The following is a 61,668-nucleotide window of genomic DNA, read 5'->3' on the forward strand; positions in this document are numbered from 1 at the left end:
TGGCCTGCCTTGTTATTCAGCTTCTCCTTCCCCTCCATGTATAGGGGCCAGTTTAAGTTATACCCAGGAAGTTAGTTGTCAAGGTTTGTCAACCAACACTGCCATTATCCCAACCTTCCCTGGTCATACAGAGTCTGTACATTGCCCGGATGTCCTGAGAATAACCATAGGTCCCTGTATTTAAGAGTGCCTTTTGTAAAATAGCCAACATCAGATCCCGGTAAGGAAAGTGAACACTATTATCCACCCTAATCACTGCTGAGAGGTCCATGAAAAAGGCAAGCTAGTTGAGGGCTCTTTGGAAAAGGACTCTAGCAGTGTTCTGAAGTGGATGAGAGTGGCTGAGCAGTGTGAACACAGCCAGAAGGGAGCAGGACGAAAGCCTGAATTAGGGCAGTACCTGAATCAGGTAAGGCAGTAACTGAATCAGGCAGTACCTACCTGCTTGAATGCAGGCAACCATCATTAGCCTGGAAGTTGGGCTGGGCAGGCCTCAGCTGGTGACCATCATACCACACCCCTCTAGGTCAGGTGGGGGAAACATGTGTCCTGCTCTGGCACCAAGACAGCCTGGGGCCAGGCCAAATTCCGTTCTGATCTCTAGCCTTGGCCCTCAAGTCAATGAGGCACCCCATCCCTAATAATGACATGATTGCCTTCTAGGGGTAAGCACAGGGTGACATGGATAAAGTCCCTCTAGAATGAGGGCACCAGTGGGGGACTTGCTCCCAGTACCTGGCCGCTGATGGTGAGAAGGGGTGGTTCCTGGCTCAGTGTAGTCACAGCAGTGGGGATCACGGAGTGTTGATCCAGGGTGGGTCACAGCAGGAGCATCACTCACACACGCCTGGGCTGCAGGGATCCAAGGGGATGGTCTAGGAACTGAGGGCTCCATTTCTGCCTCTTCAGAGCGAGCTCTGAGGCTGGGCATGGCTGGGACCTGGAGACCAACAAGGATGTAGGTGAATGTGCAGGGGGCCTAGCTCCAGGGATCCATCCTCCCACCAGGTAGGGGTGTCTTTTTCTACTCCTACAGACTGAGACCAGAGGAGGGCCTGCTGCTAGGTCTCAGGAAGGGGTAAGATGCTGACCCCAGGGCAAGGTGAGCACAGTGTCCCCCTAGAAGGGATCCTGCCATGATAGAATAGTCCCACAAAACCTGCGCCCACCATGGGCCCACCCCTAATTCCTGACACAATGTCCTGAAGGTGGACCATCTGATCCATTCATGGCGGACCACCATGGTATCTGAGTTGTGTCCTCCTGGCAGCATCCACAGTGGGTATCCCTGTCTTCCCACTCTACCAGTGGCTCCCTCCCAGGCTTCTCCTTATCTCCCTCTTCATGTTCTTACCCCAGGGTTCACTTTTGAACCTATACCAATTTCTTTGATTAAGGAAGGCATCAAGACCCTTATGTGAAGATTCCCAAGCTTGGGCTCATCTCCAGCTCTAAATGCTCCTTCTGAGAAGATAAAATATTCTCAACGACACATGATCGGTCCGAGTTAGTGATTTCCCCCACCGCTCCCACTGCCCTGTCTCTTCAAATGCACCATGCTCTGCTCAGTGGCCCACACGTTTGTGGCAATACCCCTTGGCCCCTTATTCACACTGAACCATTGAAAGATTATAATGACCCCTCTGCCCTTCAGAGACTGAGAAGACAAATCAGGAAATGCTGGCAGAAGCCCACTGTGGACACTACTTGCCTACTGGGTAGTGGGAAGTATCAGCCCTCCCAGTCGTGTTGTTTTGTTTTATAAGGCAAATGCCTGAATTAAGCTTTGATTGCTGAGGCATCCACTGCAAAGAGGCATCGATTTCAAAGATGGTTATTGGAGAATAAATGCATTGCCAGCCACTGGACTAGATAAAAAGCCCGGCTGCCTCCCCTGACTGAGCCTCCTTTTAGCAATCTTGGTTGATTCTGATAACTGGTCATTTGGGTCACTCGTCATTTTTCTCTTCCTGAACTTTAAATTCCCACTCTTATGTTTTAAATTCACCAATAAAGAGTAGCCTACAAAACCCTAGGTGTCCACCCTCAACTCCAATAAAAGCAGAAGCCTAGGCCCATGCACCTCTCTCTCTCATTACTTGCAACCTCACTGTGTGGCTCCAGGTGTGCTAATCTATAGGCCCTTGTTTTGAAAGTTTCCTGATGGTTTTTGTTGCAGGTAAGAACCCCAAGGGTTGATCCAACCAAATCATTGGTTTTTGACAGGCTGAGACCGCAGGAAACAGAGGAAGCAAGGAAGGAGCAGCACCCTGGGGCAGGGAGGTATTTAAACCAGCCCAGGGAAAAGGGCTTAGGCAATGCCTGGTTAGAGAGGTAGGAGAAGATGGGGCAAAGATGTGGACAGAGCTCAGAGGCAGGGTCATTGGGATAGAGACTATCAGGGCCCTTGGCTGCCTGAGTGGTGAGGCACCGGCCACATTTCTGTATTAGGACAGACAGAACTAACCTGACACTGGTGCTCAGGGGAATGGCACAGACAAGATTCAAAGCAGGGACAGCACTGACTTAAGGTGTCTGTCTATGCAGCAGCAGAACAGAGCAGATGCTGCTTCCATGGGGGGAACCTTCACTCTCCCTCTTCCAAGGGGAGACTCAGTCATTTGCAATATTCATTCAGTTCACTTTATTTTAAAGTTCATTTATTTTGAGAAAGAGAGTTTGCATGCAGGAGGGGCAGAGAGAGAGGGGGAGGGAGAGAGAGAATCCCAAGCAGGCTCCGCACTGTTAGCATGGAGCCTGATGTGGGGTTTGAACTCATGAACCCTGAGATCATGACCTGAGCTGAAATCAAGAGTTAGACGCTTAACTGACTGAGCCACCCAGGCGCCCCAGTTCATTTTATTTTAAAATTCTTGAAGGCGCACCTAGGTAGCACAGTTGGTTAAGCACCCTACTTTTGATCTAGGCTCAGGTCGTGATCTCACAGTTCCTGAGTTTGAACCCCGCACTGGCGCCTCCTCTGATCGTGCAGAGCCTGTTTGGGATTCTGTCTCTCCTTCTCTCTACCCTCCCCTGCTTATGCATGTGTTCGCTCTCTCTTGCTTTCAAAATAAATAAATAAACTTAAAAAAATAAAATAAAATTCTTGAACTTATCACTGTCACTGAATGGAGGCACAATCATATGGCTCAAATATGAACAGGCAAAAAAGAACTTCCTGGCCAGCCACTGAGTTCCCCTTCCCAGTTGTTAATGTATCCTTCCAGAATAGTCTATGCTCATTTTACACCTTGTTTTTCTCACCTCAGTATATGTGGGAACTTGCCCAGGAGGCTATAAACCCAATCTATGGGGTCAATCTATGGTAAACAGAATGTCCCTCAACACCCATGTCCACATCCCACTCCCCGGAACCTGTGGATATGATACACTACACAGCAAAAGAGACTTTGCAGAGAGAATTAGCTTGGTGGACCCAATCTAATTACATAAGCCATTGCTGGCTCTGAGATGCAAGGTCTCTGTGCAAAGATTGGGACCTCAAGAGCTAAGGACAGTCAGCAAGGAAACTGACACTTCAGTGCAATAACCCCAAAGGATTCGATTCTGCCAACAAGGCTGGAAGCAGATTCTCTCAGCTAAGAGCCCAACAGGGTGCTGAGCAGAGACAACTGGGAAAGACAAGCAGACAGCAGCCCACTGCAGGCATCCACAGGATGGACATGGCTCGTCCCTCAGCCCCACTCACGTGGAGGAGAATAAATTCCTCTCTCCTCAGAGCTTCTTGGCCACCTGAAGAGTGAATCCATCACCCGAGGCCTCCAGGCGACAAGCGACCACCTCACTTCTCGTGCAGCTCAGTGCAGTTCTGACGTTCGCACCCAAGTCCAGAGGCCTCTCCTGAACCCCAACCCCCATGCGACAGACACCGCACACCTGCCCCGTCGCCTAAGGCAGCTTCGCCACGCAGCTTTGAGGCTGACTCCCGGGCGGGTCAGGATCGGCCGTCCTGAGCACCCTCTGGAGGGCGCCCCTCAGGCCCGCTCCGGGGAGGGGCCTCCGAGGCCCCAACCCCGCCCAGGCCGAGCCGCCCGCCTGCCCCTCTTCCCACGACGCCCCGCCTAGACCACCCGTGGCCGGCACCCACCGCTGGGGTATCGGAGTCACGCGGGAGCGCGGTCCAAAACGTGGGGGTTTCCCCGGCTCGAACTCGCCACTCCCGGTAATCTCTCCCGGCACCGCCGCAGATGTCCTGCGGCTGGGCCCCGAGACGGACCCCGGAAGTCCCTCTCCCGACTTCCGGGCCAACGTCGTCGCTCTAGGCGGCCGGAGGCCAGAGCGACTTTGTGGTCCCGCCCCTGGTCCGGCGCGGAGGTGGAGCTCCCTAGCTTTCCTGCTTCAGAGTCGACCGAGCCACCTGTGCGGTGGCGACTAAACGTGAAAGTACGACGGTTAGAAATGCAGAAGAATGAGCCGTGCCGCTGTAGCGAGACTTGGATGCCCAATTCCTGGAATCAAACAGACTGCAGCTTGATGAAAACATGAGGGCGCACGTGGTAGAACTGAATCCCTAAATCAGTAAATGATGGGGCAGATGGATGGAAAAACTGAAATTCCTTACATAGATAATACACATTTAGTGGGAGTGTCCATGGAACATTTACAGAAGTTGATTATACACTTAGACATTAAGAATACGAGTTTTAAGGTATGTATTTGACAGGCAGTTATCAACGTTAGAAATATATAAAGTTGACTTAAAAAACGTAAGTATCGGAATTTACAAACAGCCTACATAACCTTTTAATAAAAAATGATACTAGCTAGAAAAGTACAGATAATGCATAAAGCAACGAAAAGCGAAACACTTAATTCTCAAACCTATGGGACCCAGTATAACGTGTAAAAGATATAAAATTCACTGAATATTTTTCGGAGAAAAATATATAATGTATTGATAAAATAAAGGAAATTAAAAAAAAAAAGGAAATTGTCAAGTTTTAATGTTTGTAGGCCCTGCATGGACTCTCATGGAAGCTATATTTTAACATCATAGTCATCAAAACTTTAAAGCATGAGCTCAGTTTCTACCCTAAACACATCGTAGTCTGCTTCATTTATAAATAACCTAAAAGGAAGCATTCCAAACATAAAGAGAAGAGTAAAACCAAAACCAAAACCTTTCCAGTTCCCATAAGATTAAGGTCATACAGCTCTGCATATACTAAAAAGATAACTGTAACTGTAACTTTCTGAAATGATTTTTGTCCAATGGTTTGTAACTAACTTCTTATTTAAAAAAAAAAAAAAAGTATATAACCCTGCACCAAATGTTCTTTCCCAGGAGCACTCTCTTCTTTGTTGTTGTTGTTATGGGGCATAAAACTGTCTTTTTTTTTTAAGTTTATTTATTTTGTGTGAGAGAGAATCCCAAGCAGGCTCTGCACTGACAGTGTGGAGCACAATGTGGGGCTCGAACTTATGAACCTGTAAGATCATGACCTGAGTTGAAATCAAGCATTGGAGGCTTAACGGACTGAGCCACCCAGGTGTCCTGGAGGACTCTCTTCTTTGTGAATATTGTGTACCCAGGGCAGCTGTCCTAATTTGGACTCAGATAAAACTCACTTTTTTAAAGAGATTCTAAAAGTTTTGTTAATATTGCGTGTATTTGATGAAATTAGAAAAAGGAATAATACATTGCACCAGCAATAACCAACAAGAAAATGTAACAAAAAATGAAATGTACTCCACGATAGCAACAAAAACCATAAAACATTTGGTAATTAACAACGAGCACTCAAGACGTCTGGTGAACACTTTGAAACTGTAGTATAGGATACAGAAGGCGATCTTAGTCAATAGAGAGGTATTTCTTGTTCTTGGATCAGGTAATTTAATATTTCAAAGATGTAAATTCCTCCCCACCCCCAATTTAACCTATAAATTCACTGCAATCTAGTCAAAGTTCTACTTGGTTAGGAGGAAACTCAAAATGTGCGTGGAAAAAGAAAAATCATTGAATAGCCAAATCAACCAAAAAAGGGAAAGAGGAGGATGTGCTATTAGTATTGACAGAAGAAAACACAGACAGCAGAAGCAGGACAGTGAAGAGATCAGTGTCAGACTTTTGTGGAGGTAGAAATTCAATAGATGATAATTCTGGCACCACAATCAATGGCAAAAGAGTGGGTGGGTTCTTTAGTAGAAGGTACTGAGAAAATGAGCTCACTCAATGGAGAAAAACAGAACCAGATCCCTACCTAACAACACGTGCAATGTTAGTCTCTAAATGAATTAAAGACCTGATATGAACAGAAATGAGGTTAGCAGAAAAACTACACAGGAAATATTTTTAAACCCTGGGATGAAAGAGATGCTCTGCTGATCAGCTATCAGAGAAAGACAAATAAATGAGTGAGATATGACTTCATACTGCTGGGTTGGAGAACTTAGAAGCCTGGATCACACTAGTGTTAGCACTTGAGGTTCAAATATTTTTCTCTTATGTAAAATCACAAATTTTATGGCAGGTTCCCTAGGCAGTGATCAAGGACCCAAGTGCCTCCCCTGAGGATGTTCTGCCCGCTGATTTGGAGGAGAGGAGAAGAACAGATCATAGGGATAATGAGCTGCTTCTGCCACAGTCTTTCCATGTGGTCACCTGCTGCACCAGGATGCAGCCCCTGGTCAAGAGGAAAAACCCAAAGTTCTGTCCAATCCCCAATGCAGCTCAGTCCAGTCCCTCTGGACAAGGTACAGGCTCTCCAACAGGTTCTATCACTGAAGGGCCAGTTGTGTGCCGCCCTCCCCCCTCCCCCAACCTGGAGTGTGGAAAAGGAGGAGAATGGGAAACACACAGCAGCTTTCAAATTCTGCTTGGCACTGTCCAAGGTAAGTCTGGCACGCGGTTATTTAAATAAAACTGTGTAGGGGAACCTGGGTGGCTCAGTTGGTTAGGTATCTTTTGATTTCAGCCCAAGCCCATGGTTTGTGAGCTCGAGCCCCACATTGGGTTCTGTGCTGACTTCACAGAGCCTACTTTGAATTCTCTGTCTCCTTCTGTCTCTGGACAGAACCCTATCACCCAAACTCAGCTGGGAGGAACTCCCTGGACTTTGGGCCTCATTAGGTCTGACTTTACTTTCTGGGGTGTGTCCTTGTCCATAATCTTCATGGTCAACTGCAAAGGAATGTGAGAGGCTGCCCTAGCCACAGCTGCCTAGCTTTGCAGGGGCTTCCTGATTGACAGTTGGGTCCCTGGGTCAGCTTCTTACATACATACTCCCACTCAGCTCCACATGCAAAGGCCTCATCTAGTCATGGGTTTAAGCCTGAGGATTCTTGTCTTTTATTTGTTGGTCTCTATATGCTCATCATCCTTCTCTGCTTCTCCAGCTCAAGGTGGCTACCTTGAGGCCACTTGCACCGCCAACTGTCCCTCAAATATTTGCAGAATGACCTTCCACAAGCAAGACACAGTCCCACTCTCTTGACTGGGTTGTCTTCACGTGTATTGGATCTGGTGCAGTCAGAAGAGCCCTCTGCTTGGAAGGACTAGCACTTGGTTTAATGCTGGACCGACCCCTGTTATCTGGCTAAGAACTCAGGATTTGAGAGGAATGTGGGGCACACACTTGGCTGCCTTTTCAGAGCCTTGCTTTCTCAAAGGTTCATGTGGGGTTCAGAAGCAACTGGTATTTTCAACCTATGGGGCCTTCTTCAACGTTTATTTATTTATTTATTTTTTTTGGAGAAAGAGAGAGACAGAGCATGAACGGGGGAGGGGCAGAGAGAGAGGGAGACACAGAATCGGAAACAGGCTCCAGGCTCTGAGCCATCAGCCCAGAGCCCGACGCGGGGCTCAAACTCACGGACCGCGAGATCGTGACCTGGCTGAAGTCGGACGCTTAACCGACTGCGCCACCCAGGTGCCCCAACCTATGGGGCCTTCTTAACAGACTTACAGATCACAGGCCACAGGCAGAAGAAAACCCACTTGTCCAGCTGTAGTCTCGTCCATCTTCCTTTCTCTACCCAAGTCTCTAGGTGGGCTTTGCTGAAAGTGTCAAGAAGTAACCAACACTTGCCAATATTCTGAACCATTTTCAACCATTTCTTCTAGGGCTATAAATACACCACAAGCAAGAGTCATACCAAATGCTTTTTCATGCATATCAAGGGTCACTAGCTTTCTACCTGTAACATCTCTGTCCTGACAGGCTGATCGTTAAGCCAATTCCACATGTATTAGGTTCTGTTTTGGCACCACTCTGCTCCCAGGTGTCAAGTTCTGAATTAGAATAAAGCTCAGTTGATATAAAGAGGCTCAAAACAAACATTGGCTTTAACAAGGCACAGGGTCTCCTGTAATGGTCCACATGGGTGTGGTGGCTGTCTTCCTGAAACTGGAGGGTCATAAGGCTCTTCTACCTGAGGATTCCACCCTCTTCAGAGCACCTTTATGGCCAAACATGATGCATTTACCATGTCCAGTGGGAAAATGAAAATGTGAAACTTTGAGGACACACTAAGAAGATGCACACATTCCTTCTGCCCATGGCCCACATGTCACACCTTACTCCAGCACAGCTCAGAAAGGCCATTTCTGCATGGATGGACAAGCGCTCTGCTACATTTTCATCTCTAAAAAGGGCACAGAGAAGGGAAAGGCAGTAAAGGACAAACAGCAGTCTCTGTGCATCTATTACGAGAGAAAATAACACAATAAACACAAAATAAAATACAAAATCAGGAAGCAACATCAGCAAATATTAGAGGAAAAACTGATAAAGATGCCCAACACAAGGTCTGTGAAAACCCACCATAATGTACCTAGGGGAAAGCACATTTGTATAGAATATGATAGATCATTGGTCCCATGCTCTTCCCAGCCTTCTTCTCAAATGGGCCTTGAGTTCTTGTCAGGATTTGGAGGTGTAGGCTGGTGGTTAGGAAATCACTATCTCATGGTCATTGGGAGTTTCTCAGTTCAGCAGCTGGCCATCTTGTGTAGTGTCAACACATTTACCTTTATATTTGTGTGTGTGTGTGTGTGTGTGTGTGTGTGTGTGAGAGAGAGAGAGAGAGAGAGAGAGAGAGAGAGAGAGAGAGAGAGAGATGGTTAAGATTGACTGAAAAAATAATGCTTTTCATCACCCTTGCAATAAAAATATTTACTTCTAGATTAATTCATGAGATAGTGGCATTTTTACTATAATACATAATAGGACATAATAGGCAGACTTCTAATAAATTTATTGAGGATAAGGTATCTAATAAACTTAGAAATAAAAGAAAGGGGAAAAAACTGAAACTAAGAATGGACCACAGAACTGCTGTAAATTGCTTTTCACATGACAAGTGATATACTGAAGCCTGAAAATTTTTGTTCAATGTTTATTTATTTTTGGGACAGAGAGAGACAGAGCATGAACGGGGGAGGGGCAGAGAGAGAGAGAGAGACACAGAATCAGAAACAGGCTCCAGGCTCTGAGCCATCAGCCCAGAGCCCAACGCGGGGCTCGAACTCACGGACCGCGAGATCGTGACCTGGCTGAAGTCGGACGCTTAACCGACTGCGCCACCCAGGCGCCCCTGAAAATTTTTGTTAATGGTTGATTGCAACAACAAAAGCCAAAAACCATGAAACCAGATTAAAGCAAAAAATGAGGAAGAAATCAAGCTAAAACTTGTTATGGATTGAATGTTTGTGTCCCCGCCCCCTAGATTAATATGTTGAAGCCCTAATCTCTGATGTGATAGTACTTGGAGGTGGGACATTTGGGAGCTGATTAGGTTTAGAGGAGGTCATAAGGGTGGGACCCCCATGATGGGATTAGTGCCCTTATAAGAAGAGAGACCAGAGTGTGTTCTCTCTCTCTCTCTCTCTCTCTCTCTCTCTCCACTCCCCTCTTTCCCCCTCCCACCTTGCCACCCCTGTCCCATGTGAAGACAATGAAAAGTTGTCAGATTGCAAACCAGGAAGAAAGCCCTCTTCTAGGAACCAAATTGGCCCGCATCTTGGTCTTGAGCTTCCCAGCATGGAGAACTGTGAGAAATAAATTCTATTTTAAACCAACCAGTCAATGGTGTCATGTTATGGCAGCCCAAGCTGACTAGTAATGATTTTGGTACCAAAAAGTAGGGTGATGAATAACAGATACCTGAAAATGTGGAATTGGCTTTGGAACTAGGCTGTGGGTAGAGGCTGGAAGAGTTTTGCTAGTAATGTGGATGTTGAGGGTGATTCCGGTGAGAACTCAGAAAGAAAATGGGAGTGATGTAGAGAAAGCTTCCATCTTCTTAGAGAATACATAAATAATCATGAGTAGAATGTCAGAAGAAATATGAATGGTAGAGGCCTTTCTGATGAGTCTCACATGGAAACAAGAAACATGTTATTGAAAACTGGAGGAAAGGTGATCCTAGTTATAAAGTGGCAAAGAACTTGGCTGAATTGTGTTGTGTTCTAAATTTTGTGGAAGGTAGAGCTTGTAAGCAATTAAATTGGATATTTAGCTGAGGAGATCTTTTTTAAACAAAGCCAGTTTTTTTTAAGTGTACTTATTTTGAGAGAGGGAACACACAACAGGAGAGGGGCAGAGAGAGAGGGAGAGAGGGCATCCCAAGCAGGCTTTACTCTGTCACTGCAAATCTGGATTCAAGGCTCAATCTCACAAACCATGAGATCATGACCTGAGCTGAAATCAAGAGTTGAATGCTTAACTGACTGAGCCACCCAAGTGTCCCTAGCTGAGGATATTTCTAAGCAACATATTGAAGGAGTGCCTTGTTTCCTCCTGACTTCTTATAATAAAATGCAAGAAGGGAGTGATGAATTGAAGAAGGCATTGTTAAGCAAAAAGGAATAAGAACATAAAAAATTGGAAAATTCTCAGCCTGTCCATATTGAAAAAAAAAAAAAGTAAGTGTGTTCAGAAGAGAACAGCAGGAATGTGGCTGGATTATGACTTGATAAAGAGCTTATGGGACATGAGCAAAAACACTTACAACTTTCATTGAAGGGGACAGAGATGGGATAAAATGAAGGAAGGTTGTTAGACTTCTAAGATCCTATAGGACTGAACCACAGAGCTACTTGGCTACAAATGTGCACTATTCTGCAAGACAAGTGAAGAATGACCCTAAAGCTGATACAGAGATCACCAAAGCTGTCTTCTCAGTTTCAAAGGGGGTGCCTATTACCTTGGTTTCAATGGGCCTGGAGCCTTGGGCAGCCTCTGCAGGACTTTCTGGAGACTTCAGGATGCCACCTGTTTGGCAGAGCCACAGAGGAAAGACTGCTGCCCTGGTGGATCTGGAAGGCAGAGCCCTGAACCTGTAAGGATTATTCTTGAGCCTTAAATATAGTGATATTTTCCCTGCTAGGTTTTCAATTTGCTTGGAACTCATCACCCCTTTCTTCCTCCCAATTCTCTCTTTTGGAATGGGAATTTTTTTTATGCCTGCCCCATCATTGTCATTTTGAAGTATATAACTTACCTGGTTTCATAGGTTCTCAGCTGAAGAGGAATTTTGCCTCAGGATTCATACCTCAGGTGTCACTTATATCTGACATAGATGATATTTAAATTTTAATGTTTATTTATTTTTAGAGAGAAAAAGACAGAGCATGAGTAGGGGAGGGGCAGAGAGTGAGGGAGACACAGAATCTGAAGTAGGCTTCAGGCTCTGAGCTTATCAGCACAGAGCCTGACTGGGGGCTTGAACTCACAAACTGTGAGATCATGACCTGAGCCAAAGTCAGGCACTTAACTGACTGAACCACCCAGGCACCCCTGACACAGATGATATTTAGATGAGACTTTGGAATTTAGACTTTAAAGTTGATGACTCTTAACTTAATTAGTTAAGACTTTTGGGACTGTAGGAATGGAAAGAATGTATTTTGCATGCAAGAAGGACAAGCATTTTGAGGGGCCATGGAGGGAGTGCTATGGAATGAAAGTTTGTGTCTCCCAAGTTCATATGTTGGAGCCCTGATCCCCTATGTGATAGCATTTAGAAGTGGGAAATTTGGAAGATAATTTGGTTACATGAAGTCATGAGGATGGGATGCCTGTGATAGGATAAGTATCTTTATAAGAAGAAGAAGAGTATGCTCTGCTTGTGCTATCTCTCTCTCTCTCTCCACTCTCTCTCAGTCACACTCTTGCTGTCTGTCATGTGAGGACATGGTGAGAAAGCAGCCATCTTCAAGTCAGGAAAAGGGCCTTCATCAAGAACCTGATCATGATGGCACCCCGATCTTGGACTTCCCAGTCTCTAGAACTGTGAGAAATAAATGTTTGTTGTTTAAGTCACCCAATCTATTGTATTTTGTAATAGAAGCCAAGCTGACTAAGACACTAGTCAACTTTACTTGAAATCTGGGTCTTGGGGCACCTTGGTAGTCCAGTCAGTTAAGGGTCGACTTTGGCTCAGGTCATGAGCTCACAACTCGTGAATTCAAGCCCCACATTGGGCTCTGTGCTGACAGCTCAGAGCCTGGAATCTGCTTCAGATTCTGTGTCTCCTTCTCTCTCTGCCCCTTCCCTGCTCATGCTCTCTCTCTCGCTCTCAAAAATAAATAAACATTAAAAATTTTTTAAAAAAATCTGGGCCTTAAAGGTTTGCCACATTTAACTGTCTTTCTCAGAATAGAGAATTTCCAGGATGCCTGGGTATCTCAGTTGAGCATCCAACTTCGGCTCAGGTCATGATCTCGAAGTTTGCGAGTTCAAGCCACATGGAGTCTGCTCTGAATCCTCTGCAACCACCCCCCAAGTCCCTCCCCCACTCACTCTGTCTCTTTCACAAATAAATAAAGTAAAAAAAATGGAGAATTTCAACGTTTATTTATTTATTTATTTTTATTTATTTTTTGGACAGAGAGAGACAGAGCATGAACGGGGGAGGGGCAGAGAGAGAGGGAGACACAGAATCGGAAACAGGCTCCAGGCTCTGAGCCATCAGCCCAGAGCCCGACTTGGGGCTCGAACTCACGGACCGCGAGATCGTGACCTGGCTGAAGTCGGACGCTCAACCGACTGCGCCACCCAGGCGCCCCAAAAATGGAGAATTTCATATGGCATAGGAGTCACCACATCTGAGTTCACCAGTGCTGAATTTTCCATATAAATGATAAGTCAGCCTCCTCAAGTTGGGAGAAGACAATAAAATGATGAATATGTGTGGAAATGAACAACAATAAATCTTTGGCTATATTGACTGAGAAAAAGATAAAAACCCAAACTATTATAATTAGAAACAGAAATGGGGATATTACCTCCAATTTGATGGAAATAAAAAGAAATACAGGAGAGGGCTGTGAAGGCACCTGGGTGACTCAGTCATTTGGGCATCTGACTCTTGATTTCAGCTCAGGTTATGATCTCATGGTTTGTGAGATTGAGCCCGAGTTGGGCTTCGTGCTGACAGAGCAGAGCCTGCTTGCAATTCTGTCTCTCCCCTCTCTCTGCCCTCATTCACGCGCGAGCGCGCGCGCACACACACACACACACACACACACACACACAGTCTCTCTCTCTCTCTCTCTCTCTCTCTCTCTCTCTCTCTCCCTCTCTCAAAATAAATAAACATTAAAAAAAAAGACGCTTTGAAAAAAAATGAGTGCTGTGAACAACTGTATGTCAACAGATTGGATAATGTAGATGAAATGGAAAAATTCCCAGAAATACACAACCTACTAAGACTGAACCATGAATAAAGAGACAATGTGAATTGTCATAAAATAGGAGATTGAAACAGCAACCTCCAAAAAGCCCCGCACCTGATGGCTTAACTGGTGAATTCTGCCAAACATTTAAAGAAGCATTGACACCAATTTTTCTTAAACCTTCCAATACATTCAAGAGGAGGGACCACATCTTAACTCATTCTATAAGCCAGCATAGCCAATCTGAAAAGACTAAATATAGCATGAGCCCAGCTGTAGGACATTCTGGAAAAGTCAAAACTATGTAAACAGTCAAAAGATCAGTAGTTTTCAGGGGTAGAAGGGGGCAGGTAAATAAGTGGAGCACAGATTTTTAGGGCAGTAAAATACTCTATATGATACCATAATGATGGATACATGTCATTATATAGTTGTCCAAATCCAAAGAATGTACAATAGCAAGAGTGAATTGAAATGTAAACTGGGTGCCTGGGTGACTCAATCAGTTGAATGTCCAACTCTTGATTTTGGCCCAGGTCATGATCTCACGGGTTGATGGGTTTGGGCCACATGCTGAGCCTCTCTTTCTGCCTTTCCCACCTCCTCTCAAAAATAAACATTAAAACATTATTAATAAAAAAAGAAACGTAAACTATGGCTTTTGAGTGTGTTCATATAGATCCATCAATTGTAACAAATGTTCCAGTCTGGTGGGGATGTTGGAACTGGGGGAGGCTGTGATGCGTGGGAGTTTGGGAATATATGGGAGCTCTCTGTACCTTCTCCTCAACTTTCCTATGAACCTAAAACTGATCTTAAAAAACACAAACATCACTCAAGGAAGGGAAACCAAGGTCCAGCCCACCAAAGAGACAGACTCTTTTCTTTTTAAGTTTATTTATTTATTTTGAGAGAGAGAGAGAGAGAGAGAGCGAGCGAGCAAGCAGGGGAGGAGAAGAGAGAGTGGGAGAGAATCCCAAGCAGGCTCTGAGCTGTCAATGCAGAGCCTGATGCGGGGCTTGATCCCATGATCTGTTAATCATGACCTGAGTGGAAATCAAGAGTTTGGACACCTAATCAGCTGAGCCACCCAGGAGCCCCTCCCAGTTTTCTTTAAAACTTTTTAAAAAAGTAATCTGTACACCCAACGTGGGGCTCAAACTTATGACCCCAATAGCAAGAGTCCTATGCTCTACCTAGTGAGCCATCCAGGCACCCCATCATTTACACTTTCCTAAAACAATTGCTGGAACAGAGGACCATTCTCTGATGAAATGGGAACATTCTCAACCTATGAGAATGGGTTGGTCAGGGCATGTGGTCAGGTGAAGACTAGGGCTTCTATCCAAAACTAACAGCCCATATTCTTAGCATGTTGGAAGGGATCTAAGAGAGCTCAGGACCCCTAGAGGATAGGCTTCACTCACATTGGTTCACCTTGCCACCTCAGGTGTTTCTGGGCCAAGCTTCTCCCTGGATCAGGGCTACTTAGAAATCACTGCTGAGCTCAAAAGACATACCACAAACCACTCCATCTTTCCCCAGGGAGCAGAATTCACAGAATGCAGCACAGATGGTCCCCCAGATCTGACATCTGGACTCCTTTTCAATAGGGGACACTGAAATGTCAAGTGAAGACCAATGCACAAAATGCTTCCTTACTTGGGACTGACGGAAAAGGATCATTAGAAAGTGTTTTCATCATGGGGCGCCTGGGTGGCGCAGTCGGTTAAGCGTCCGACTTCAGCCAGGTCACGATCTCGTGGTCTGGGAGTTTGAGCCCCGCGTCAGGCTCTGGGCTGATGGCTCAGAGCCTGGAGCCTGTTTCCGATTCTGTGTCTCCCTCTCTCTCTGCCCCTCCCCTGTTCATGCTCTGTCTCTCTCTGTCCCAAAAATAAATAAAAATGTTAAAAAAAAAGAAAGTGTTTTCATCACCTTCAAAATGAGTAACATGAAAACAAAAGAGATCTCAACAAAGTTAATGAATGTAGACAATCTACAGTAGGAGGACAGTAAGAAGTAGGCTCCAAACTCTCTTTTAGTCTCTTTTTGTCTTTCAGCAGGAACACAGAAGGAGGAAGAAATGAGTGGGGGCTTTTAAAGATGAGGCTCTGGCGCACCTGGGTGGCTCAGTCAGTTAAGCCTCCGACTTCGGCTCAAGTGATGATTTTGTGGTCCCTGAGTTCAAGCCCCACGTCGGGCTCTGTGCTGACAATTCAGAGCCTGGAGCCTGCTTCAGATTCTCTCTCTGTCCCTCCCCCGCTCGTGTTCTGTCTCTTTCTCTTTCTGTCTCTCTCTCTCTCTCACAAAAAAACATTAAAAAAATAAAAATTTAAAGGTGAGACTCTGCTGGTCAACCCTGGGCTCCCACAAGTTTGACCATCTCTCTCTCTACCAGGCTCAGATCCCTCAACATGGAGGACACCAGTTCCTAAAGCCAGTCCTTCTCAGAAACCAGAGCACCCTGAGGAACTTGTCAGGGGAATAGGGACCAGGCACACTGCTTGCTCTGCTCTGCCTTCTGTGGGAGTAACAAGTGAGGGAGCTGAGCAGGGGTCTTTACCCTCTAGGGACAGTGACACATAGTGGATATTTCAGAGGCAAATTTTTGGGGTCCTGGCTTTCGACAAGTTATTAAAGTCCCTAATTTTTCAGAATCCTCTCTTAAGAGGTCACTTGGCCCCACAGATTTTTGTCATGGCCACTTGGGTTATATGTGTGGAAGCACCTTCCACATGACCCAGCAGTCACAGACTGAGCCTTACTGATGTGGCCATTGACACTTTGACCTTGAACACTAATACCTGGTGGCACTCAGGGTTGAGTTTTGAAGTAGCCTACACCCAAGACAACTGCTCAAGCTCCTGAAAGTTCCCTTTGCTCCTCTCTTCAACACTACAATCTGTTTTTCTATTTCCCAGCTGTGAGACTGGCCTGAGAGGCCCTCAAGTGGCAGTGGACAGGCCTCCACCTCAGAAAAATCATTTGTGCCCTCTATTATCTCAGGGTTCCTCTCCCTAGCTTCCCCATGCATTTCCAGGGCCTGTACAGCATGTGGTTGACCCGGGAGGGAGAAGTATAGGGAAAGGGAGGGGGGGTGACAGAAGCAATGAGATAAGGGATAGAAGGACTACAAGAAATCAAGGATGTGGGGAAATGGAATGTTTGTCCGCCCCGTCTGGCCTGTCTGCCCCCTTCTCTCCAGGATGCACTTCTCACGTCTTGTCTCTTACAGGCAACTGTGTATGCTCCCCTTGGAGGGTCAAGAAGTTGGGAAGGTCTACTGCATGGGGTCACTGCACACTCCTAATGGCACCACCCTGGGGAGCCCCTTGCCCCTGAGCGCCAGATGTTTGGCTCCCTCATAGTGCCAGCAGTATCACCATAGGCCCTCTTGAGGGCACCCTCTTCTCCATGCGGGGACTTCAGTGTTCCTAGTCACAACATCATGCTCTCCTCAAGCAGTCCTTCCTTTTGAGGATTAGATTTCATCTCCCCAATGGCCTGCCTCTAAAAGCTCACTACAGGTGCATGCACTTTACCCATCAGACCTCACAGCCTAATCTTTGTGATCTCATGTCTTCCTGTGAACTTTTCTCAGGCCACTCCCCTCTGTACCTTTTCTCTTGATCCTTACATAGACTCACTAATAAGTTGGCCTTAGCCCTTTCAGCTTGGGGTGTTTGCAGAAACCTGTCTGCACTTGCCACCCACATGCAATCACCCCCAGCGCAGCCTGGCTTCTACCCCTCTCCTTCCTCCCCACAGGGATTTGCATGCAGTTTCTTTTTTAAATAGTTTATTTTTTTTAATTTTTTTTCAACGTTTTTATTGATTTTTGGGACAGAGAGAGACAGAGCATGAACGGGGGAGGGGCAGAGAGAGAGGGAGACACAGAATCAGAAACAGGCTCCAGGCTCTGAGCCATCAGCCCAGAGCCCGACGCGGGGCTCGAACTCACGGACCATGAGATCGTGACCTGGCTGAAGTCGGACGCTTAACCGACTGCGTCACCCAGGCGCCCCTGCATGCAGTTTCAATGGATATCCTAGGTATGAAATCCTGGGACACTTTTAGTCCTTATTGTAAAGGACTTATGTAGTATTTGATGCAGTTATCACGCAGGCCTTTAAATTTTTTCCTGCTTCAATGTTACCAGGATCTTATTTTTAGTCTGATTCTACAAATGAGTTCCCTCTCTCCTTGATGGACTCCATTTCCTCTATCTGCCCTCAGTGATGCTTTTGCCCAGGACCCCAGCCCCTAACTTTTTACTCCAAACTTCTGCCAATATACAGAACCCCTACATGGCCCAGGGCACCATCACTTCCTCACCTTCTTTCATATCCATCTCCATACAAGAACACACCAACTTTACCTGATCCACTCAGACACTTAAATAAGAAATGAGGGGTCATTCTTGATCTTATTTCTTCCTCAGTCTCTAAATCTGTCCAGTCAGGAAACAACAAAACTAAAAGGCAGGCTACAGAATGGGAGAAAATATTTGCAAACAACCTATCTGATAAAGGGTTAGTATCCAAAATCTATGAAGAACTTACAAAACTCAACATCCAAGAAACAAATCACCCAATTAAGAAATGGGCATGGGGTGCCTGGGTGGCTCAGTCGGTTAAACGTCCAACTTCGGCTCAGGTCATGATCTTGCAGTTTGTGAGTTTGAGCCCTGCGTCAGGCTCTGTGCTGATAGCTGGGAGCCTGGAACCTGCTTGGATTCTGTGTCTCCCTCTCTCTCTGCCCCTCCCCCACTTGTGCACTCTCTCTCTCTCTCTCTCTCTCTACCAAAATAAATAAATAAATAAATAAATAAATAAATAAATAAATAAATAAAATGTAAAAAAAAAAAAAAAAAAAGAAATGGGCAGAAGACATGATTAGACACTTTTCCAAAGAAGACATCCAGATGGCTGATACATGAAAAGATGCTCAACATCACTCATCATCAGGGAAATACAAATTAAAACCATGATGAGATACCACCTCACACCTGTCAGAATGGCTAAAATTAACAAACAAGAAAACAGGTGTTGGCAAGGATGCAGATACCAGGGAACCTTCTTGTACTGTTGGTGGGAATGCAAGCTGCTACAGCAGCTCTGGAGAACAGTATGGGGGTTCCTCAAAAAATTATAAATAGAACTCCTCTGTGATCCAGCAATTGGACTATTTGGTACTTACCCAAAGGATACAAACAAAAAAAAAATACAGATTTGAAGGGGTATATGGACACCAGTATTTATAGCAATCTTATCAACAATAGCCAAACTATGGAAAGAGAGCAAGTGTCCATTGACTGATGAATGGATAAAGAAGGCACGCATGCACACACACACACACACACACACACACACACACACACAAAATGGACTATTACTCAGCCATCAAAAACAATGAAATCTTGCCATTTGCAATGATATGGATGGAGCTAGAATGTATTTTGATAAGTGAAATAAGTCAGAGAAAGACCAAATACCACATGATTTCACTCATATGTGGAATTTAAGAAATAAAACAGATTAACATATGGGAAGGGAGTGGGGAAGAAGAGAGAGGGACATAAACCATAAGAGACTCTTAACAACAGAGAACAAACTAAGGACTGATGGAGGGAGGTGGGTAGGAGATGGTCTAGATGGATGATAGGTATTAAGGATGGCACTTGTGATGAGCACTGAGTGTTGTATATAAGTGATGAATCACTAAATTCTACTCCTGAAACCAATATTGCACTACATGTTAACTAAAATTTAAATAAAAAAATAAATATAGATGTGTCGAGTCATGTAGTCTTTCCAATTTTACCATGTAAACATTTCTGGCATCTGTTCCTTCTCTTGCATGCTTATCAAGAATTCAGTCCTATATCACCTTTATCCTAGATAATTCCTATCCCTTCCAGTCCTAAACAACTTTACCTGGCACCCCTTCATCTCCCTTAACCATTTCTGTATGATAAGTTCAGTTCCATATCACCTTCACCAAAATTGACACATTCTTTTTGCCCAGTTCCCCTACTACCAGTTAAATCCCATATCCCTTTACCTGGATCCTCCCTGTAACCTTCTCATTCTTTCCCCCACCACTAAGCCTCTAACAGCTGCTTCCCTGCCTTTCTTTTTGCTGATTAAAATAACTCCATAAAATTAGTTATCTGCCCAATGTCCCAACATGACAGAGCTTAAATACTCTCAAAACTTTCAGTGCTCCTTTGTTTACAGTTAAAGCCCAGTCCTGGTCCACAGGGTCCTGCATGGTTGGGACACTTTTTGCTTCCTCAGCCTCAGCCTCAGCCTCTGCTTGCCTGGGTGGGGCTCTGCACCTAGCATGAGGCCTGCCCCTGTGCCTATACTCACCTGCCATCATGCATGTCCTGGCTCCTTTCTCTCCTTTCCCTGTCACTGCCTGGCCAGTGCCCCTGGCCCACTAAGACTTGGTCTCTCCCTTACTCACTTGGGGATGGAAGAGAGGGGAGGTGACATTACTGCTCCAACACCCATAGGTAGTACTCACTTTAGAAATTGAGAGGATTGGAGGTGTACATTCCCATGTGGGTGCTGAGGGAGGGCTGGGTTCTCAGAGTTGTTTTTGAGGAGTGGAAGGGAGGTTGTTTTTAGCTATGACTTTGCCCACTTGAGTGGTGTTTACTTCATTTTGATGGTTTGTAGGAAATTTTTTGTGTTCTCATGAAGAAGCTTGGAATGATCAAGACCAGAGAAACTGTGGTGTGGGAAATGGAGAGATGTTGGTTAAAGGACAGAGCCTTATAGTTACAAGTTGGTAAGTTCTGGGACTTAATGTACAGCATGGTGATTATACTTTTTTTTTAAATGTTTATTTTTTTTTGAGATAGAGACAGAGCATGAATGGGGGAAGGTCAGAGAGAGGGAGACACAGAATCTGAAACAGGCTGCAGGCTCTGCGCTGTCAGCACAGAGCCCGACGCGGGGCTCGAACTCACGGACTGCGAGATCATGACCTGAGCCGAAGTCAGCCGCTTAACCGACTGAGTCACCCAGGCGCCCCTACATGGTGATTATACTTAATGATATTGCGTATTATACTTGAAATTTGCTGAGAATAGATCTTAAGTGTTCTCATCACATAAAGAAAAGTGTTGAAAAACTATGTGAGGTAATGGATGTGTTAATTAACTTGATTGTGGTAATCATTTCACAATGTATAAGTATATTAACTCATCACATTGTATACTTTAAATATATACTATTTTTCTTAATTTACCCCAATAAATGTGAAAAAAAAGACCAGAGAAACTGCCCTGAAAATGCAGCAAGAGGCTTTTGGATGTAGTGCACCTCTCTCACTACTGGGAATTGGATACCATCATGGATGTTTCAATGTGGCAAGGAATCACTATCCCTAGAAAAAGGAATTCTCAACACAACTGGGAGCCTCTTAAGGCCTCTTTAGTTCCAGGTTTCTGGAAAAATGGGATTGTGAATAATACAGAGAACTCTCCTGATCTCGATCCTCTCATTCTGCAGTTAGAATGGTGACCTTGAAGCCCAGACAGTTGAAAAGAGGAAGCAAATTGGGGAGGAGCAAATGAAATGGCCCGGGAATCTGGAAGTGTCAGAATGGGAACTCCATGAGGCTCTCTGCTGTTTCATGGGTCTTGGGGATACTATAGCCTGGTTCTCTAGTTTGATTCACAATGGTTGCCCATACTGAGGACCAGCCTGCGGCCTGCTGCGTTGGTGAGGAAGGCAGGGCAGGTGGGCCCTGAACAACTTGCACTCACTCCTGCTGCTGTCTCCTCTTCCAACTGCTGGGACCCAGGTGAGTCATCATCCTTGGAGCCTGGTGCTGCAGCCTGAAATAGCGAAAAGCCTGTGACCCCCAACCCTGAAACCTGATCCCTAATCTCTTCCCAAGGGCATGGTATGGGTGTAAGGGGTGAGGAATGAGTGACAATGGTTAGCCAGTGTTTGAAACGTGCAATGACCACTGTTCTACCTGAAATACTTAGGATACAACAGCAAATAAAGACCAGTCCCCACCCTCAAGCAGGCCCCATAGTTTTGAGGGGAAAACAATTGTTCCCATCCAGGGCACAATTCCCAATCCAAGTCTTGCGGGCTAGGGGACCCAGGCCCTGCAGCTACTTGCCAAATTCTTCTGAGATGAGAGCTTGTAGATATTTTTTTTTGGCCACAGGATCGAGAGGACACCTTACTTCTGTTCCATAATGAGCTACTTTACTCCCTGTTTTTCTTCAGAGCATTCACCACCACCATATAATTTCTTTGCTTATCATCTTTCTCTCCTTGCTAGAATGTATGCTCCATGAGGGCAGGGATTTTATCTATTGCTGTATCCCCAGCATCTAGAACCATACCCAGAATAAGTACTTATCATATACATTTGTTGATTAAATGAATCCATGATCAACCACACTAGTTCTCTTTTTAAGAAAGGAAGAGAGTGGTAGTATTTGGGAAAACACCACATTCCATTATAGGAGTTATTACACAAAAATCTCTCTCCAATAGGAGTTATATTATGCCCTCTTTTACAATGAAAAACAGCCCAATGATGTGGAGCCAAGACTCAAGCTAACCCTCTCCAAAGGCAGTGTGCTCTTTCTACTGTTCTTGCTGCCCTGACCAGAGTGGCAGGAAAGAGAGCTGGCTCTGCTGTGTGCCCACTGTGTTCTGAGTAGCACATTGGTCACTCTGCATATTTGGTTCTACCTAATCCTAACCCCCAAATAGCCCCACATGGGTTTTTATTTCTTTTCCCATTTTGCAGATAAGCAAACACTCAGAAAGGTTAGTTTGCCCAGAGTAATCCAGCCTACAAGTGGGGAGCTGGGCTCACCTCCAGGCCTGTTTAATCCAAAGATTCCTATCGTAACACCCTGAGAACTCATGTGGGGATTCTGCCAAGTGCAATATGTCTCCTCTACCTATGCATTCAGGATCTGGGTAAATACTATGGGGTGAGTTCTGGGCCCCAGGGATCTTACTGTGAAATAAATTATCCTGAGTTAAAAATCCATTTGCCACTTGACTCCATGAACTCCTACTCTGGTGAACAACAGCAATATCTTGAACCAACATCAGTTCAGAGCCAGAGTCCAGTATCCCCTCCCCTTGCCTGATCAGCCTCAGACTACCAGGAACAACAACCCTACCAGGGTCATGGAGCTATTACCACAAGTGTGACAAATGAGATCTGTGGGGTGTCTCACCAAAGGAAAATGGAGTTGTTACAGGACTTCAGGGAAGGGTGTTTAGGTGAAATCTGTCTGAAGCAGTGCTTGGACGGGCAGCAAGCAAAACTAGGCTGTGGGTAGTGGGTCAACATTGGTTCTGGACTGTGAAGTGGACCCAGTCTCCTATTTCCCTGGAAACCACAAAATATAGATGTGGAATATGGGGTCCTAAACTCCTTATCTGGTTCCAGTTGTAAATCAAGGCTGCTTCTCTGTGTCAGTGACTTAGATCTGTCAGGAAAGAGTGGGTGTTTCATTCTTGATAATTTATCACACATCCCTGTTTTCTGTGACATTAGAGAACAAAGTTCTTCAGTAAGAAAACAGAGGTAAAATGTCATGACATTTTAAAGGTACATATCGTTTTTGGGAAAGTATTGTCTCCTATTAACTTTGAAGCTGGCTTTATCCTCGTCTGCAATTCCAGCAGTTTAATAGATTGTTTTCTTCCTCAGTCCAAGCTAATTCTTACTTTCTCATCTCTCATAAGGGTGGGTATTTCCTGTCTTTCAACATGGTTACTCCATAATTGGCCACATTCCCTTTTGGGAAGGAAATAAGGTATAGTATAAAATTGGGGGAGAGCATTAGGGTCTTTCCTCAAGGGAACCTGGCCTTTTCTTCTTTCAAGAGGTTCAGGTGTCTCTTCACCAAATATATGGTTTTTTCACTTACACTGATAGAAACTTTAGTGGGCCGTCTATTTCTGTCTCAGAGACACCATCACCATTATCCAGGGCCAAAACATCTATGTTCTAACTGTTCTGATTACTGCTCTGGCCCTGGGCCTGTTAAGGTGACACACTTCCACTGAAAAGGTTATGAGCTCCTGTCTGGTATTCAACAATCCCCACTGAGTTATGGAACCCATTTTCATGACAGCCCTCCTACTGTCATTCCTAGCCTATAGAAATGAGCCACTGTATCACCTTCCCAGGACGTTGGTGCTCCCCCACCAATGCATTTCTCAAGCCTGGGTGATGCTCCTTGAGGGAAGTAGGCTCCAGCCACTACAGAATGAGTATCTCTTCCAGAAAGCTTCTTTTCATCAACTGGAGAAAGTGAAATGTCCTTCTCTTCTCAATTGTAATTAATTTACTTGGTTTAGAAGCTAGGGTCCCAAGGGATGACTGCTCTGTGGTAAGCAACAAGTGTAGCACAGAGCGGGTCTGCATCATCAGAAGACAGTCTGCCTCCCAGCCAATATTGATGTCATCATCACGCTAAGTAAAAAATTAGGTAAGAGAGAAATTTATGACTGGAATGGAGCATATGAACGACTATGTAAATAAGATCTAATACAACTTGGGTGAAATACTTAACTGAAAACTAAGACAATTAAAAATTCATCACAGGAATTAGAAGGGATGTCTTAGCCATAGTTACTTAAACAGAGGATTAAAATAAAGGCTGGAATTCTTAATTAAGTAAACATCTGCACTGTATATAAAGATGGATTTGAAAAGGAAAAAAATATTTCTTCTGGATTTGGCATTCTAAGATCGCATGCAATCTTGAGGAAGACACTGTCATGGCTTCTTAGTCTTTCTGTCTCTTGAAAGGATGGGAGACCCTTGGAACAAAAACAGTTAATTTGTCTTCCTTCCTAAAGCGCCCTTCTCTAGAAGCAAAAGTTGTAACTGAATAAAAAGCTCCAAGGCCCTATCTCAGACTGAGAAACCAGGAGAGCCAGAAGGAGCTTCTGACACAACTTCCAGAGACTAAAGTTTCCAACCACCTCAGGAAAAGACAGACATTCTCTTTCTTATGTGGAACATGCCTGTCGGGCAATGGTTAGTGAAGTCATAAGCCAGAGGCTCCTACCTTTGAACTGTTTCTCATTTTCCGTCATTGATCAAACACCTAAAGACCCATCTACCAAACCACATTTAAGTAAGATGTACCATTTGGAATCAGCAGATGGGCCAGCCTTGGGGCTGCAAGCTTCCTACCAGCACTGCCTTCATTATTGGGGTGCTGGGGTGCAGCAGGTGCTAGCCTGCAGGACTCAGGAGGTATCAAGAGCCTGGGTGGTGGAGCCACACAGAGAGCACTACCACTGAGCAGACTGTGCCTCAGGTCTCACTGTGAAACAGGGTAAATAAAAGTACCTACGTCACTGAATTGATGTGAGGGCTAAATGAGAAAACCCATGCAAAGCATTAATCACAATGCCTGGCACGTGCTAAGGTAAAAAAGTAAAGGTTTATTGACTGAATCACAATTTTCATTCAGCATACAACCATTATTATCACAGTAAATTCACTCCCATTTTCATTTTTTAAGTCAAAGCTATTTGCGGTGAAGTATGCTTAGGAGGATTATCATCAAGAGGCAGATTTTTCTAATCAGCTTTTCAACATTCTAAGAGAAGTAAAGACCACTGCCACTACCATATGGACAACAGCCTGGAAAATAAAATCTGAAGTACAGGTCAAGTCAATGTAAGAAAAAAGAATGGAGCCAAATTCTAAGAAAGCTCCTTTAATACATGGGAAAACTGGAATAATTTTATTAGTGAAAATGACACCATAAAGGAATAAAATGGCCAATTGCTCTCACTTATTCTTTCTTACCCTGATTCTTATATACAAAGCACCATTCCATTATAGCTTATCCCAAATATTAACTGGTCAATCTCCTCTCAAGTGTTTGTTCATATGGCATTCAAATTGTTCATCAAAGACTCTAAGCTACTTTCAGTTGTCAGATTTCAGCTTCTACAACTGTTTCTCACAGACTGCTGTTGCTGAATTTCTATTTATTTATAGCCTGTTTCAGACCATTTTGATGTTAATCTTTCCTCCACAAAGTAGGAAAAAGTGCTAAAGAAGTTTCTGGAGAACAGGGTTCTGAGGATACTGAAGTGAACCACTCATAAGGGAACCTGGGCCAGAAGCACCACAGGCAAGGGTGGCAACTCTGGAAACTGGCTTTAGGAAAACAGAGCTCCTAGGATATTTGTCATCTCAAATATCAAGAACCAAAGGACACTGAGACCTTGCTGACCAACATCACTCTGGAGGACAAAAGGCAGCTCTAAAACATGCACACAAGAGTTCCCAGGCTGACAAACAACCTGCACAATTATCTACTTACCTACCTCACCTGGAATCCTGTCCTCTGGCAGCAGAAGGACCTGCCACTCCTCACCAGAGTCTGCTCAGTGCCAGGCTGCCCAGAACACAGTTATGACCACTCACCTTCTCCCCCTGAGAAACTGATACAGAATACACCAACCTTGGTTTTGAGAACAAAACCTGTTAAGTCATATCCCATATACCACTGTGTGTCTACTTTATGGCTGCTTTCCTCCCAATTCACAGGATTTTGTCTTTCCCAATTACCTTGTAGAAAAACCCATTTTACTTGTGTCATTCGACTTCTTAGCAGGATCTTACAAGTTTCAATCTACACATAGGCCTCATGTCGTTCCTTAACAAACTTTGCTCAAGCTCATAAGGTTTCTCTCCTGTCTGAATTACCTGATGCTGAAAAGGGATAACATTTTTGAAGTTAAAGGGATATTCCTCACAATAGAACGAAAACATTTTGAAGAGGCCCTAACAAAGAAATCCCAACCTGGCTCTATCATGATTGAAAGTGCAAGGATTCCAGTGAACTTTTCTTGAACCTGAAATAGATGAGTACAAGGAAAGAAAAGCAAGTGACCACATAAAATACCTCACTGCACCTTAAGATCTGGTGCTATGAAAACATGATTTTAAATAAGTATATTTAAGCCATGATTGTTTATTTTTTATTTTTTTTTCAACGTTTATTTATTTTTGGGACAGAGAGAGACAGAGCATGAACGGGGGAGGGGCAGAGAGAGAGGGAGACACAGAATCGGAAACAGGCTCCAGGCTCTGAGCCGTCAGCCCAGAGCCCGACACGGGGCTCGAACTCACGGACCGCGAGATCGTGACCTGGCTGAAGTCGGACGCTTAACCGACTGCGCCACCCAGGCGCCCCAAGCCATGCTTGTTTAAAGTACTGAAGCACAGGGCCACCCTCTGAATCTGAGGGAAGGCATGTGACCTTGGAATTTTTAGCACATAATTTTGCAGCCTACCTTTAGTTAACAGCACACTGGGAGATCTTAAATCACTGGAGAGATGAATCTCCAAAATGAAAGCTGTAAAAGTGACAGCTTTCCCATCAGTATATTGCTTCTGATGTAAAACAGGGAAGACTATCGAATAAAGGGGAGTTATTCTCCATTGTGGACTTTACGATGCTGAATGAAAGCTGCCTGTGCACTAAAGAGGGCCCCACAATTAATACACTTATAGGCTTGCTCTCCAGTGTGAATTTTCTCATGACCAGTAAGAGTTATTTTCTGACTAAAAGTTTTCCCACATTCATTACATGTATAAGGTCGTTTTCCACTGTGAACTCTCTGATGACGAATGAGGTGAGAGCTTTGTCGGAAGGATTTTCCACATTCAGTGCATTTGTAGGGTTTCTCTCCTGTGTGAATTCTCTTGTGTTGGATAAGGGACAAGCGTGCACTGAAGGCTTTCTCACATTCATTGCACATATAGGGCTTCTCTCCAGTGTGAATCCTCTGATGCTGAATAAATTGTGAATGCTGACTGAAGGCCTTGCCACACTTCTCACATTCATAAGGCTTCTCTCCTGTATGAATTCTGTGATGCTGGATGAGAGAGGAGCGGACGTTGAAGGCCTTCCCGCAGTCACTGCACTCATAGGGATTCTCTCCAGTGTGAATCCTTCGATGGCGGACAAGGTGTGCACTCTGGCTGAAGGCTTTTCCACAGTCTCCACACTCATAGGGCTTCTCTCCATTGTGTGTTCTCTCATGTTTAATTAGGGTGGATATCTGCCCAAAGGTTTTCCCACACTCGTTACACTCATAGGGTTTCTCCCCAGTGTGGCTCCTCTGATGCTGAATGAGGTGTGAGCCCTGGCTAAAAGCCTTCCCACATTTGTGACACTCATAGGGCTTTTCACCATTATGGACTCTCTGATGTTGAACAAGGGAAGAGAGCACACTGAAGGCTTTATCACACTCATTACATTCATAGGGCTTCTCACCATTGTGTGTCCTTTGATGATGAATGAGATTAAAACTCTGGCTGAAGGCTTTTCCACACTCATTACACTCATAGGGTTTTTCTCCAGTGTGAATTCGCTGATGCTGAATCAGATGTCCCTTTTGACTGAATGTCTTCCCACACTCATTGCATCCATAAGGTTTTTCTCCAGTGTGAATTCTCTGATGCTGGACAAGGGACAGGCGAGCGCTGAATGATTTTCCACACTCATTGCATATATAAGGCTTCTCACCAGTGTGAATTCTCTTGTGCTGAATGACTTGGGAATGTTGACTGAAGGATTTCCCACATTCATTACACCTATAGGGTTTCTCTCCAGTATGAATTCTCTGATGAACGATAAGGGTTCGGTTCAGGCTAAAGGATTTCCCGCATTCATTGCATTCATAGGGTTTTTCTCCTGTGTGAATTCTCTGATGTTGAATGAGAGATAATCGTGCACTGAAGGCTTTGCCACACTCAGTACAGTCATAAGGTTTCTCTCCAGAATGAGTTCTCTCATGCTGAAGGAGGTGTGACTGTCTACTAAAAGCCTTCCCACATTCCTTACACGTGTAAGGTTTCTCTCCGCTATGAGTTCTCTGATGATGAATCAGGTTAGAGCTATGACTGAAGGCTTTCCCACACTGATTACACTCATGAGGTTTCTGCCCAGTATGAATCTTAAGATGTTGACTATAAGATGAACACGTACTGAAAGCTTTTCCACATTCACTGCACTCATAAAGTCTTTCTCCAGTGTGAATGTTATGGTTCTGAATGAAGTAGGCATGAGCCCTGGAAGCTTTGTCGCACTCAGCATAGGTGTGGGGCTTCTCTCCACAGTGAACTCTCTGATGTTGGTTGAAGACACAGCAGTGGCAGGAAGTTTTTCCACATCCACCACACTCAAAGGGCTTCTCTCTGGTGTGATTACTCCCATGTTGAGAAAGAGCTCTACTCGGGCTGAAAGGTTTTCCACACTCAGTACACTCAAAGGATTTCTTTGGCCTGTTAACCCTCTGACTCTCACCAGGAACTGAACTCTGCCTGGCCACTTTCACAAACACATCTGTCTGACATGATCTTTCTCCTAGATGGAAACATGGGAGATTAATGAGGTCCTGAGTTTGTTGAAAGTCATCTACATGTGGCACATTCTGGTGGAGACTCTCCCCTCTAGACCCTCGATGAAATCCGACAGGGTTTGGGTCTGCAGTGCAGTTTACCTCCGTGGAACCGGATATCTGGCCTTCCCCCCTAGGGGTTTTCACACGTGTCAATGTCACCGGTCTGGAATTGTTCTTCTGGGAGAAGGATTTCTTAAGTCTTTCCACTGTAGATTGTCCCCAGTAATTCTTTATCTTTCCCTCAGTTTTACACATTTCTTCAAAATCAGATTCCTTGGATATATTTCTTGCATGTTCTTCTGGTTTTGCTCTCTGGGACTCCACTGCTTTGGAAATTTCCTGTTTTGGAGTTAATTCCTTTTTTTCCATTAGAGACTCAAAACCTGAAAGAATGAAGAAAAATGAGTTATGTGTATTCTACTATGGGAAAAAGAATTAGAGCATAAATAGGAACATTTATATGAAACAAGTATCTCCTAGGAGGATACTGGATTTTCAGAATGCAAAAGCAAAAAATGACCTCACTGGGATGAGGAAAGAGGGGACAGAAGCATTCTATCAAAGCAACAAAAGCTGGTGTGGGGAGGAAGTAAGGAGAAGCCCAAGGTCAAAGTGTTACATCTGCAGATGGGCCAACTAGGCACAGATGGAGCAGAAACAGTGAGGCATGACTTGAGGGCGCTCAGAAAGGTGATGAGGGTAACAGGAGAGGAGGCTCGGAAGGTCACCACCTCTGCTGATCATGTCATTGCTGCATACTTTGCAAACAAGGTATCTTCTTATAGCTGCTTATAGCTTTCTATAATAGATATTCAAATATTTGTTTAAAAATAAATGAATGATAAATGGCTTGTAATGAATAAAGGGTATACAGAGTAATAGATAATGGAAAAATTATTTGATATGGACAAATTGGCTTTATAGAAGCAAATTAGGGTAAATAGAGAAAAATAGATACAAAGAAAAGATGCAAAAACAGATACTCATCCAAACAGCAGGCACAGTACAAGGCAGAAAAGCTAAATGTGTGCAACAGTCCATACCACACATTCCCAATGTACAAAAGTACCTGAGTATTGGTAAAAATTGTGATATAACCGAATTCTGAAATTCAATGAAAGGAAATTTACTAAAGACAAAACAAAAATTTCACACTAAACCACTGAATCATGTGGACACAATGACTGTTGGAAGGATAACCCAGGTCAGAACACTGAGAGGGGAGCCCTGTTGTGGGATGCCATGAAAGCATAATTGAACCTCTTTTGTAACCTAGTTCTTATAGAGCTGTAACAGGCTGTTACTTGCAGACTGTTTGGCCAGACAAGGAAACAGAGCTGAAAACGTTGATTAGATGGTGTCTAGCATTGGGCTAAGTCCTTTTAACAGACTTCAGTGAACTACTCACAGTACTTCAAAGGGATTTACTTAAGTATGGAAGCTAAAAACAAACAAAAATTTATTCTAGAAACTTATGAGCAGTCTGAAGGGGCAGACTCTGGATGTAAACACCCAGAATTCCTGTGGCTTCTATCAGGAGTATCTGAAGTGTCAAGAGTCCTCAACATCTTAGGAGTGGAGTCTAAAAAGATCCCAGTCAAGAGGTATTATTTCACTGGGTAGGAAACAATGAAGAATGTGAACAAAATGAGAAACCACAGAAGAGGGGTGCCTGGGTGGCTCAGTTGGTTAAGTGTTCGACTCTTGATTTTGGCTCAGGTCACGATCTCACGGTTTGTGGGATTCAGCCCCACTTTGGGCTCTGTGCTCACAGTGTGGAGCCTGCTTGGGATTTTCTCTCTCTCTGTCCCTCCCTGAATTGTGTGCACTCTCTCCCTTTCAAAAACAAACAAACAAACAAACAAACCACAGAATAGAATGATCTGTGGGTCAAGAAGCAACATCTCATGCTGATTCAGGCTGCCATTTTCCCTCAGGAATCTAGTGATCCTTGGTTGCCTATTTGTATTTTAACATGAGACAATAAAAAGATGCTTGGGAACTCTGTGTATGAATGGTACTTGTCAAGTGGAGGCACATTTGAGTAAGGTGGTAGTTATAAGGCCAGGGCATCCCCAAATGTCAAAATTTAGAAGTCTTTCTTCTATGGTTGGTTTTTTGAGGCAATCCCCTAATTTTTGCCTTAGATAGACGATGCCTTACTGTTGGGTATTCTTTGTACAAAGTTAGAGGAAGGATGTGTCACTATTAGCTGTTTCTGTATTTACACCTTTTAGTTGATATCTCAGGATTCAGGTCTTTAAAAAAAAAAACCAAAACTAAACTAAAAACAACTCTTTATAAGTGGTAGACTTTTTCCATCAGGAGGTGCAAAATGTCTGGTTGGTTGCTTCTCTTTTTTGCAATGTTAGCAGCCATTAGTGATCATTATTTATATTCATTTTTATTAAAAAAAATTTTTTTAACGTTTATTTGTTTTTGAGACAGAGAGAGACAGAGCATGAATGAGGGAGGGTCAGAGAGAGAGAGGGGGAGACACAGAATCTGAAACAGGTTCCGGGCTCTGAGCTGTCAGCACAGAGCCCGACGCGGGGCTCGAACTCACAGACCGCGATATCATGACGTGAGCCAAAGTCGGCTGCCTAACCGACTGAGCCGCCCAGGCGCCCCCATATTCATTTTTAAATTTGGAATTTTGAAATAGTGATTTCTAATTCTGTCATTCTTTTATTTTTCTTTTATTTTTTTTAAAGCTGGAAGCTCTATGAAGAGAAAATTTCTACTCACCAATTGTTCAGTTATCCTGAGGTATAATACATCTTATAAAGGCAGAATAAACACTTGATATTTTTATTCACCAGTTTTCAGAATAATGAATCAACTCCCTAGCATTCCTCAAAGGTGACCAATGAGTAGGAAATTACTCTAACAAAGTCTAACTCTAACAGCTCTAACAAAGCCTAAGACCAACCCCTTGACAAGACATGGTGATTCAATGTCATGTTATCTTTCTGCCAAAAGGAGACTTAATCCTCTTTCAAGAGTATGACATCAAATGGAGACTCTATAATGTTTTATCTATAATATTGACTCTCAATTAAATATCAGAAAGTATGTTAAGAAAAAGAATAATGACAAGAAACCAAGAGAAAAATATACACAATAGAAACAAACCCACAGGTGATTCAGATACTGTCATGAACCAATATCAAAAGCAAAACTGATTAGTATATATAAGAACATAAAGAGATACAGAATGTGACCAGAAATCAAACGGAAACTGAAATTAAGAGTTCAATAGAGAGTTTGTTAGCAGACAGGACATAATAGAACAGAGGATTACTTAACTGGAAGGTACACAAGTAAAAGTATTCTTAAGTTTCAGATTGAAACACAGAGGGGGAAAAAAGGACAGGGAATATAGAAAAGAGCATAAGAAACAGGTGTGATATGGTAGAGCAGTGTAATATATGTATAGTTACAATCCCAGAAACAGAGGAGAAAAGGAACAGGACAAAAGAAATACTGGCTTCCTCACACCTATCAGAATGGCTAAAATCAACAACCCAAGAAATAATAGATGCTGGCAAGGATATGGAGAAAAAGGAACGTTTGTGCACTGCTGGTGGGAATGTAAGCTGTTGCAGCTGCCCTGGAAAACAGTATGAAGGTTTCTCAGAAAGTTAAAAATAGAACTACCATATGACCTAGCAATTGCACTACTGGGAATTTTCCCAAAGAATACAAAAACACTAATTCAAAGGGATTCATGCACCCCTATGTTTACAGGAGCATTATTTACAATAGCCAAGATACGAAAGCAGCCCGAGTGTCCATCCATTGATGAATGGATACACATGGTGTATATATGGGCAATGGAATATTATTCAGCCATAGAAAAGAATGAAATCTTGCCATTTGTAACGACATGGATAGAGCTAGAGAGTATTATTCTAGGTGAAATAAGTTAGAGAAAAAAATACCATATGATTTCACTCATATGTGCAATTTATTTTATTTTATTTTATTTTTAATTTTAACATTTATTTTTGAAGGAAAGATACACAGAGCATGAGCGGGGGAGGGGCAGAGAGAGAGGGAGACAGAATCCGAAGCGGGCTCCAGGCTCTGAGCCATCAGCACGGAGCCCAATGCGGGGCTCAAACCCACGAACTGTGAGATCATGACCTGAGCTGAAGTCGGATGCTTAGCCAACTGAGCCACCCAGGTGCCCCTCATATGTGCAATTTAAGAAACAAAACAAATGAGCAAAGAAAAACAAACGAGAGAGAGGCAAATTAAGAAACAGACTCTTAATTATAGAGAACAAACTGATGGTTTCCAGTGGGGAGGTGGGTATGGGGATGGGCTAAATAGGTGATGGGGATGAAGGAGTGCACTCGTTCTGATGAACAGTGGGTGATGTATGGAATTGTTGAATCATTCTATTGTACACCTGAACCTCATATCACACTGTATGCTAGCCAACTGGAATTAAAATAAAAACTTAAAAAAAATAAATATTAGCTTACAACTTTCCACAACTGACAAAAATCTACAAATCATCGCAAAAAGCTTGAAGAATCATAAGCAATATAAATGCAAAAAGACCCCACACCTGGGTATAACATAATCAAAGTGCTAAAAACTAAAGGAAGAAAATATTTAGAGCAGCAAGAAGAAAAAGACTTATCAACTTAAAAGCAAAATAAGACTGCAGGCTGACTGTTCAACTGTAGAAGTGGAAGGCAGTAGACAAAAGGGTGTTGTTAATGGGCTGAAGAAAATAAATGGCAACACAGATTTCAGCATCTAGCAAAAACAGTCTTCAAAACTGAAAGCTAGGAAATTGCATTTCCAGGATGACAGTGTAAAGAACTCACTGGATCCATGTTACAGCAAAACAAAGATGGTAAGAATTATAAAAACAGATGAACACAGGGGAAGGGATAGAAAAATAAGATAATAACAGAGAAGGAGGCAAACCATAAAAATCTCTTAAATATAGAGAACAAACAGGGTTGCTGTAGGGGAGGTGGGTAGGGGGATGGATTAAATGGGTGAAGGGCATTAGGGAGGGCACTTTTTGGGATGTGCACTGGGTGTCATATGTAAGAGATGAATCACTGGGTTCTATTCCTGAAGCCAAGACCACACTGTATGTTAACCACCCTGGATTTAAATTAAAAACAAAAACAAAAAAACAAAAAACAAAAATGACAACAACAAAAAACCAAACTAACAATGATTTAGTCTCCGGAAATTATCCTAAGGGCAAACTGCAAATCAAGAAGCAGTTTTCTTATCCAAGAAAATCTACTAAAATTTGGTATGAACACTGAGAATGTAGGGCATTTGAGCCATGACCCACTCCATCTCTACCCACAGCTCAGCCTGACAGATGCTGTACTTGGGTTCGGTGGGGACAGGAAGAAGGGGCCTTTCTCCTTGGCTCCCAGTGAAAGCTTACCACATCTCACCAGGAGGTTAGGCCACGGGTAGTTACCATTCCTTCCAACTCCAAGGCAAAGAGGCAAAAGTCCTGGTGAGTGTGGCTGAGAGGGCAGGGAGTCACCCTGCTGGAGTCAGAACAAACCTCTAACAATGCTTTAAAAATACCACAGCCCAAGTTTAATTGGATCAGACTGCTGAGCTATTTATACCCTAGGGTATTATCAAAACAGTAGAGCAATCTTTGTTGCTTTCCTCACATAGGAAATTCCAAGGGATTCAGGAGCTCTGTGCCAGAAATGGGGATGAGAACCAAATATGTATTCATTATAAATCACAGTATCACAGATAGGAATATTTTATATGTGAAAAAGACAGCACAGAGGAGGTGAGTGAATGCAAAGTGCTGTTGGGAGTCAGAAAATGACAGCAGGTGGCTAATGGAATGTACAGGAACAAATGAAGACAAATGGTAAATAAGAAAGTAAATACAACAAACTCTATATTCATTCTTGTTCTCATTTTTTTCTCAATTTTCATAATAGACATAATTAATTATATAAAGTAAGAATTATGAAAATGTATTGTTTTACTTGGAACATACAGAGATGGAACTGTGTAACATTAGCACAAAGAGAGGAAGAGAAAATAAAGCCATGTAGAAGCAACAATTCTACATGCCCCTGGAATTGTTAGTATAAACCAGAAGGAGATTCTGATAAGTTAAGATGTACCTGGTAAGTCCTGGAGCAACCACGAAGAAACTAAAGGTACTAGGTATGGCCATGTAGCTGAACTCACCATTGGAACGGGAGAGGCAGTGATTCGGGCTTCTTCAAGGCCAGGATTTACCTCCTCTGCTCTTTCTCTGTCTCACAAGTCTGAGGACAGATGTGTTTATGACGCGGAGCATAGAGACGGGGCTGGAGATGAGCATTTGGACATGCTGCTCCAAAGGACGGCAGACAAAACAGATAAACTGGCTTCTGAACAAGCATGTCCAACAGGGAACACACCAAACAGGGACTCTACTACATAAGGAAAAGAAACTTTTATCTGTTCAAGCCAACGTATATATGGTCTATGAAATACTGTCACCTAGTGCCAAGAATGAACATTTCTACATAGGAAGATTTGGGGTGATTTTATTCTCATTGCTGTACTTCTCTACAAGACTATTTTGGTAAGATGATATGTGTTCACTGTATAAAAATACTTTTTTTTTTCTTTTTGGCAGAGAGAGAGAATTCCAAGCAGGCTCTGCATTATCAATATAAGTCTGGTGTGGGGCTCGAACTCATGAACCATGAGACAAGACCTGAGCTGAAGTTGGAAGCTTAACTGACAGAGTCACCCAGGCACCCCCAAAATAAATTACTTTTCAACACACATTTCATAGCTTTCTACTCCTCTGGGATCAGAATCACATCTAACACACATCTAACACAGCCTGCTAGGCCCTAATGCAGTCCTGTCTACTTCTCTTCTTTTTTTAATGTTTATTTGTTTTTTGAGAGAGAGAGAGAGAGGCAGAGTGTGAACTGGGAAGGGGCAGAGAGAGAGGGAGAAACAGAATCCGAAGCAGGCTCCAGGCTCCAAGTTGTCAACACAGAGCCCAATGAGGGGCTCAAGCCCACGAACCATGAGATCATGACCTGAGCCGAAGTTGGGACGCTTAATTGACTGAGCCACCCAGGTGCCCCTGTCTACTTCTCTTTAAACATGTGTGTCTCTGTTCTGGTCCATCCTCCCCTGTACACTATAGGCTCTGACAGCCACGAGGATGCTACCCAGCTTGTTCACCGTAAGTAAGCCAGATCCTAGCTGAGTGATACATTTGAATTCATACACGTTCTGTGCTCAATTCCCAGCCTGTCCTTGACAAATTCTTCTGCCTGGGTGTCCTTGTCCTTGGACCCCCTTCCCTTTTGCTCAGGTTCTTCTCAGGCTCCTCCTCCTACCTAAGAGGCAAAACCACAGGACCACCAGGACCACCAGACAAGGCCACCAGGAGAAGAAGCATGTTAAATGCTCAGCTGCAGGACGGTGAACATCCCTGAAACTGGGCAGAATGACAAAGTCCATCCTGGTCTCAGGTGGCACAGAGGAAACCACACAGTCTTGGAGCCAAACAGCCATGATTCAAATCCCAGCTACTCCCCAGCTGTGTGTAACTGACTCATCTCTCTGATCATCAACTTCCTCATCTATGAAATAGGGAAAATAATGCTTCTGGCATGGACTCTGAGCCCTCAAGAAATTGTAATGGGAGGTTGCACCAAAGGCCCTTGGAAATCTCTTGGAAGATAAACCACTTCTTACTTCCAGGTAAGGAGATATGACAAAATAGAAGTCATCAGGGGACAATGTTTAACATATTGTGTAACCCACAGAGGGTGGTGCATGTGGAGAAACGAAGGGGGACCCAAAAATAAGTTTAACTGGTTTAATTTCATCAGGCAAAATCTGGGTAAGAGAGTTACAGAGGCATGCTACCACTCAGTTATTTTACAGCACTTCTGCCAACTCTACCCCTTTCCTGCCAGCCATGGACGCATTTCCCTATATGCCACCATTCCCACTGTGTGCACCCACGTATACAGGAAACTCGATAAATGGACTGTGCAAAATTGCAGGGTACAAGAACAATTTGCAAAAATCAACTATATTTTTATACATAAGTAATGAAGAATTGGAAATACCATGCACAGCAGCATAAAAATAAAAATACTTAGGAATAAATCTGACAAAAGATGTTAAATGCCTAAACGTGGAAAACTAAAATACTACTGAGAAACTGAAACATAAATAAATGGAGACGTACATCTTGTTCATGGGTCAGAAAACACAATATATGTCAATTCTCCCCAAACTGGTCTATAGATTCAAAGCAATCACAATAAAATGCTAGCTGTCTAGCAGGAGCAGAAATCAACAAGCTGATTTTAAAGATCATATGGAAATACAGAAGACCTAGAATAGCCAAAGCAACTCTGAAAATGAAGAACAAAGTTGGAGAATTAATACTACCTGATTTCAAGACTTTTTTTTTTAAGTTTACTTATTTATTTTTGAGCGTACTTGAGTGGGGGAGGAGCAGGGAGAGGGACAGGGAGAGACACAGGGAGAGACAGAGGGAGAGAGAGAGAATCTCAAGCAGGCTCCACACTGTCAGCATGGAGCCCATGCAAGGCTGGGACTCATGATCCGTGAGATTATGACCTGAGCCAAAATCAAGAGTCAGACACTTAGCTGACTGAGCCACCCAGGCACCCCTGATTTCAAGACTTTTCATAAAGCCTCAGTAATCAAAACAGTATGATACTGCAGTAGAGACTGACGATAGACAAACAGAAGAGAGCAGAGGGTCCAGAAATAAACCCACACATATATGGACAACTGATTTGTGACAAAAGCACAAAGACAATACAAGTGGAGAAAAAATGTTTTTTTTTCAACAAATGGTGCTGGAACAAGTGGATTAACAAATTAAACACATTAAACAAATTAAATCTTGGTGGGGCACTGGGGTGGTTAAGTCAGTTAAGTGTCCAACTTTGGCTCAGGTCACAATCTCATGGTTCATGATTTTGAGCCCCATGTCGGGCTCTGTGCTGACAGCTCAAAGCCTGGAGCCTGCTTCGGATTCTGTGTCTCCCTCTCTCTCTGCTCCTCTCCTGCTCACGCTCTGTCTCTGTCTGTCTCAAAAATAAACATTAAAAACATTTTTTTAAAATAAAAATTAAAAAAACAAAAAAAATTTAACAATCAGAAAGCAAAAAATCCAGTTAAAAAATAGGCAAAGACATGAACAGACACTTCACCACTGAAAATACACAGAAGGGAAACAAGTACATGGAAAGACAGCTAACATCTTTAATTACTAGAGAAATTAAAATTGAAACCACAATGAGACACCACTACACATCCATCAGAGTGGCTAAAATGAAAAAAATTGATGACACCAAGTATTGATGAGGATGTAGAGAAAATGGAACCCTCCTCCATCGCTGGTGGGAATATCAAATGGTGCAACCAGTTTGGAAAAGAGTCTGGCAGGTTCCTAAAAAGTTAAATATATACCTACCATGTAATCCAGCCATTCTATTCCTAGGTATGTACCCAAGAGCAAAGGAAATGAATGGTCATACAGGGGTCTGCATACAAATGTTCTTAGCAGCTTTATCTGTTATTAACCCCACACTGGAAACAACCCAAATGTCTGTTAACAGAATTGATAAACAAATTGTGGCATATCCATACAATAAAATACTAATCTAAAAAATAAACAAAATGAAAAATAAAAAAATTAATAAATAAGTTATTGATACATAACATGGAAGAATATCAAAAGAACTATGTTGAGTCAAAAGATGACAGACAAAAAAAAAGAATACATGCTCTATGATTCCAATTATATAAAGCTCTAGGAAATGTAATTTATATAGACAGAAAGCAGATCAGTAATCACTTCGCGATAGAGATGGGAAGAAGTGAGAAGGAGGGATTAGAAAGAAACAGGAGAAAGTTTTGGGGGTAAAGGATATTCTTGCTATCTCGACTGTGGTGAATAGTTTCACACGTACATACATAATGCACAAATGTTAGCATATTGCACATCTTAAACATGCATGGCATATTAATGCTTAATATACCTTAATAAAGCTGTTTCTAAAAGGGGGAAAAATGCATGGAGTGTGGAGCCAGTATGCCAGAGATCCAACCCAGCTCTGTTCCTGGCCAGCTGTGTGATCTCAGGCCAGCAACTGAATCTCTTGTGCCTCAGTTTCTTGAGCACCAACCGTGAGGACCTTGGAAGATTGCATAAGTTCATGTACTGAGCACAAATGTCCAGGCATTGTTAGCTGCTGTGGTAGCACAGAGGATTCAGCTACACTTACTGTTCACTATTTATATGCCCATACTCTTTGCTATACATGAAGAAACCCTAACTCGTGTTTTTCTCCAAGGCCCTGAATCAGCCTGGGAAGTCTAAGTGAGCGCTAGCAGGAATGACTCTGGGCAGGAGGGCATATCTCTGGGTGGTCTTTCCAAGCAGCTAAGGCAGAGCTGACCAGCAAGGCCTGAGAAGGAATGGGCAGCCAGGGCAGGGAGTCAGCGCCCCAGGAAGATACCTGAGCTCTTTTCTGGGATCTTTCTGGTCATTTTCTAGGGTAAGGGAACCATGAACTCATTTATGGGTATAGAGAGAAACGAGAAGAAAGGCAGAAATGGAGAAGAGGGAAAGCAAAGCCTTGGCAGTGACAAGAGATGTGGCCCAGAGCTCACAGAGAAGGGCCTGGAGAAGTGGCAGCACCTGCCAGCAGGGGCAGGAGAGCATGGGGGCATTCCTGGAGACTTACTTCCGCTCCTGTGATTCCGGATCCAGCTCTCCTCAGTTCTCAGGGAGTGTGGGGCCCATGGTTCTTCCCCCTTCTCCAGCCTGGAGATGACATCAGGTTTGGAACGTTGAAGTCCTGTTCCAGAGAAAGGAAGCAAGGCTGACAAGTCATCCAAGTCCAGGGCAGGATGGCCCCATGGGCAGCACGTGTGTGCTGGTCATGACCTCCCCTGTCACCTGGTCTGCAAATGAAGGAGACAGATTCAGGCCTCTGCCCCAGCTGAAGAAAAGTTAAACCCAGCTCTTCTGGGGGCTGTGGATAAGGGACAGAGTTGGGGCCTGAACACATCACACTAGAAGACTCACAGAATCCTGGTGTCTACCAAGGACTGTCTACAAGGACTAAAGGGAAGCAGCACATTCTGGTGTAAGGTAGGGCTCTGAAACCAAATGGATTCAAATCCTAGACCTGTCCCTGACTGCCTGTATGAACTTAAATGAATGATACTCTTCTATACTTCCTACAAGGAAATCGGGGTGTCCATGGCACTGCCTGTCCTCTCCTCTATGCAGACCAGGCCTGCCTGGGACCAGGGTCATAAATGTCTTACGTTCGGACCCAGGGGATGAGGAGCCTCTTAGCCCCAAGCCTAGCCCCAGTCCCATTCATGAGCAAGGAACCCAGAGCCCAACTTCAGAGAGAAGCCTTACCCAGCGAGACCAGATTTCTGTAGGTTTCCAGCATCACGTCCCTGTAGAGGCCTTTCTGAGCAGGGCCCAGACAGCCCCACTCCTCCCAGGAGAGGAGCACAGCCACGTCCTCAAAGGAAACTGAGACCTGGAATGACGAGATCTTGTTGCAACCCCAGGATCAGGCCCAGGGTGGGTCTGGGGTGTGGAGGAGCCATTAGGCTCAGGATGGGCAAAATCCCTCTGAACGCACGTACCAGACTTATCCTCACAAGAGTGGCCTCTTTGAGGCAGGCACCATTTCCACTTGTCTTTGTCTGCCGAACCCCTGCCCTCCACTGTGTCTGGTCCAGGGACTGGGAAGACACAGTGTGGGGCACATTTCAGGGACCTGAGCTCAGGGACCGAGGACACTAGTGAAGACAGGCAGCCAACTACCCTCTGGGACCAGCCCCTCATAGAGAGAACCATAGAGAGACTCCAGCCAAGAAAGGGCTAAGGCCACACAGAGGTGTCTCCATGCATACCACTCACCTGGGGCCCATCAGGAAGGAGCTGCTTGACGGCTATCATTGGATCTCTGAGCTTTTCCCAAGGAGGTGGGCAAAACTGCAGGGAGAGGGAAGACTGTAATGGAGTGTGACCAGCCTGCTTTTCTCACAGCAACACTGAGACTTCTGTGCCTGGATCTCGAGAGGTCTATGGCAGCAGACATGGAGTGTGGGGCTGCCAGAAAGCCCTGGGAAGGGCAGATGGACTAAGCACCCAGTAGTCCCTGAGACTATATCCCCTTGCCCACCATGAGGCCTCCCCAGCAGCCCCTAGTACAACAGCATCCTAAGGCCACCACGTGATGGCCCCAGCAGTGCACCTGGCTGGAGGAGCCAATGGGCTGCATCTCAGGCCCACTTAGGAGGTCCTGGAAAGTGGGCAAACACCTGAGGACAAGCAGACTAGGCTCTTTCTAATGCAGTGCACAACAAGTAGGGAGGCTGACAGACAAAATTTTAAGTGCCTATGACAGGTGGAGATAAAGGATAGAAAGAATGAGTAGCATGAGGGCAGTACTTGGTGGTAGGAGATATTTTACAGAGGATAGTCAGGGAAGGCACCTTTGATAAAGCAACATCAAAGGAGAGATCTCACTGTAGTGAGGGCAGGCAGTATGTGGCTATTAGGGGAGATATATCCCAGGAAGGGGAAAGCACAAGTGCAAAGGTTATGAGGTGCAAGCTCACTTGATGTGTTCAAGTAAGGGCAAGGAGGCCAGAGGGGCTGAAGGGGAGCTGGGGAGGGCACGAGAAAAGAGGGTGGAGAGCCTCCTAGACTATAGGATTTGGGCTTTAAATCTGAATGAGATGGGAAGCATCTAGAAGGTCTGGACAGTGATATGACCTTGACAGGTCTTGTGGCCTTTCCAGCTGCTGCTTTGAGAACAGACTGGGGGTGGGGGGTGGGGGCTATCAGGGCCTAAACAGGAAAACCAGTTGGAAGGCTCTGGCTATAATCCACTAGAGGTGACCAGAGTGGTGGCAGCAGCTGATAAGTGATCAGATTCTAGATGCATTTCAAAGGCATACTTAATAGGATTTGCTGATGAATTAGATCTGGGATAAAACATCAAGAATTCTGGCCCAAGCTATTGAGATGATGACATCTCCATTCACTCAAAACGATAAGACTGTAGAAGTACATCTGAAGGGTAAAAATTAAAAATTGGTTTTGCATGTGTTGTATTTAAGATGCCTATTAGACTTACAAGTGGAGAATGAGAGCTTTTGCATATATGGGTCCATAATTCAGGAGAAAGGCCGAAGCTGGCTGGGTATACACTGGGAACTGTCAGTATACATATGACATTTAGAACCCCTCCTCTGGTTTTACTACAGGCTGACAGGTGACATGAGGGTTATCACTCTCAGCAAAACCTTCCCAATCAGCCTCTGATACAAAGCTAGCTCCCACCTCCACAGCTCCCCACTCCATGCAAACGAACCCCTCAGTTCAAGTAGAAATGTGTATCGCTGGTGGGTCTGCACTCTGCCTTTGCTTCCAGACTGGCAGGAAGGCATGTAACACTGCTGCTGGAAGCATGGGCTCTGGAAGCTAAGACGGCTGAATTCCAAATTTGGATACACCACCTACTAATGCAAAGGTCCCCGGTAAGTGACGAGTTTCTACACAGACCTTAAAATGAGAACACTACCGCTATCCTAAGCGACTATTTTGAGAATTAAATGAGGAAAACGTATAAAGTACTTTGTATAGTGTTGGCAAACCATAACCAAGAAAAATATAACTAAACCTTAATCACTATCATTAAGGCAATGTTTATTGACCGCCCGACAAATGAATGAACGAACGCCGTGATTGTTCTAGCTCCAGAAAGTGATCTCCTGCTTGGCCCCTTCAGACCCAGGAACCGAGGTCCCTTCCCTGACAGCTTTAGCAACTCTATCCTTTCACCTAATCTGCTGCGTGAAAAGCACTTTTCGAGAAAAAGCACAATTTGATTCATCCCCTGACCACGTCCCAACCTCGCCTCCTCGTTAAGGCCTTCTTCATCCACGCGGCGACCCGGGGAGCCTGGACGCCACGGAGCGGGTCTCCGCGGGGGCCTCCGCCGCTCCCCTGCCCGCCTCCCCACACTCCACGCCACCTCCGCGCGCTACCCACGGCCGCTCAGACACCTCCGCGCCGGCCGCCCTCGCCTAGACTCCCTCGGCTCGGACACGGGTGGACGCGCCCCTCGCAGACGCCAGGCCCTGAGCGCCAGAGCGGCCGGACAGGAAGTGCCCGCCTTGAACTTCCGCCGCGCCCTCCATCTCACCACCAATCGGGTTCCCGGTTCCGGAGGCTGCTCACAGAAGACTCTGCGCTCCTGGCAAGTTCCTGGGTCCTGGTCCTGACTTGGTTGCCAGAAGCCGACTGGCCTTGTGAGAAATGTTAAAAGCTCTTTAGAGAGTTGGGAACTGTCACAGGGCGGAAACTCATGAAGAAAGGAAAAGGATCAGAGAAGGAATAAGTGACAGTGAAACAAAATCTTTTATTTTTCTTATTCCCGATTATTCTGAAAGATTACTGTTTTTCAGAGTAATAATAGCAACGATATATTAGGTTATTATAGCACATGGATGAGTAAAATGGAAGACAGCAATGTCATAAGGGATGGGAGGGAGGAATTGGGAATACTTGGTTATAAGTACCTATGCTACCTATGAAGCAGTATAGTGTTACTTGAAAGCCGACTCAGATTAGTTCTACTAGATATATTTGCAACCATTAAAATATTTTCATTTATTTATTTATTTATTTTATTTGAGAGAGAGCGAGTCGGGAGAGGGCAGAGGGAAAAAGAATCTTGAGCAGGCTCCATGCTCAGCGTGGAGACTGAAGTGGGGCTCCATTCCATGACCCTGGAATTATGACCTGACCTGAAATCCAGAGTTGATGGTCAACTGACAGATGCACCCAGGAGCCCCCCTTTTTTTTCTTCTCCCCATGCTATATGGAGACTTATTTAAAACCTGAGGACACAAAGTTTAATGTTTTTTTATTTATTTTTGAAGGAGAGAGAGAGAGAGAGAGACAGCATGAGCGGGGGAGGGGCAGGGAGAGAGGGGCAGGGAGAGAGGGAGACACAGAATTCGAAGCAGGCTCCAGGCTCTGAGCCAGGAGCACAGAGCCCGATGCGGGGCTCAAACCCACAAACTGTGAGATCATGACCTGAGCCGGAGCCGGACACTCAACGGACTGAGCCACCCAGGCACCCCGTGAGGACACAAAGTTTAAAAGTAAGAAGATGGTGGAATGCCTAGGTAGCTCAATCGGTTAAGCGTTCAACTTTTGATCTCAGCTCGGGCCCTGATTTCAGGGTTGTGGGTTGGAGCCCCATACTGGGCTCCACACTGGGTGTGGAGCCTACTTAAAAAAAAAAAAAAAAAAAAAAAAAGATGGAAAAGCTATCGAAGCTGTATAACTTAGAGATAAGGTAATCTTTTTATTTTTTTAAGTTTATTTATTTATTTTGAGAGAGAGAGAGAGAGAGCACACAGGGGAAGGGCAGAGAGACAGGGAGAAAGAGAGACTCCCAGGCAGGCTCTGCACTGTTGTATGGATCCTGATGTGGGGCTCAAACTCATGAACCAGGAGATCATGACCTGAGGTGAAACCAAGAGTCAGATGCTTAACTGACTGAGCCACCCAGATGCCCCAAGTTGAAGTAATCTTTAAGACCAAGGTATTACTATAGATAACAGAATGTCATTAAATAATTCTGAAATGCTTATTTAATCAGGAAGATACAAATATTTAAAATTCACAGAATAAGAGTTTCAAAATGCTTCAAAATTAGAGAATCATAAAGAACAATACACATACCATCATAGTGGAAGGGTGTTATATGCCTTTTTCAATAACCGATAGACCAGACAGACAAAAAAAAAAACAAAAAACAACTAAGGATTCAGGTTTTTTTTTTCCCCTCCTGACACCAACTATGTGGTATCCTCTCCAATACCAGCTAGAGTCCTATAACTCAACTAAATTTTGACACTTAACTACCAGATGTAGAGCAGACCACACAGGCTAAGGGCTCAGCCCACAAGACTTCCCACACTAAAGATACCAGTCACAAATATCAAGTGCCAGGGATACTCACACTTCTGTGTGACTGAGTTATGAAGTCAGGAGTTCCCACAACCCCCACCCCCAAGCTCAACAATTTGCTAGAAGGACTTACAGAACCCAGGAAAATGCTAACTCATGATTACAATTTATTATAAAAGATACAAATCAATAGCCAGATGAGGAGGTATGGAAGGGAAGTCTGAAAGGATCTCAAATGCAGAAGCTCTGTCTCTGTGGAGTTGGGGTGTACCACTTCCCAGCACATGGATGTGGTCACTAACTTGGAAGCTCCTCAAATCCCCTCCTGTAGGGGTTTCCATTGAGGTCTCATTATGTAGGCATGAGTGTGGTCATTGATGATTGGCTCAATCTCTAGCCCCTCTCTCCTCTCTGGAGGTTGGGAGATGGTGCTGAAAGGTATAAGCCTCTAATAAAAGCTTATTATTATTTTTCTGCTGACCAGCTCCCATCTTTTTTTTAATGTTTATTTCTTTTTGAGAGAGAGAGAGAGAGAGAGAGAGAGAGAGCGTGCACGTGAGTGGGGGGAGGGACAGAGAGAGGGAGACAGAGGATCCAAAGCAGGCTCTGTCCTGACACCAGAGAGCCTGGTGTGAGACTCAAACTCAGGAACCGTGAGATCATGATCTGAGCCAAGGTCAGACACTTAACTGACTGAGCCACCCAGGTGCCCCTGACCAGCCCCCATCTTGAAGCTTTCTAGGGGCCCACAAGAATCATTTCATTAGAACAAAAGATGCTATCATCTTTATCACTTAGGAAATTCCAAGGGTTTTAGGAGCTCTGTGCCATGAACCAGGAACAAAAATCAAAAATTTTTTTATTATGTATATAATTTGTGTCCCACTTTGAATCCTAATAGCAACTAAACAATAACATATGCAGGATTAATTACCCCCAAATGTGAAAGGTCTTTAGGGAGGAAGTTGTAAAACTTTATTGAAAAATATTATAGAAGATTTAAATAAATGAGAGGTATACAAGGCTCATGTAAGATTCATGACTGTTTACTACAGAGATTCAGTCTGCAACAAAATCCTCTATAGAATTAATTTGAACAAAATCCCAAAGGAGTTTTTAGTAGAAACTGACAAGCCAATTAAAAAATTTATATGGAAAAACAAATAGTCAAGGTGCCTTTGAAGCAAAAGAAAAGGTGGGGTTTACCTTATTTAGATCAGACTCACTATAAAGATTGGTAGTGAGGGACTCCTGGGTGGCTCAGTCAGTTAAGCCTCCGACTTCGGCTCAAGTCATGATTTTGTGGTCCCTGAGTTCAAGCCCCACGTCGGGCTCTGTGCTGACAGCTCAGAGCCTGGAACCTGCTTCAGATTCTGTCTGTGTCTCTTTCGGCCCCTTCCCCACTCACGATCTGCCTGTCTGTCTCTCGAAAAGAAACATTAAAAGAAAAAAAGATTGGCAGTGAAGCATAGTGGCATTAGTGTGGGGATATACAAAAGGTCTAATGGAACACAGTGCAGAGCTCTCAAATACACCCACACATATGTGGACATGAACTACAACAGATGGACACTGCAGATCTGAATTCACAAATGAGGGTAGAAAAGTTGATTATCCCTATTTGAAAAATAAAACTGAATTCTACTTTACAAAAGACACAAAAATCACCCCAGACTAAAAATTTGAATATGAAAGGTAAAGCCATAAAACTTTTAAAAGAGGAAGTTAGCTCTAGGTTCCCAGGTTAACAAGAGGTTCTTAAGACACAAAAGGGGAAAATAAAAAGATTGATACATTTAACACTGTTAAAAATAAGAATTTCTTTTCATCATTGTATACTATAACAGAAGTGAAAAGACCCTACAACTCAGTTTTTCCACTCCTGGATATATCTTAGAGAAATTCATTTTTTTTAAAATTATTTTTTAAATTAATTTATTTTATTTATTTATTTAAAATTTTTTTTAATGTTTATTTATTTATTTATTAAAAAATTTTTTTTTCAACGTTTATTTTTGGGACAGAGAGAGACAGCATGAATGGGGGAGGGTCAGAGAGAGAGGGAGACACAGAATCCAAAACAGGCTCCAGGCTCTGAGCTGTCAGCACAGAGCCTGACGCGGGGCTCGAACTCACGCACCGCGAGATCATGACCTGAGCTGAAGTTGGATGCTTAACCAACTGAGCCACCCAGGCGCCCCTAAATTAATTTATTTTAGAGAGAGAGGGAGAGAGAGCATGCATGTGCAGGGAGGCACAGAAAGAGAGGGGGACAGAGGATCCAAAGCAGACTCTGTGCTGACAGCAGAGAGCTCCATATGGGGTTCGGACCCACAACTCGTGAGATCACAACCTGAGCTAAAGTAGGATGCTTGACCAACTGAGCCACCTAGGTGCCCCAATAAATTCTTGAACACAGGATACATACAAGAATATTCCTAGTGCATTGTTTATAATAGCAAAACAGTGTAAGAAGCTCAAATGTTTATTGTTGGGTTTCCTTATTCGGTGGAGTATTATCATCAGTGAAGACAGTGAATTACAGCTGTCTGTACACAGCAACATGTGTAACCCTCACAAACTTATTGAGAAAAACAAGCTCAAGAACACATATAGGGTGATTTACTGTATGCAAAGTTCAAAGCATGCAAACAATGTTGTTTAGAGATACGTATTTATGTTACGTAAGAACACAGGAGTCCTGAAAGATTGGTAATGTCTGTTTCTGCAACTGGGTGGTAGGTAGATGCATTTTTATGATTTTTAACTTCAAATATGGTTATATATAGTTAGTCTTCATTACTCTGATTCCATATTTGCAAATTCACCTGGTTGCTAAAATCTACTTGTAACCCTCAAAACCAACACTCACACTTTCACGGTATTCATGGACATGCACAGAGTAATGAAAATCATGTGTTCCCAGCTTAGGCTGAACAGGTGACACTCTGCTCTCATACTGTAAATCAATGTCCTTTTCATAGTATATTCAATGGTACACTTTTTGTATTCTTGTGCTTTTTGGTGGGGATTTTACTGTTTAAAATGGCCCTGAAGCATAGTGCTGAAGTGTTGTCTAGTGTTCCTAAGGTGTGCTGTGCCTTATGGAGAAAATACTTCAGGTACTAGTTATACCATGACCATGACTTCAATGTTAATAAATCAACAACATATACTAAATATAGGTGTTAATGTATATTAAATGTGACTTTAAATAGAAACATACAAGGTGATGTATCAATCGATTGATGAAAATGTTGTGACTGGAGGTTCCCAGGAACCCAACTGTATTTCCCCTAGGAGCAATGGTTCAGTATTCACAAATTCAGCATTCTCAGATATTTTATAGGACTACCTTGGATGATAATTGACTGCATATGAATATTGATATTTGCAGGTATGAAATTTGTAATAGATTTTCTAAAGAGGCTAGAGGAGTAGAGAGAGGAAATATGGTTTTGGTGGAGACCAGTGGAACTTATCTATTCAAGAGATAGGAAGTAGCTATCGTGATGGAGAGTGAAATGTTAGGAGCGGTTGCTAGAGTGGTTGTGGAGGTGTGGATAAGTCAGGAAGAGGTAGCTGAAAGCTTGAACTTCCTTTTATGAATCCTCTTTCCGTGTCAAGGTGGGAGGTGGTGGAGAGATTTGGAGACTTATTGACATGGAATGCTGGGTCCTCTAGGCCTTCCTCTCTGAAGTCCTTCAAAGACCTGCCTTCTGGGTTTGGGGGTTTGAATAGGTGTTGGTAATGCCAGGGAAGGAAAATGAAGTCTCTGTGCAGGACAGAGGGGTTGCAGGGGCCTGTAAGGAGATGCTCAGAAGGCTGGGGGCTCAGTGGGACTACAGCAGAGTGAGGTCTGGAAAAAGTTGCCTTTGTATGATTTGAAGGGCATTTGCTGGCTGGAAGGTCAGGCAAACAGCTGTCCATGTCAACTAAGGAGCTTGGACTTCATGCTGGAGGAAATGGAAGATTTCCAGGCAAGAGAGTAATATAGTTTTTGTTTTAGAAAGTTCACTCCCACAAGATGCTTCAGAAGAGACAAAAAGGGAATGGAAGTATAGAGATTAGCAAGGCCTGGATAGAGGTTGTTCAGGGCAGAAATGGTCTGGGGCGGGGCGGGGGCGGGGGGGAGACCATTTAGGAGATCAACTGGTAGGACTGGGTGGCTGATTGCATATAGGGCTGTGGAAGAGGACAGTCTGCTGTGAGGATTGTGCTCAATTACAGATGTCTGGGCTGAGAAGGCTTTCTGGAAGAAGCAGTTCTGGGCCAAATCACACAGGCTGATTCACAGCCAAACAAGGCAGCAAAAAGTCCCTTTGGATCTGGAACCCACTCACCGCCAAAACCTCCAGTCTCCCAGGGCTGAGATACATCCTGACTGTGGTAGTTTAAAAATATGTCTAAAAGTTTTTGAAATTCCTCCTTTCAAGAGTGGTCATGAGAAATCCTGAGTTAGAACCACACAGCTATGCTGTTGCTGCATTCCTGATCCTCAGAAACTCTATGAGATAATGTTTACTGTTTACAATCTGCTACATTTTGTGACAACTTGTTATGCTGCAATAAATATCTGTGATGACCAAACTCCTACCCTTTGACACCTCTCAGTCCAGGCAGGCAGCGGTTCCCATTCACTGGGTCAGGAAACGACGCTTTCTACCCTGATTTCCCTTACAGGAGTCATGAGACAACACTCACGACTCCTGTTCTCCTGAAGTTCCTAGTTCCTCTTGGTTGTGGAGGTCTGCTAACGACTGTGACCCCAGACAGGGAGGAGGCACCCGGGTCTCTAGTGCCATAAGGTGGAAGGACTGCCCTGGGCAGAAAGCGAAGAAGGGCAAGGTAGACTGTGGGGTTGGATGGGCCTCCCTCTCTGCACCGCCCCCCCCCCCCCCCCACTCCCGTGTTCACATCCAGACCACCAGCAAGTGCGCAGGCTTTCCCCCCTCAGTTTCTGAAACTCCTCCACATCCCCAGGCTCACCTGCCCCCAACCCGTCCGGCCTTCGTCACAAGACAGCAGAGTGATCTTTAAAATACACATCTGAGTAAGACCACATCACTCCTCGGATGAAGGTCTCTCAATGGCTTCCCATTGCGTTTAGAATAGAGGTGGACTGCGGGCTATCCTACGGGGTCTATGACCAGATCTCGCACAACTCCGAGCCCGCCTAGCACCACGGCCCCAGCTCCCCGGCCTCCTTCTTGGCTACTCGACCAGTCCCGCCGGCCAGGCACAGGCTGCTCCTGGGAGGTTTTTGCTGACCGCTCGCCGTCCTGTTTCGGGCCGCTATTGACGGCGCTTCTCTGCCCGACGGTTTTTCTCTCCGCACTAAGTGAGCTTTGAGAGCATTCCCTTGCTTCAGGCGTTGTCCTTTCACCCAGAGTGGTGCCTTCAACGTAGTAAGTGCCACGAGAGGGCCGTCCAGAGGCTCCCCTTCCGACCTTTCCGAGGTTCCCTGCGGCCGAAGCGCCGCGCGCTCCCCCGCCCCCAGTGCGTCCAAGGCACCGCCCACAGCGCCGTCGGTGCCCAGCGGAACTCTGCGCCGCACACGCGTTTCTGCAGGGGGGATTTCGGCCTCGGACCTCAGGCCCCACGTAGTCTCCGGCGGCGACTGCGGCGCATGGCGGTGAGCTGCGCGGTGAGACCGCAGGGGTCCCAGGGACTTGGGCCGTTGGCGGCCCCCCATGACCCTTGTGCTGCCCCCTTTCTCCAGGCCCTAGGACATCCTGCTCGGGAGACATCAGTGGCCGCAGGCCCAGGTACTTCCCGCGCTCCGCAGCCCGCGGCTGCCTGTGTCGTTTTCCGGCTGCCTGGGTCGTTTTCCGGCTCCCCGGGTCCTTCCGCCGTAAGGTCCCATCCAGTTCGTCTCTGCTTAGGGCACTCCACACGCAGTGACGCCGCCGCCCGGGCGCACCCCGAACGTGGTGAAGGCGACGCAGCCTCTAAGAAGCAAAAGAAAAAGAAAACCCGGAACGGAGCCTCTGTGGCGAGTGGAGGCGGGAAGGTCTCAGAAAAGCCCTGCTCTGAGGAAGCGCCCCTAAGCGCGGAGGCTCAGGCAAGGGCGGGCCTCTGTCGGGGCGGGTGGAATTCAGCGCTGCATCCCGGGTGTGAGTGTGCTAGCGGGTGTGTGTCGTCTCGGTTTTTCTGAGTTAAGGCCGGGATGGGGTGGGATGGGATGGGATGGGATGGGGCTGGAACCCACGCTGTCCTGGTGCGGTCTCACAGCCACTCTTCCCGTTTCATCACAGGCAGAGCAGCTGGCCCGGGAACTGGCGTGGTGCGTGGAGCAACTGGAGCTGGGCCTCAAGATGCAGAGACCCAGTCAGAAACAGAGTGAGGGGCCTTTCTGTAGAATTGGGGAGAGGTGAACCATGATAAAGCTGTGGCCTTCAGGTGGTGCCAGGGGATGGAATTGTTGTCTTTCCTGTAGGATGATAGGCGGTCAGAATAGAGGAGATTCCTAGTTATTATTTATTTATTTATTTTTAATCCGCAGAAGAGCAGGCTCTTGGGGCAATCCGAGCCCTGCGTAGCGAAAGAACCCCCCTGCCCCGGAAGAGGCAGCTGATGCGCTCCTTGTTTGGGGACTACAGGGCTCAGATGGAAGCCGAGCGGCGAGAGGCCCTTCGGGTTCTCAGGACTGGTGAGGAGCTGGAAACTGGTTGATTTCAGGGGGTAGGGAGGAAGAACCTAGGGAGTGACTGGAAGAAAGCTAGAGTAACAGGGCTGGCAGGGGTGGAGAGAGGAGATGGACTCAGGGAGGCCTGGGAAAACATGGAGAGAGAGCTGGGTCCTCTCTGGAACACAGATGTCAGGCTTGGGCCTGGGACGCAGAGTAGCAGAGTTAGTGAATGTCTCAGTGATTCTAAGTGGAGTGTGATGATAATACCTACCCTAAGACTTTGAGAAGTGAATCAGTTGATTTGTCTTAAGGCACAGGTAATGTTAGTTGCTTTTACTCTGTTCTGATGCTCTGTCCTCTCCCCCACAGCAGCCCGCACAGCCCAGGTGCGGCCTGTAGCTGAGGCCACCAGAAGGAAGAGCGGAAGGGTCTGCAGGACTCGCCAAGCAGGGGTAGCCAAGGCCACCCTGGACACTCCTGATGAAGAGTTCAGGTTCAATTTCTTTTAGCCTGTCCTCCATCCTGGAACAGTTCCCCTCCCTGGGGAGCATGGGGGTTTCTGTTGAGTGTAGAGCTTTTCTGGGAATGCGCTGTTGGACAGATGTGGTTTTGTCCATGGTCCGTGGATCTGGTGCCATGGCTGCTGGACAGATGTGAGATCAGCATATTGGGCAAATTTCAGATAAGCACAAGACCCATTTGTAGGTTTTCAAATGAAATGTGCTTCCTGCCAGAAGAAGGAGCTCCATTCAGAAAAGCTTCTACAATAAACTGAAGTGAGTGTTCAGCATGTCGTTGAAAGAATGTTTTACTTAATCTTTAGCCTGACATTAAGCAGCTGTTTGTAATAAGGACAATGGAGGAAGCTATAGAATTGTTCAGTGGTGCTCACCTATAAAAGAACGTCCTGTCAAATGATGCAGTGCTTTATGCTGTAATATCACATTGTAGTAAGAAAACTATTTTCGGTACAAACGGATTAGTGAATTTGTGTGCTAATTATCTGTGTTAGGTGAATACAGATGAGGCAGGTGCCTGGCACTTCTGGGTCCAGGCTCACCACAGTGTGTGGTCTTTTGTATTGCTTTCATTTCTGAGCATGTGTCATCCTCAGGGAGCCAGTGTGGCTCCCAGAAGGGCAGATTTGTTCTTAGGACAAGAGAGCTTCTTGCCCTAACGATCCTGGCTGAAGACCTGGGTTGAGCTTCAGTAGATGACCTCTGCAACGTTTGGCTACTCCAAATGATAGTCCCAGTACATCTGCGTCAAATTGGGTGACTTAATCCTCAGTGGCTGTGATGCTGTCTTTGCTGGTGTCTCCCAAGCTTGCATCCCAAGCTGGATAGATACCAGGAGCCCAACTGCCTATTCAGCATTTCTACTTAGATGTTTTGTGGGCATTTCAAACTTGACATATCCAAAACATTTATTGGCCCCTACATCTCCCTTTGTCTTTTGCTTTTGAGTCAGTGGCCCTACTGCCCACCTAGTTGATTAGGCCAAAAACCTATGTCATCCTTTCTTGCTTTCCTTCTCCCATACATGTGTTCTGTACTTCAGCTGGTATATGAGTTCTGTCTTCAAACTAAATTTCTAACCTTTTGTGCTTTCTCTCTTTACTGCTAGACATTCTAGTCCTGGCCCCAGCTCTTCCCCTGACTGCTCTGTGAGCCTCCAGGTGTTAGTGTCCCATACATCACTCTTACATCTTGTGTGTTCATTGTAGCCAGTGATCATATGTATTGGGTCCTATTTCTCTGACCTAGTGACTTTATTGTACCCAGAAAACAGTGTGAAAGCTGGTGGATGAGGCCCCACTTAGGGCTTGCACACATTTAGGCTTCTGACTTTTCTCTCTGATGTGGCTCCCTTTTCTTGTTCCCTCCTTGCTGGCTTCTTGTCTGCTCCTGCGATAACCAACTCAATCCTGCCTTAATGGCTTCAATCCTGATAGGATGTTCACAAAAAGTACACTTACTTGTAGCAGGTCTTAGACTCTGGGGAAATATAGTGCAAGGGGACTGGGAAACAGGAAGCATCTGAAGGCCAGAGATGGGAGGGCACTGTGTGGCCTCTGACTGGGCCATCAATCCTGCTTCCCTCTTAGGTCATTTTTCTACTCAGGGTGCTCCTCCTCCGGCTTATACCCAGCTATGTTCTTGGTAGTGTTTCATCCATGGCTTGCATGTTGGGCAACCACAGCTAAGTCACACTCTTTAGCCTGGCCTCAGTTCATCCATCTATAAGTGGGGTGGTTGTAGGTAGTTCTGGGTGAGGTCAACTGGAGCTTAACCTGCACTGCTCTCGGTGTCAGTGTTCTGGTCTATGCAGCAGGCCCTGGTGTGTAGGGTGGGGGTCTCAATACCAGCTTTGAGGCTTTGCAGCTCATGTTGGCTTTCCCCAGTGGCCTTTGCAGCTGCACTCACATGTCTGATACAAATACCACTGGATGATGATCATTTGTTTTACAAACTTTTATCAGCACATGCTTAGTGCCCGACGGCTTGTTCCAAAGACTATATTCTTTCCAGCAGAGGCGAACCCTCCTCCTTATTTGAGTCCCATTGTCTCCTGAAAAGATGGAGGTGTATCACCTACCTACTGGGTGCCTGGACAGGATACACCCCAACCCCTGAGGTTTTGGAGGTCCCTTTAATGCACACTTGCAACTGCACATACCCCAGGTATCCTGGGACTCCCAGGAAGCCCCCAGCCTACTTTGCCCACTTGCTGTGTCCCTGTGGGACTCACTAAAACCTGGGCCCACTGGCCTGAAACCCCCTCCAGTCCTGCCCTTCCAGTCCGGGGCTCAGTTGTCCCCTCACTTCTGGTAATGTGGACCCCCTACATGGGGAGCTTCAGAAACAGGTCACACTCAGACCTTCTCCCTGTTGTTTTCCTTGGAAAGAAATGCTAGTTCCTTACAATTCTCAATAATAAATTCCAGAGGAGTAGAAGACAAAAAGCTGTAAACTAACCTTTAGAAATGCTAGGGGAAACGTAGAAAGACCTGTTAAAGATTGGAGTGTGGAAAAGACTTTTGTAATTGAGGAAAGCAGAGAAAGTGAAAACCTAGTGATAGAAACATGGTTCAAGAAGTGGAATGTAAAATGAGATCACTGCACACCTGGTAAGGGAAGATTTGAAGAATTTTACAATTGATTCCATATCTAGGCTCAGAGTATCTGTGTCAGTGAAGCTGGGAGAACTTCCTAGCCAGATTACAGACTCACTTGGATCAGGTAGCAGATGGAAGTGCCAGAATTAGATGCCCCATGACACTAATCAGCACTCACTTTTCTCCCAGGTGTGGTGAACCTGAAAGCCAAGACCACAGTGATGGTTTTGGCCAAAACCATGGAAAGACCTATAGTAAGCACACCCTAAATGTGGATTGCCACAGGATGCAGGTGGCTGTGTTGGGGACCAATGAAGAGTAAGGAGCAGAGGAAGCCCAGGGTGAAGGAGGTGAGCAGGATGTAGCTGAGGGTTTGTTGATGAACTTCACTGTGGGGGTTTCTCAGTGCCTCACAAAGACCCCAAGTATCATAGCTATGAGAACAGAGGAGAGAGTTGTGTTGGCCAGAGCTTTCCTCAAAAACCAGAAAGGTCACAGCCTTTGGGGCAGGGAGGGGTGGGGGGTGGCAATCTCTCTTATTCTTTCCAAAGTGATTGTCTGGATACTTCACATAGTGGTCTGCATTGATGAGAAAGCAGAAATGTAATGTCTCAGTTTTGGTAATTCTTACACATTTCTATCGAAACAGTCATATTGGAACGTTTGGACATATTTCTCCACGCAGCTACAGGGAAGGTCTTTATGCATAATTTTAGATTTACATTTCTCATTCCCTGGTGATTTTATGCAAAAAAACAAAAAAAAAACCCCCCCCCCCCCCACCAACCCCTCTATTCCTCTTCAGTGTACAAGGGAGCTATTTATTTTGTTGTTTCTCAAAGGGAAATTGTACTAGATTCTTAGATTTACAAATATCATTTCTCCTGGTTATGTCTTCAGTATGCATGGTGATGTTAATTGGTTTTTAGAAAATCCCTCCTAACTGAACATTGATGATATGTGAGAGTTACTAATTTTATTAGGTTCAATACTGGTGATGAGAGAGTGGGGCAAGCTGAGGGCAAAGTACAGGCTAACAGCACCCCCCCCTCCGCCCAGGTGGGGTATTCCTCAGACGCTCCTGGCTACCCAAGAACAGAGGAAAGGGGTTTAAGTGCTTGCCATGGTGATATGGGGAACAAAGGCAAATGAAAAATTAAATGCTCTTACTGCCTATAGCCCACTGACAAGTCCTTGAAGCTTGGCTGTCTTGATGATGGCACTTTGCTAGGGGCAAAGGAGAATCTTAGCTTAACATTATCCCAACCTTGAGGATCCTGTAAGTCTACTTTAACATATAAAAATTCCTTTGGAAACTTCCTTTAGCCCAACTCTTCCAAGATACATATTGCAATCATACACCAAGCTTATGGCCCTTGATATACATCTGAAGGGTCTCATGATTGAGGTTTTACTAAAAGGTAATACATGGTGTTTTCCTAGCAACAGCTAGCCCCTCAAAGTCCTGGAAACCTGCTTTCAAAATATGTTAAGACTTACTCTATCCCTAACTCCCCCGCTCTGCCCCCGCCCTGAAGGTATATAATCAGTTACCCTGCCACAACCCCGGTGCAGCTTTTCCTGCACACAGGTCCTGCTCTTGTGCCTTAACAAAATCGCCTTTTTGAACCAAAGATGTTATCAAGAATTCTTTTTTTGGCCATTGGCTCCGGACCACCCCACCATCACCCCAAAACTTCATCAGTATTGCAGTTCTGTGGAAAATTATGCTAGTATTTTTGGAAGTGCATACTGAGATATTTAGGTGTGCAGTGTTGTTATGTTTGTAATTTATAAGATTTTATAATACAAGAAAATATTTTACAATAAAAAATGTGAAGCAAATATGGCTAATTATTAATAATTCAGTCTAGATAATGTGTTTTATGGTATTCACTACACCATTCTCTTCACTATATTTGAAATTTTTCTTATTACATCAAAAAAGATGAAAAGCCAAATTGTCAATGGCAAATCCTGCTAAGTTTAAAATACATTTACCTTAACTTTTAGTGGGAGAGTATTCATTAATCTCTTAATCTCCCAAGTGAATTTCTAGTATAAATTTAAACAATGTAAAGTCCTAATAAGAAACAAAAATATTTTGTCAATGTTAGTAAATTCTACCATAAGATAGCAGTTTCCCCTCATTTATGACTGACAGCAGCGTGGACAGCTTGCCCATTGTCATCTCTGAACAATGCCATTGGTAGGGATTTTGGGGTAACACCAACTTTCTGTATAGTTTGAAGGCCAATTCTGCAGTGTGATTTGGACATTGTCCTGACGGCTTACTACACCTCAGGCCCATTTATCTAACTCTATTGACGTTTCTCTGAGCTTCCTATCACTTCTTAGAGAAAACAGACACATTTGACTGTAATTTGAAGAGTCCATGTCTGCTCTTAGGTCTCACTTAGAATATTTTTCAGTAGCTGGACGACTCCCAGGTCTCTTCAGCCTGTTGAATCTTTCCATTTCTTTTCTTTAAAAAAAAAAAAAAAAAAAAAAAAAGCTTATTTTTGGGAGAGAGGGAGAGAGACAGAGACAGAACGTGAATGGGGAAGGGGCATAAAGAAAGGGAGACACAGAATTGGAAGCAGGCTGCAGGCTCCGAGCTGTCTGCACAGAATCCAATGTGGGCTCGAGATCATGACTTGAGCCAAAGCCAGATGCTCAACCGGGTGAGCCACCCAGGCGCCCCGAATCTTTGCGTTTCTGAGACATCAGAACATCATTGAACATCATTGGTTCTCTTACCAAGGTCTTTCACAGAGTACAAGTTTTAATTTTATAAACCTCACATTATCACTTGTTTGTTTGTGGATCAGTGTTTGGTGTTATGTATTAAAATTCATCACCAGGGGTGAGAAGGAAGATGGTGGAGCAGCATGGAGACCCTGAGCTTGAGCTTGTCTCATCCCTGAAACACAGCTAGATCTGCACCAAACCATTTTGAACACCTAGGAAATTGATCTGAGGATTAACACAACAATCTGCATAACTTGAGCCACAAAACTCAGTAGGTACATGGTGTGGAGAGGTGAACTGGAGGAGAGAAAAGCCATGGAGGGTAGGGAACCATTTTCATGGAGAGAGGACAGAGAGAGAAAGAGAAAGGGAGACAGTGTGGCACATTGGGATCATGCAAGAAAAGCACTCCCCCTGAAAATTGCTGGAGAGAAAGAGAAAGAAAGAGTGAAAACACTATTAGGGGACTGAACAAGAAATCTCTTCACCAGAACCATTGATGGGGAAAAGGAAAGGGTTTCAATACCATCAGGATTCTATAAACAGTGGAGCGTAGAGTCTGAAGTTTCAGAGCTCAGTGCCTAGCAGTGCTCTGGTGAGGAAGTAGGGCGAATCCCCAGGAGCAGGCAGTGTGGTCTGAGGGGTCTGTGTGCCACACAGGGAGAAGTGGTTCCCCTGCGTGGACTCCATTTGGTTCAGACCATAAGGCTTTTCCACAGGCAAAGGTCCCAGCAGACTCTGGAGAGCAGCCTGTTGCTGCGCACTGAAGAAAAAGTTCTCAGACATTAGGCTGAGTGGACATGCAGGGCTGCCTCTGCCAGCAAAACAGCAGCAGCAGCAGACTGCACATAGCCTTTATTTAGATAGAAGTGTCAAAGAATATCAAAGCGAGGAAACAGAGTACAAAGAATCTTTAGATAGTAGCCAGACATACGTCTGGTGGCTACCTGAAGGTATGAACAGAGTGTGTGTGGTTTTAAGGAATCTCAGGGAGTTATAGCAGGTGTTATATCTCAACTGTCCTTTGGGGGATCATGGGGTTCTGTCCTCATAATGCTATCATTTGCAACCTTGAGACCAGAATATTACTGATGTTTCAGCAATTACCTCATTCACCCTTTAGGACTTATACACTCTCTAGAAATAACTCCACAGCAGCCACATTTGCTGGTACTGGAACAAAGATGCCAGAGTGTGGGGAAACCTGGCACCAGCTGTGTGTTGTGATTTGCCATAATCTCTGAACCTCTGCCACTGTGCCATCCCACAAGTGTTTTCTGGGGCAAGCTGGCACCCCCGCCATTCCTCAGTGAGACCTTCCCCTGGAGAGGTGGTGCAGGTCCAAGCCGCAGGGGTCTCTGAAGTGTGGGGTTTTGAAACACAACCCTGTCTGAGATAAGGCTCTGGAGGGAGGTGCTCATCTGGCAGGCAGACAGCTTGGACACGGAGAGGGTAGAGGCAGGGAGTGGACAGAGGCCTGGAACAAAGGAAGGGTGCTTGATTGTGGGTGGGTGAGAGCCCAAAGCTCCTGCACCAGAGACTGAGGAGCTGGGTGAAGCCATTTCCACCTCTCCTACGCAGCGGAAGCACACAGACACACTCATCCACCCTAGTAAGCTAAGCAGCACCACCTAATGGAGAACAGAGCCATTACACCAAGCGCCACCCAACTCACCCTCCAAGCACATCCCCCAGAAGACCAGCACCAGTCACTCCACCTGCTTAATGCACGGACTAGAGACTGCTTCATAGTTTCAGTTCTAGGGTAAACTGGATGTAACTTCATTTGGGTTTCACTCTGTTTGCTTGTTCATTGATTTGTTCGTTTTCTTTTTTTCTGTTTTTGCTTAAATTGTTTTCTTTTTTCTGTCTTTCCTTTCTCTTTCCTTTTCTTGGACACAGAAAGAGAAAAATTTATTTTTTTTACTTTATTTTTAAAATTTTATTCTATTTCATTTTATTTCATTCTATTCTATTATGTAATTTTTAATAATTTTTATATATTTTTCTTACCTTTCCCCCTTTCTCTATTCTATCAAGCTTCTTTCAACAAGGAGACCAAAACACACCTAGGATCTATCTTCCTTTATTTTATTTTTGTTTTGTTCTTAATTTTTTAATTTTAATTTTATTGTTTTATCTTCCTCCAAAATGACAAAATGAAGGAATTCACCCCAAAAGAAAGAACTGGAAGAAATGGCAGCCAGGGACTTAATCAAAACAGATATAAGTAAGATGTCTGAACTAGAATTTAGAACCGCAATAATAAGAATTCTAACTGGGGTTGAAAAAAGCATAAAAAACACTAGAGAATCCCTTTCTGTGGAGATAAAAGAAATAAAATCTGGTCAGGCTGAAATTAAAAATGCTATAACCAAGATGCAATCTCTAATGCATGCCACAATGGCAAAGATGGATGAAACAGAGCAGCAAATCATGATATAGAAGATAAAATTATGGAGAATAATGGAGCAGAAAAAAGGGAAACAAAGGCAAAAGATCACAATATAAGACTTAGAGAACTCAGTGACTTAATAAAAAGGAATAACATCTGAATTATAGGAGTCCCAGAAGATGAAGAGAGAGAAAAAGGAGAAGTTTTATGTGAACAAATTATAGTAGAAAACTTTCCTAATCTGGGGAAGGACACAGACATGAATATCCAAGAAGCAGAGAGAACTCCCATTAGATTAATAATAAAAAAAAAAAAAACAAAACAGTCATCACCAAGGCATATCATAGTCAAATTCACAAAATACACAAAGAAAGATTATGAAAGCAACAAGGGGAGAAAAAAACAACCCTTAACCTATAAGGGAAGAGAGATCAGGCTTGCAGCAGACCTATCCACATAAATTTGGCAGGCCAGAAAGGAGTGGCAGGATGTATTCAACATGCTAAATTGGAAAAATATACAGTCAAAAATTCTTTATCCAGCAAGGCTGTCATTCAAAATAGAAGGAGAGATACAGAGTTTCCCAGACAAACAAAAACTAAAGGAGTTCGTGACCACTAAATCAGCCCTGCAACAAATTTTAAGGGGCAGCACTTTGAGTGGAGAAAAGACAAAACATAAAGACCAAAGCCAACGAAGACTAGAAGGGACTAGAGAACATCACCAGAAACACAATCTCTACAGGCAACACAATGGCACTAAATTCATATATTTCAGTAAATGAACTAAATGCTTCCATCAAAAGACATAGGGTATCAGAATGAATAAGAAGACAAGACTCATCTATATGCTGCTTACAAGTGACTCATTTTAGACTTCAGGACACCTTAGAATTGAAAGTAAGGGGATGGAGAACCATCTATCATGCTAATGGTCATCAAAAGAAAGCTGGAGTGAGGTGCTTGGGAGGCTCAGTCGGTTAAGTGTCTGACTTCAGCTCAGGTCTTGATCTCCTGGTTTGTGGGTTTGAATCCTGCATCAGGCTGTCTGCTGACAGCTCAGAGCCTGGAGCCTGCTTCAGATTCTGTGTCTTCCTCTTTCTCTGCCCCTCCCATGCTTGTACTCTGTTTCTCTCAAAAATAAATAAACATTAAAAATTTTTAAAAAGGAAAGGATTAGCCATACTTATATCAGACAAATTAGAGTTTAAAATAAAGACTGTAACAAGAGATGAAGAAGGGCATTATATCATAATTCAGGGGTCTATCTACCAAGAATTGAAAATATTTATGCCCCTAAAATGCACCACCCAAATATACAAATCAATTAATCACAAACATAAATAAACTTATTAATAATATACCATAATAGTATGGGACTCCCAACACCCGACTTACAGCGATGGACAGATTGTGAAAGCAGAAAATCAATTAGGGAACAATGATTTTGAATGAAACACTGGACCAGATAGACTTAACAGATATATTCAGAACATTTCATCCTGAAGCAGCAGAATACACACTCTTTCAAGTGCACAAGGAACATGAGGGTTAGGGGTTAGGGGTTAGGGTTAGGGTTAGGGGTTAGGGGTTAGGGGTTAGGGTTAGGGTTAGGGGTTAGGGTTAGGGTTAGGG

General features: G+C 44.4%; 3 protein-coding genes across 7 annotated transcripts in view; 1 reads left to right on the forward strand and 2 right to left on the reverse strand.

The window, feature by feature from the left end:
• Positions 1–4,243, reverse strand: part of ZNF16 (zinc finger protein 16) — a 15,738-nt gene extending 11,495 nt beyond the window's left edge. Inside the window, exons 1-2 of one of the 2 annotated variants that reach the window (XM_040494823.1) lie at positions 4,109–4,243; positions 736–940 (exon numbers count right to left, since the gene is read on the reverse strand). In XM_040494823.1, the coding sequence (XP_040350757.1) occupies positions 736–931 (196 nt within the window). In that variant the 5' untranslated portion in view covers positions 932–940; positions 4,109–4,243. Of the gene's footprint in view, positions 1–735; positions 941–3,709; positions 4,050–4,108 lie in introns of those variants that run through there. The other variant, XM_040494824.1, reaches the window with a different exon arrangement.
• A 22,638-nt stretch (positions 4,244–26,881) lies between these two features.
• On the reverse strand, positions 26,882–50,501 carry LOC121043176 (zinc finger protein 252-like). Of its 3 annotated transcripts, XM_040494848.1 has the most exons (6): positions 50,129–50,501; positions 43,253–43,464; positions 41,066–41,140; positions 40,553–40,679; positions 39,864–39,977; positions 26,882–29,471 (listed from the first exon to the last, which is right to left on the reverse strand). In XM_040494848.1, exons 3-6 carry the CDS (start codon positions 41,102–41,104, stop codon positions 27,112–27,114), a joined length of 2,640 nt encoding a protein of 879 aa, XP_040350782.1. In that variant the 5' UTR covers positions 41,105–41,140; positions 43,253–43,464; positions 50,129–50,501; the 3' UTR covers positions 26,882–27,111. The 3 variants fall into 3 exon arrangements, with proteins under 3 accessions (XP_040350782.1, XP_040350784.1, XP_040350783.1); XM_040494850.1 differs by lacking the exons at positions 39,864–39,977; positions 40,553–40,679; positions 41,066–41,140; positions 43,253–43,464; positions 50,129–50,501 and adding exons at positions 34,530–35,758; positions 45,240–45,250; XM_040494849.1 differs by lacking the exons at positions 39,864–39,977; positions 40,553–40,679; positions 41,066–41,140; positions 43,253–43,464; positions 50,129–50,501 and adding exons at positions 34,520–35,758; positions 45,240–45,250.
• On the forward strand, positions 50,501–52,560 carry CUNH8orf33 (chromosome unknown C8orf33 homolog). 2 transcript variants are annotated; one of them, XM_040494851.1, is made up of 6 exons: positions 50,658–50,774; positions 50,862–50,907; positions 51,025–51,203; positions 51,397–51,481; positions 51,645–51,791; positions 52,140–52,560. In XM_040494851.1, the coding sequence occupies exons 1-6, from the start codon at positions 50,769–50,771 to the stop codon at positions 52,277–52,279; spliced, it is 603 nt and encodes a 200-aa protein (XP_040350785.1). In that variant the 5' UTR covers positions 50,658–50,768; the 3' UTR covers positions 52,280–52,560. The 2 variants fall into 2 exon arrangements, with proteins under 2 accessions (XP_040350786.1, XP_040350785.1); XM_040494852.1 differs by having other exon boundaries at positions 50,501–50,907.
• Positions 52,561–61,668: the final 9,108 nt, after the last annotated feature.

This window comes from Herpailurus yagouaroundi, unplaced genomic scaffold (assembly GCF_014898765.1).
Source record: "Herpailurus yagouaroundi ecotype Mexico unplaced genomic scaffold, PumYag 186, whole genome shotgun sequence".
NCBI classification, from domain to species: domain Eukaryota; kingdom Metazoa; phylum Chordata; class Mammalia; order Carnivora; family Felidae; genus Herpailurus; species Herpailurus yagouaroundi.

What these genes read in the sequence shown, in the direction of transcription:
- LOC121043176 (XM_040494848.1), bottom strand. Translation starts at nt 41,104, where the DNA reads ATGATAGCCGTCAAGCAGCTCCTTCCTGATGGGCCCCAG. An exon ending in CAGAAATCTGGTCTCGCTGG is followed by an intron (nt 39,978 to 40,552) that starts GTAAGGCTTCTC and finishes TCTCTGGAACAG; the next exon opens with GACTTCAACGTTCCAAACCT. An exon ending in CCGGAATCACAGGAGCGGAA is followed by an intron (nt 29,472 to 39,863) that starts GTAAGTCTCCAG and finishes TCATTCTTTCAG; the next exon opens with GTTTTGAGTCTCTAATGGAA.
- CUNH8orf33 (XM_040494852.1), top strand. Translation starts at nt 50,769, where the DNA reads ATGGCGGTGAGCTGCGCGGTGAGACCGCAGGGGTCCCAGGGACTTGGG. An exon ending in ATCAGTGGCCGCAGGCCCAG is followed by an intron (nt 50,908 to 51,024) that starts GTACTTCCCGCG and finishes GTCTCTGCTTAG; the next exon opens with GGCACTCCACACGCAGTGAC. An exon ending in CCCTAAGCGCGGAGGCTCAG is followed by an intron (nt 51,204 to 51,396) that starts GCAAGGGCGGGC and finishes GTTTCATCACAG; the next exon opens with GCAGAGCAGCTGGCCCGGGA.